This window comes from Garra rufa, chromosome 23 (assembly GCF_049309525.1).
Source record: "Garra rufa chromosome 23, GarRuf1.0, whole genome shotgun sequence".
NCBI lineage: Eukaryota > Metazoa > Chordata > Actinopteri > Cypriniformes > Cyprinidae > Garra > Garra rufa.
In genome coordinates, this window is record NC_133383.1 from 19,443,085 (window position 1) to 19,507,950 (window position 64,866).

Here is a 64,866-nt window from a genome sequence, read left to right on the forward strand (position 1 = left end):
CCTACCATTGAATGAGGATGCAGATATGGCCAAAAACAGAGCCAGATGTGACGTCCCTTCTCCCTGAGTTTTGACATTGCTGCCCCAGAACACAATTTAGTGAATTGGCTAAAATCTGTGCACAGATCAAATTGACATATTGCTTCAAACAATCCAGAGCAAATGGAGAGAACATCGTTGGACTGCTCCACTGAAGGTAACTGCACGCACTTCTCACTGTGTTAGTCTTGCAGGAAAAGGTGATACGTGGTACCACCTGAGCCAGTGTTGTCCGGCGGATACGCCGTCCAGATCCTTGGAGGACACCAGAGTGGACCTTGCTTCACAGGTCCAAGAGAGGGAGGATACAGGTGACACACAAACACATACACATACAGGAAAAGACCCTGACCAGGTATGAGAGAGCTATAGGAAGTGAGACTCAGACTACAAACCACTTAAGGTATAAAAGACCAAATTGAAAGTCCCGCAAAATGAATACAACATAATTGTTAGAACCTCGTTTCTGGGTCACTGCAGTTTCTCAGGTCTGTCGAGTGGATCAGCAACAAGCGCGCTTGGGATAGACAACAACACACCAAAGTCTAATACAAGTTGGTTTATTGTTATCTACTAAAGAAGATGGGGCAGTCCCATCTTTTATACAGCACCCTTACAAGCCTTCATGTAGGCGGGGGTTCACATATCATTTAAGCAAATACTTCTACATATGGGAAGGAAAATTACAGATGATCCAGGGCAACTATAAGGAAGAGAGGAAGATAGTGCAGCCGCACTCAACTGGTTTCCTGCCGACAGATAACCCTGAAACAGACAGACAAAACATTCCCAGAACGAACTGTGTCTCTTAACTGAAGTAAACTGCAAAAGACAAGAAAACTACAAAATATTAACAAGAAAACCTCACTGCAAAACACATTAATTCTTATAATCCCCTCTTCCAGACTCTCTCTAGAGTCTGGATTCTCCTGTATCCTTCTGTGGCAGTGGGCGATATCCTGCAGAGATAGCAGAAACCATAGTATACATACGTTGTGTGAAACATTTCACAATGCATGGACCAAAAATACACAATAAAAACAAAATAAGTAATACCGGTATTATCATTGAGACATAAGGTTTCAAACGTGCCAAATAGGCTAGAGAGAATACCCCAATTCCAATTGTTAGTTCTAGACTTTAGCTCATCCTCATATATCTGTGATAAGATCTGCTTCATAGTACAGCAGTGCCAATTGATCCCTCGGGCTCATCATTTGCAGGTATGTATGTGCAGCATTTGTCACCTACAACAGAACAAACCCCTCCCTGCTGGGCAAGAAGCATGTCCAGGGCCAACCTGTTCTGCACGACCACCTGTCTCAGTGCACGCAGCTCGCTTTGTACCCCTACCAGTGCAGCTGTGGTGCTGTTAACAAATGATGCCAGTCGATAATGCATGATGTCCTGTTGTCTCAGTAAGTCATAGACACCAAACTGAGGTACCATAGACTTCCAGAACCGAGTCCAGTGTGACCTCGTCTGATGTTCATCAGGGACGTCCTCGTTGTCCACTGATCGTTTGCTCCTGAAAGACAAATCACGTTGTGTATGCATAACAGTCACACGATGTTGCAGCTGCACTGGTGCACAGAGGCCTGTCCAGCTCATCCTGTAAGTGTTGTTTACAGTGTCCTCACCACAATACCAGTACCAGTCATAAGCCAGCACTGCACCTTTCGCTGGCCAGGGGGACTCACAGTACATTAGTAGTGATACACAGGCAGTGTTCGTGGAGGTGTAACAAACAGTTCTATTATTTCCCTTAGCACATGCTGCGGTGTTCTTCTCACACGAGCCCCTCTCGAACCTTGGACAGTAGCTTTGCAGCCACCTGTCTATTCCCTGCCCTTGGTTTATTATTTGTTCACAATTTGTAGCACTTATACCTGTCACGCTTTCACCTGATGTCCCATTAAAACAATAAGGAAACATAAAACCTTCTGGTAACACCAGGCTAACTTTTACATCAACAGTTTCAGTTTCATTTTTACTTGATGCACTACCTTCTTTCTTGCACGTTTCATTCATACAACAGTAATTATTTAAACCGTTTAGTTTCATCAGTATAGGGTGTTGTTACCCTCTTTACACACCTAGGAGAATATACATACATTTTCCCTGTATAATATGTACAAAACACAGTGAAATTGTTATAGACAAATGGTTTCAAGGATACAGTTATTGCGGTGCGGAATAATTCTTAACACACCACACATGATTCATTGGTCAGTTGACGCGCTGTCCAGTTGGCATACTGCCAGAAGAGGTTTCTTTTGACCTCCTCCTTTGAAGCGTTGGGTACCATGAGTCCAGCTAGGACAATACACATTATTGCTCTGGAAAACAAAAACAGTTAGTACATGTAATACATAGTTTTTCATTTCAAGGGTTTCACTCTGGTTGCATGAATCCACTGTGGAAAAAGATCAGTTAAAACAGCAGTTCTGGTCACAGCTAGTATCTCTGTAGGCCCATCATACAGAGAGTCATTAAGGCCCTCGGTTTTTAGTTTCTTTATCAATACTTGATTGCCCACTTCAAAGGGGTGTGAGTTAGCTTTAGGGATCTCAGGGTGTTTCATGTTAACCCTTTCCCAGAACTCAGTTAATTTTTCTATTATGCCTACAGAGTACTCAGACATATGATCAGTTAACACCACACCTATCCCTACCATTCCGTGGCGCCAAGGGATGGGGAAAGGTCGGCCCATCACCACCTCATAGGGTGATAAGTTATCTAAATTTGGCTGAGGCATCATTCTTAGGTCTGCTAAGACAATTGGAAGTACCCTTGTCCAATCGGATGTATTCATACTAATCATTGCTTTTCTTATCTTTTGTTAAGATACTTTTGATGTGAAAGGTGTGCCCTTATCGGAATCTATTGATACCGGGATACCATATCTGGGTGTGATTTCTTTGTTTAAAAACTGCACGACCATATTGGCGTTTTCTTTGGCACATGGAAAGGTCTCTACCCACTTAGAAAATTTGTCCAGAAGCACCAAGAGGTATTTAAAAGGTCCCCTCTTGGGCATGTGTGTAAAATCAACCTGCCATTCAGTAAATGGTTGGTTAGGCCTCGGCAGGTGTTGATGTTTTGCTGGAGGTTTGCTTATATTATTTTTAGCGCAAATTAAACATCTGTCAAGAATGTCATTAATCGTTTGCGGTAATTGGTCGACGCAAAATAGACCTCGCATTGTATCTAGTACCCCTCTTCGGCCGCGATGAGTGATACCATAAAATTCGCGGACGAGAAACGGTAAAACAGACGTAGGTAAACACAGTCGACCCTCCTTGTCACGCCAGAGGTCATCAGGTCCCTGAGACGCAGAAAAAACTGACCAGAATTGACGGTCAGATTCACTTGCTGCTTTCTGAATCGCGACAAGGTCAACATCTGGAATTAGTGACGACGTCATTTTTGAGGTTGACACTAGAGCTACATTAACATGGGGGCTTGGAGGCCCCTCTTGAGCAGCCCTTTTTGCATTTAAGTCAGCCAGTGAGTTACACTTACTGTAGCCTCATCTGTATATAAATTCGAGTAACCCTTTGTTTTTACTATAGCTAACGACAAGAGGCCTCAATAAGTGTTTCAACAAGATGCTATTGTTTACTGAAGAAAATAGTTTGCAGTTTCATCAGCAGAAGTCAGCTTCAACACTCTCGATGGAGTGCAGACAGAGACTGAGTGCAGACTGACACACACACACACACACATAGAGGCTTTATCTATCTTCAAGGTTGTCTTAGCCAGGCAAGACTCTTTATCAGTGTGTTGGACAAGGTTAATTTAGTTTTGCTTTTTTAAATTCGTTTTATTTTAGTATAGTTTTCAAATTTGCAATAAAACTTAGTTTAGTTTTTATTAGTTTCATTAACAATTTTGTTAGTTTTAGTTTAGTTTCTATTTTGTGAACACATTTCTATTTAGTTTTTATATAGTTTAGTTTCAGTTTTAGTTTTAGTTTTTTAGAGATTAAATAGAGATCACGATTTCCTAGCAATTCTAAACTAAGCAAAATAATGTAAGACAAAATATTAATTGCTTCAGTCTATTAAAAAGTGTTTAATTCATTTGAATGAATTATTAATAATTTAATACATAATATTTAAAATAGAATATATTTAATACACCAACTTTTTTATATTAAATTTATGAAAGTGGTTTGAATGAATAAATGATTTGCTCACAAAAACAACTGGATGAATCTGCGTTTTTGAATCAATCTGTAGTAGTCAATGACAAATACATTTTTTAACAGTTGTTTCCATCTAGTGGCGAAACAAAGCAATCGACACAAACATTACTTGAAGCGCCAATTACTTAAAAAAAAAATGACGTGCTCTGTTTTGATCTCTACCATAGACATCACATCAGTGTTTATATCCAAACTATGACCTTTAATCAGAATATTGCTGTGATAATATGAATGACTGGGTATTTGAAAAGACTGTTTGTGAAGCTGGTTTTTTTTTTTTTTTACATAAACATGATGACTGCTCTCTCTGTCAGCGGCAGTGCAAATATAGATTTGAATGTTCCGGTAAGACTTTTCGTCATTTACAAATGATCGCGTGGGTGTTTGAATCTCTATCATGTAACAAGCAGCTCCAGTATATTGGTTTGATCGCTTGCGTTACATAAAATACATCATTAAAAACTGATGCAGTAGCCTAGATTTAATTCAGGTGCTGTTCATGTCGCAGTCTTTATTTTTCCGCCATGGGGTGAGAACATAATGATTACGAAAACGATTATTTATTTTTGATAATTATTATTTTATTTCAGTTTACGAAAATGTTTTTTGATCAATAGTTTTCGTTTACGAAAATAACCTTGGTGTTGGACACACACACTTAGGTCGATCATTTTCTGGTTTTAGGCAGGAAACAGCCTCGGAGAATGCGTCTCATCAGACTTATAACCCATTTTTGACATTATTATGAACTTATAATCTGCGCCAGTGAAATGGCTGTGCCACGACAATTTTATCAACATTTCCACGAAGTGTAATGGTTTGTCCACTTCTGGTAACATGCTCAAAATGTCTTTCATAGTCGAGACGGACGGCGGAGTTATCTCTATGTGGCCCTGTCGTTTTGTTATCCATAAATGAGCTTCATTTATTTTCTCGACGGGCGCTGCTGGGGGCGCGCGGCGAGCTGCGGAAGTAAGCGCGGGCACGACAGGCGCGGGTACAGGATAAGGCGGCGGCGCGCATGGCGAGAATGTGAAAACAGACTGGATAGTTTGTTTGTAAATTGAGTCTCTTTGGTCTTTTGGTTTTCTGTAACTTCGACTCAGCCTCAGCTAATAATTTTTTCTCGTTTTTCCCTGCCGGCTTTTTCGGTACCACATTCCTGACAGATTTTGGCAGTGAAATACCCTGTTTATCATTCCATACAGTTTGCATTTTTAACCAAACATCATACCCGTCTTTCATATATTTTTGGTCCCATTCAGGGTCACCTTCACCTTTATATGTCAATCGAAAAGCTTGTGCCATATTATTTGGGTCAAAAGAACCCATTCGCGGATATGTAGGATACATCCCATTGGCTTCGGTCCAACCCGCTAAATTATTCACCAAATTATTAACTAAATTAAAAACCCCAACTACATCTATTCATCCAATCATTTGGTGTTTCGCCAGGATTTGGTTTAGGATAGGTGGCTCCCATGATAGATATATAGATAATATATACAGATAATATATACAGATAATATATACAGATATTCACCTCACCACTGGACAGACCGAAACTCGTGACTCACACTTTTGCTTTTAATTTCGTTATCAATTTTGATTTATATAGCGCTCTTCCCAGCCTCGCTGAGGGTATACCTTACGTCAGTACAGATAGTCAGACTATACTCTGTCTTACCCTACTACGCAGTTAAACAATTGGTAATCAGACAGTCAGACTATACTCTGTCTTGCCCGAGTTACGCAATTTAATCAGCAATTACTAATTAGACAGTCAGACTATACTCTGTCTTGCCCAAGTCACGTAATTACAGACACACAGTAATAGTAATGTCACCAATCAGGTAGTCAAACTATACTTTGTCTTACCTGATTAGAGACATCACGTCGGGGGTCACCAAATTGTTAGAACCTCGTTTCTGGGTCACTGCAGTTTCTCAGGTCTGTCGAGTGGATCAGCAACAAGCGCGCTTGGGATAGACAACAACACACCAAAGTCTAATACAAGTTGGTTTATTGTTATCTACTAAAGAAGATGGGGCAGTCCCATCTTTTATACAGCACCCTTACAAGCCTTCATGTAGGCGGGGGTTCACATATCATTTAAGCAAATACTTCTACATATGGGAAGGAAAATTACAGATGATCCAGGGCAACTATAAGGAAGAGAGGAAGATAGTGCAGCCGCACTCAACTGGTTTCCTGCCGACAGATAACCCTGAAACAGACAGACAAAACATTCCCAGAACGAACTGTGTCTCTTAACTGAAGTAAACTGCAAAAGACAAGAAAACTACAAAATATTAACTTAAGAAAACCTCACTGCAAAACACATTAATTCTTATAATAAATTTTCTAATAAAATCAATAACACTAGTATTCAGGAGGGGAAATTTAATAAATAATTGTAAAATAACTAGTGTTTCTCACTGCAGGTATTTATAGGACGCTTTCCCTTTAAGGCCAAATGTACGAACCAAATGTTGTCTCTCTCTCTCTGTTAACTGTGCTTTCTTGCAGATGCTGATTCATCATATATTGTGTGTTATATAGAGATGTTAAGTAGATGTTTTGAGCCTAGAAGGAATGTGTAGAAATGTTAACTTAGATGCTTTCAGTGTGATTGCCTCAGCTGACATGTTGTGGTCGCCCATTTGCTAAAATTAGGGGGCCGGCTGGGTGTCTTTCCCCACAGGGGTTTTCGGCCCAGTCCTGTCTGAGCACACTGGTAATATAGGGAATTTTACCTTTTGAATTTTACATGCATGCAATGTTGACTAGAGTAGAATGTTGATATATACCAGTAAGTGAGGCAATGCCGTGATTCAAAATATACTTGTTATTCATTGTTTCTCTCTGTTTGACTGCAATACGACAGTTTGTTTGTCACATGCTGGCCTCCACCATGGCTAAAGCTGTAAATGTAGTGAAAATTAAAAAATGTTATATTTACAGTCAATCGGATGTAAGACTACTTTTACTACAGTTTAAAATTTCAAAACTGATCTCCACATGATGATTTACACCCATATTTTATTGTCAGTAGGAAGTCTCAATGGCTCTCATGGTTCTTGAATGCACCTTTCCTAGACTGCAAGAAAACACCAAATTCTGAAAGAACACTGTTTAGGATATCCAATGGGAAAGAGCGGTTACCAGTGTTAATGAGGTGATTTCTCGATGACGGGTAAGATCCTCTTTTGGCCAAGCGGAGGGCAACCTAAGGCAGGGATTCACCGCCACTGGGCACCTGCCAGAGATGGAGGTGTTGTATGTGAGACTGTTGTGGAGTTGAGCAGATGCATGATAGGCCTAGAGCATCAGAGAAGCTGTACAGAGTAGCAGCAGGCAGTCTGCCTTTTAAAAATATGAGCTCCTCCTACACTGTTCACCAGCCACCGCATTCCTTGATGGCTTGCTTTTGATTGCGACCAGGGTCCACAATTTGATGCAATTATGCCAGGGATCACAGCCCTGGGGAGAAGATACCTTTTATAAGAAGTTAATGGAGATGTGCTTTCAGTAACCATCTGAGACTATGTGATGATATTGCAAAATTTAAATTGGCTGCTTGAAGCTGTTAAAAAAAATAAAAATAAATAAATACATAAATAAATAATAAATAAATAAAAACATTGAGCTCTAGGATGAACACTGGGTTTATGAGACTGATATCATGGTTTTTGATTTCATAGACCTTTGGACGTGGTGGTGGCTAGAGCGTTTGGCATGACAGACTCCAAACTGTTTTAAATGATTTGTGTTGCAGCATTGTAGAAAAAAAAAAAAAAAAAAATTAAATGTGTCTTATCTTTTCTTTTTTCTTGGTTGTATATTTCTGTGCTTTTTATTTTGTGGCCTCCTTCAGAGGCCAAGAGAGGGATTTGTGGTACTTTTCAGTTTGAATATGTTTTATATATTTTCCATTTGCATAAGAAAGCTTTAATAATTAAACTATAGAGTGCTAATTACTGTGAAACTGTCTGAAAGGGTTAAACGAAATATTTATGTGCAAAAGTGCTGCAGACTGCTGAAAATAGAGCTTCCTGTTTTGAACGTCTAACAGGATGTATGAGCAAGAAACTTCTGCTTTAGGACACCAGCAGAAGATGCACGGAAGAGTGATGACTGATATAAGGGAGTGTTTTCTGAAAGAGAATTCAGAAGAACTCGGAAGAACAGAATTCTTCTCCAGTGCTGTTTTTGCTCTTGATTTCTCCTATTTGCTGAGCTTGAATAAAACTTTTAAATTTTGATAGATTGACTCCTGAACCATTTTTGAACACGCAGAGGACTATTTGAAAGTCCAACAACACTCATTTGACCACACCCACATCCTCGTTAGTTTCCACGGTTACTCATTAGATCATTACCTCAGACCTGTGTATAAATAGTCCTTGTGTTTCCCCTATGCTTTTGTCAGTTGTTAAATGTGTAATGGTTGTCTCTGCCCTTGTCTGAGTTCCTGTTCCCTCTGGATTTTATTGTTTTGTCACGGATTCCCAATAAACTACTGCATCTAGATCCTCTTTCGCCTTGTATCTTCCAGCAACGTTACAGTGTGACAGATGTGATTTTTTTTTTTTTTTTTGGATGAATTTGTCTCTTTTATGAGATTTACCAATTGTAGTAATTCATATTTGTGCTAATCAGTTATGAACAATAAGTAAAATTAAACTGCTAGCAAAAACTTAAGAGGACTGGGTGGGCCAGAGCGGCCCCTGTGCAAATATTTGTGTGGCTCCTCCCCTAGCAGATAAAATCTCACTCCAAACTTTTGCTAAAACTTGAGAGCCCTGAATATAGACATGTAATGCGGTTAAGTATTGCCTGGAACTACGTTCGCCGTGTGTTTCTCTGAAAATAATGCACACCTCTGGAACGTTCGTCTGCCCCGTAGTATAAACACATGATCAGCAAGCCGCCATTTTGTATCGAAAACGAGGCTGTGAGGGATAGCAGTCGAGCAGCGTCCACTACGGCGTATTGTTGCGTACTGGGATGCCAATCGTATAACCGTAAAATAATACGTCATTTCACAATTTTTAAAGGTGCCATAGAATGCATTGAAACAATATTATAAATTGTTCTCTGACATCTATATAGAAGGTATGGCATAGGAAAGGGCAAAAAATCTCCAGAAATGGTTTTACAGCTCCATTTACAACCCTAGGATTTGTCCCTAGAATGAAATGGACTGTTATTGCCTTATTTGGTAGCTTCATGAATATTAATGAGGAAGTCTGCTCTGATTGGATGTTTCACAGAGCTGCTCATCTCAGTAGCTGCCACATAAAGGATATATTTATTTTATTACTGAGTTCTCTAGCAGAGTTTACCTCAAACACTACATGGCAAACCAATAAATAAATGTTATCTTTTGACCTATTTGCATGAAAATAAAAAAACTATTTACCATCTAATATAAAAACTTTCTACCCACAGTTTTTTGTAAGACTTAACACATTGTCTGAAAGAGGCTTACGACCTAACTGCAGGCTCTTAACACAAACTATTAAGCATTTCATTAACGATCTCAAAGTTTTCCTTTTGTGAGGCCTTTGAGTTCAGGTAAACACAGACGGAGCTGAACCCTCCTTAAGCGTCCTTATTCCAGTCAGTATTTCTGAAAAACAACCCTGAGTAAAATGTTGAGCACACTCTTGTGTTCTTTGTAATCTATAAAAAATGGAGATATTTAGTTTAGTTGTTGTAGTAAAATATATATATACGTTTTAGCTCTGCGTAAACATTTAAAGGAAGATAAACGTGCTCACGTTATAAATTCGCAATTAGCCAACCGGCTAGTTTCAACCATCATTTTCTTAAATAAGTGCAATATTGTTACCTGAAGTTCTTTGTCTTGTGGAAATTTGTGAAATGATATATTCTCTATATTTATGACTAAACCCATCTACATCTCGGTACGCAACAATACACCACAGTGGACGCTGCTGAACTGCTGTCCCTCACATCCTCGTTTTCGATTCAAAATGGCGGCGGGCTGAATAAGGCGTAACAGTGTACTGTGTGGAAAGATGTTTCCCCAGCTGACGGTTATCCATTCACCTGCGCAAGTGAACAGCAAGGTGAGCATCGGCAGCTTAATGAGGTGCGCTGGAGTGACGTTTGACGCCCCCTCCTCGACTGACTGGCTAGAAGAGGAGCTGTCAATGTAGAACTAATGAACCAATGATGATGCTTGAGCCCGCCCTGATTTACATGAAACTCCAACCGCAAAGTGAAAAACAGCATTAGAAAGTGTCTAAGAGCACAAAAACAGAAATATAACTAAGGAGATTTTTTTTATGCAAGTCAGATAATTTTGCATTAATATTTCAGTTTTGTGCAGCATGATTTTGTGTTTAAAGTTTTGATTTACACATTATTTTTCGATTCGTGATCATTGTTTGCTTTTCTGAAAACAATGCTTTTTGATTTTACAATTTTGTGCATTACATTTTACTAGTTTATAAATATCAGTTTTACACTCATTTTTTTATCCATGACTTGCAATACTTTTGGCAGAAATTTGACCCCATACATACTGGAAAATCCTTGGACCACGATGACAGTTGACAAGGCATTTTGGGACAGTCCAGGTGCTAGCAAGGCTTTCCAGCTCCAAAAGACACTAAGGCATGGATGACTGGCCATTCAAATCAGCTGATATATGAGTTACATATGACTGAAAATATTAATCTCAAAATCATTGTTGTCAATTGGTCATTGTTGGAAAGGGTTTAAATACACAAAAATGCTGAAAAACCACAGAATTTGTGGAACAGAGGGTAGTTGAACTGTTCAGGACTAACAATGGACTCATGAACAACTATCACTAAACAAAAAAAAAAAAACACAGCTGTGGATCTTTCAGGTCACAACACAGCATTAAAACAATTAGTAATTATGTATTAGTGAAATAACCAGATCAGTGGTTCCCAACCTGTGGGCCGCGGCCCACCAGGGGGCCTCAGTGATCCTCCAGGGGGGCCGCGAGATATTTTAAAATGAATTTAAATATCCTATAATTGTTTAATATCATTATATTATAGCTAAATGAAAAAAATAATCAAAGCACGGCCTCTCTGTTCTGTGATTGATTGCTTTTATTTTCGATATAGCGCCAGATCACAATAGAAGTCATTTAAGGTTATCTTTCCTATAGAACAGGTCTATACCTTGTTCTTTTATTAAACAAACTAAATAGCCTTATGTTTTTTATCTTGTTTAGATGATGACGGCATGTCATTTCTGTCTTTAAACGTCGCGCGTTTACAATGTCTCCTCCGGGAAAACACGGACGGGATCGCGGACTTCATTCAGAAAAACGGAATTTACTATAGCGCGGAATGCTACGGAATTCATTGATTTTTTTGGATGAACAAATCAAAAGTTGATCTGTCACTTAATTCGAATTGTGATATGGACAGTGTCTGTGAAAACTGAAACACAAAAAGACAATTTTAATACGAAACACGCTTGTTCAGTTTGCCTCTCTTTATGTATGCATTGCGGAGACGCGTTTATCACTGAAGCAGGCGTGACGCTCCCGGTAATGTTTGGCCTTTGCATCTCACATGAACAGATGAACTCAATCTCCAAAGCTGCTGTGTCACTTCTTGTCAATTTTACCGTTTCATTTGAGAAAACTAGCATCATATCATACTGTATGCACACAGAAACTTAACGTCAACCTTTTAAAAATAAAAGTACAGTTTAACATGTTACAGAACAATAATCTTGTATTACTTTTGTACAGTATTATGTAGGTGTTTATATATTCCTATTTAAATAATTTACATAAAACAATATATGTGACCCTGGACCACAAAACCAGTCTTAAGTCGCTGGGGTATATTTGTAGCAATAGCCAAAAATACATTGTATGGGTCAAAATTATTGACTTTTCTTTCATGCCAAAAATCATTAGGAAATTAAATAAAGATCATGTTCCATGCAGATTTTTTGTGAAATTCCTACTCTGAATATATCAAAATGTAATTTTTGATTAGTAATATGCATTGTTAAGAACTTAATTTGGACACCTTTAAAGGTGATTTTCTCAGTATTTTGATTTTTTTGCACCCTCAGATTCCAGATTTTCAAATAGATGTATCTCGGCCAAATATTGTCCTATCCTAACAAACCATATATCAAAAGAAAGCTTATTTATTTACATTTACATTTATTCATTTAGCAGACGCTTTTATCCAAAGAGACTTACAATTGGGAATACAACAAGTGATTCATCCTAAGGAGGCAGATCGACATAGGAAGTGCTCAAAAATACCATATGTCAGGCGTTGTTAGATGAGTACGGGCTAGAAAGGGAAGATCAGGAAAGAGAGGAGAAGAATTTTTTTTTTTTTTTTATTGAGTCAGATAGTGTCGAAAAAGATGGGTTTTCAGCAGTCGCTTGAAGACAGTAATGGAGTCAGCGTTTCGGATGGGGGTGGGAAGATCATTCCACCAGGCAGGGACATTGAAGGAGAATGTTTTGGAAAGTGATTTCGTGCCTCTCTGTGGTGGTACAATAAGGCGTCTTTCACTAGAGGATCTCAGACTTCTGGAGGGAGTGTAGATGCGTAGTAGTGAATGGAGGTAGGCAGGTGATGAGCCGGTGGCTGTCCTATAGGAGCTTATTGAGCTTTCATAAGATGTATACATGTCAGTTTTGTAAAATTAAACCTTATGACTGGTTTTGTGGTCCAGAGTCACATATATGAAAAAAAAATATTACAACAAGATTAACCACTTAATTGTAGAAAAAAAAGACTACTATTATTAAAACTTTTTAACTGAATATAATTTTAAAGTAAACCTCTGTTTGTTTGCCAAAAAATATTAAATATATCATCTGATTATCAGAAAAATTAAAACAAAGAAGAATTTCTGAAAAAAAGCAAAAGATTGTTGGGCCCTATTTTGAAATAGAGAGTTTTGGACCTGTGCACCCATGTTTTTTAAACATGCAGTGGAAGAATAATTAGGCAAAACAAATGTTTTTGTTGATAAAAAAAGGTCTAAAATAAATACTTTTTACAGCGAAAGAACATTATAAGGCTGCGATCAGACCGAACGCGTCTTTTAGTTCTAAAAACGCGAGGCGCACAGCACTGCCTTTTTTGGTGACTTTTAATAAAAGAGCAGTGTGCTGCGTTTTTTTATGTTGCTAAGCAACGACCAAAACAGCTGTCCTGTCAGTCAAAGGATTATAGCGTGAGCGCTCTAAAATCTTAGTTTTTTGCTGTTAAGTAAACTGTCATATTTGCAGAAACCCTAAATAATACAGCTCCGGGTTACCCACGATAGACACCAAAGGTTTCTCCTCTAATTATTGCAGTATCCGGACTTTTTAAGCAACGGTAAACTTTCGTCACCACAACAGAAGGCCCGCCTCTCCATTCATTCGATTGGACAATGGAAAAGAACGCGAATGACGTAGGGCGTTTTTCCGCTCAGAGCACTCCTGCAAAAACGTGAGGTGCAGCAGGCGGCGAAAATGCGAGGCGCCGGGGGCACATAAACAGCGCGTAGAACGCTCACTGCCAACAGAAAACCATTCAAAAGAGGCGCCTCCAACTGCAAAAACGCGTTCGGTGTGATCGCGGCCTAAGAGGACATGTTAGGCATAGGGGGCATTGCAAAATTTACCAGAGAAAGAGGGGGCCCCGGAGTAAAAAAGGTTGGGAACCACTGGTCTACATCTTACCTGTGATGGAAGATAAAGCTTGGGTGACACCTGACCAAGTGATTGAGACTTTCAACCCAAAAGTAGACAACAGAGGGAGGTATCACTTTGCAGAGGCAGTCTTTGCAGAATAGAAGTCATCTAATTAATCACATTTGTACTCATTTATTTGATATTTGGCATGTTTATTTTGCCTTAATTTATGTTTAACATGATATTTTACATATCACAATTTAATCTGTACAATATTTAATAACGTATAAAATAATAATTTTATCTGCACAAGATTTAATAACATGCAAAAAGTAAATACTACGTCTATAATTATTTTTTAATGTATTAATTCGTTTTAAATTTCTTTTTCACGATGATCCATGTTCATAACAATATTGTATGCTCACCTTTTTTGGACATCTGTTTTACAGAGAGCTCTTGTTGCTACACAATCTTAATGCTTATCAGTCCAAATGTTGGCCTATGTATCCAATTATTTACCTTTCAAGTATTTCTTGAAGATGTTCACATTAAACAATGAATGAAAATACTGTATATTTGTTATATGTCTTAATCTTCTTACATTCAAATGCCAACCATTAAACTTGGTAAAACATCTTTTTCTGTGACTATCTATCTTTTGAGACGATAAATAACTTTTCAGCTATTTTCTGTATTTACCGATGTAAACTGGGAATAAACATTGCCATCAAACATAAGCAATCACTGTGACACAATTGTACTTTGCCTACACACTAGCAAGCGGACAGTGCTTCAAATTACTTTAGCTTGTTCTGAGTGGAAACCGGCGGCCTTCAGAACTTGATAAACATTTATTACAGGTGATGATGTATTTTAGCAGTTCTATATTACCAAAGTCCCTTTAAGACAAGTCATGTCACTCGGCGGCCATCTTTGAAACGCTACTCGGGCATTCAAGTGCAGCTCCTATCTCTTTTTGAATGGGGAAACATCAAATTCTCCAAAACTGTTCACCAAGCTCACGATTAAATTTCATATTTTAAATCTCCAAAGAAATCCAACAAAAACTGCCTCATAAATATGGTTCCTTGTGCTCCAATAGTGTTAAAAAAACGCTTATTTTTCCGTCTTAACGAGCCAGTGCGCATGCGCAATAATGAGTGCACGTCTTAGAGTGCCGACTGTTTCTATAGCAACCGGGACTTCTAACTGCAGCTGCGGCAGTGGTGGACGAAGTACACAAATCAAGTACTTGAGTAAAAGTACAGATACGTATAATAGAATATTACTCCAGTAAAAGTACTCCTTTTTCCATTTTACTTGAGTGAAAGTACAAAAGTACTACATTTTTTGTGTACTTAACAGGGGCGGAGCGGGGGGGTGGCTAATTGGGCTTAAGCCCCGAATGTTTTGTCAAAAGCCCCGAATCTTTTAGGTTTTTAGCGCAATTTTCCACCGGACAAAATTGCGATTGTTAACTCATGATTTCTGTTCTGTCTGTGCGCACCAATCTCGGGAACGCACAAAAAAAAAAAATCCAGGAAAACATACTATCTCTTAGTGTTGTGATCCCATGACGTGAGAAAATTGCGCTAAAACACTCACTGAGTTTTTATTACTTGTTTAAAATAACTTCAACTTTTTTTCATTTCCTCTCAGTCTTTCTGACAGTAGCGGCAAAAAATGAAACAAAAGCTCTATTACCGTGCGTGGTGGCGGACGGTACTTGACGCGTCCGCGCGAGCGCGAAGGTGCGCGCGGCAAAAATAACGTCATCACTCAGCTTGTTTGCCAACTGCCAAAAAACTAACGAATAAGAATATAAATCATCTTCTTCGTCGTAGTCATCAGGCGGGCTATTGTATGTTTCACCGGCGTCGTAGCGAGCTTAATACTGGCTAATAATATGGACATAACAAAGTTTTTTATACGGAACAGTAAACCTCACCGGCCGGAGGCGGAGAGAGATTCAGAAGCAGCGTCAGATGATAAAACAAGTGTTACAGGTTTGTGAATCCGCTGTTGTAACACTTGAGTTAAGTGACTGTATTGCTGACTAGCTAGCGAGTTAACGTTAGGTGTTATTAAGAGAAATTAGTTGCTAATAGAGATGGGCGGATGATTTGTCTGATGATTTGTCACGTAACGTTACACACTAAAACCAAAACACACAGCTTGTATCAAATGCTAAGTTATCTCAGGGCATGTTTTACAGATAATCTCGGCAGTCGGCACATTAGTGCGATAAGAAGAGAGACTAATTGAGAAATATAGTGATAAAGAAGATTAGAAAGACATGATAAAATATATTTCCTCCTCCTGATGACAACAATTCCAAGTACAGATGCATCAGTATCGTGGAAAAGTTATCCCCCCCCCCATACTTTAATTTAAAAATAATCTTTAATATATTCTACAGCTATTACATAAAAAGTAAAACATTTCAAGCCTTTTATTGTTTTAATCTTGGTGATAAGGGCTTACAGCTCATGGCAATCAAAACTCCATACGCCTATCGCAAAATGTATTAGAATTTTAGAACAAATAATTTTTTATATGACCTGACAAGATCTCTAATCAGCTAATCAACTCAAAACATCTGCAAAGGTTTCCTGAGATTTTAATCTGTCATTCTTGTTTTGGTGGTGCAGCACAATGACCTTTTCCACAATATTCAAAATTTGAGATGAGCCTGTAATAATGTAATAAACGTATTAGTATTTACATAATTAAAGGAATTGTTATGGTGAACAGTAATAATGAATAAATAGTAGCAGCAGAGTATTGCTAATTAAATGAATATCACTGTCCACAATTTTATATGTAAGCTTTTTGGACAACGCATCATTATTTTACTATATATATATATATATATATATATATATATATGACCCTGGACCACAAAACCAGTCATAAGGTTAAATTTTACAAAACTGAGATGTATATAGAATACGAAAGCTCAGTAAATAAGCTTTCGATTGATGTATGGTTTGTTAGGATAGGACAATATTTGGTCGAGATACATCTGTTTGAAAATCTGGAATCTGAGGGTGCAAAAAAATCAAAATCCTGAGAAAATCACCTTTAAAGTTGTCCAAATTAGGTTCTTAACAATGCATATTACTAATCAAAAATTACATTTTGATACCTTTACAGTAGGAATTTTACAAAAAATCTTCATGGAACATGATCTTTACTTAATTTCCTAATGATTTTTGGCATAAAAGAAAAATCAATAATTTTGACCCATGCAATGTATTTTTGGCTATTGCTACAAACATACCCCAGCGACTTAAGACTGGTTTTGTGGTCCAGGGTCACATATATATATATATATATATATATATATATTTTTTTTTATCTGGAAAAAAAATTCTTTAATTTTTTTTTGTTTTATATATATATATATATATATATATATATATATATATATATATATATATATATATAAAACAAAAAAAAAATATATATATATATTTTTTTTTTTTTTTTTTTTATCTGGAAAACAAATTCTTTAATTTTTTTTTTTGTTATTCCTTGTGTTCCCACAATGTTGGTAACTTGATGCATCTAACGATGCGGATGATTTGAGGAATGAGGTTCACCTGTGATGTTTCTAAAAAACAATCTTTTCGGTGTTTCACAGTACACACTGATGGTGGCTTAGGCTGAAACGCGTCTGTGTGGACGTGGTAACAATAAATCTATGAAATTATACTTTGAGAGTGCGGTTTTTCATCTTTATTACTGTAACATATTACATCATCTATATTTAATGCAGCAATTCTGAACAAAAAGTATACATATTTAATAATAAGACACAGGTCTTTGGAACTTTTATTGCACACAAGACTTAAATTATTATCAGCGAGTTATTGTGGCGTTTTGGCCCCAGTCTAAAAGGGCTGTTATAAGTTTTACACCACTGCGTTTGCAGAGTTTGAAGCCCCCCAAGCTTCCACTCTTTTTCGGCACAAATAGAAAAAAAAAGCCCCAAAGCTTCATAATGCTTCATCCACCCATCACTACTCGCTAGCTAATGTTTTCTGATTTTACAGTGTTTGAGGGACTATTTTGTCACACAGATGAGTCAGCTAGGGAAGAGGAAGGACAGGCATCACAGCAAGGGACAGCAGGTGGATTAACTGCAGTTAGTGATCTAGGGACTCCGGAAGGTGGCCCAAAGCAGGTTCATCTCCCACAGTACCCCCTCAGCCAGTTTGGAGCTCAACAAAGAGCATTTAACAAGACATGGTTTGAGCAATTTAAATGGCTGGAGTATTCTGTAACCAGAAACTGCACATTTTGTTTTTCATGTCGCCTGTACGGAAGGCAAAACATTCGCGCTAATAAAGATGCACTCAGTTGCTCTGGGTTTTCAAATTGGAAGAGGGCTTTGGAATCCTTCCGGGAGCATGAAAGAAGTTCCCTCCACATTTCCACCATGACATGCTGGCAGAGTTTTAAAAGCACAAAAACTCATGGGGATGTAATTGAGCAGCTGAAAACTGCTAGTGCAGCAGAAATCTCAGAAAGGCGCCAGTACCTTCACCGTATTGTGGCAGCAACCACCTTTTTAGGAAAACAAGGCATCCCATTCCGGGGGCATGATGAGCAGGAATCTAGCCAGAATCAAGGCAACTTTATTGAATGTATGAAGCTCCTTAAACAATTTGACCCATTTCTACAAGAATATACTCCCCCTTCTCATACCACTTACCTCTCTCATTATTCCCAAAATGAAATGATAACCAGCATTTCACAAGAAATCACAGAAGGCATCATCAAGCAAATGAAGATTGCAAAGATGTACTCTGTAATGGCAGACGAGGCCAGAGACAGATGCACAGAGCAGCTTGCAGTCTGTGTGCGTTTTGTTACGCAAAAGGGCGTAGTGCGAGAGTGTTTTCTTGGGCTTCGGAAGTTACAGGGCTTTGATGCAAAGTCCATAACAGATGAGATAGAGGCAATGTTACAGTCGCACAACTTGGGCGACCTACTGTGTGTTGCACAAGCCTATGATGGGGCATCTGTCATGAGTGGAGCAGTGGGCGGTGTCCAAGCCCGCTTCAGAGAGCGACACCCTGAAGCAGTGTATGTGCACTGCTATGCACACGAACTCAACCTTGTTCTGTGCTACACATGCAAAGCTATACCTGAAGCTACCGCATTCTTTGAACTGCTAGAGAATGTGTACACATTTTTCAGCAACTCACTTGTGAACCACAACAAGTTCATAGAAATCCAGAAACAACTTGGATTAAGGCCATCTGAACTTGTGCAGCTCTCCACAACAAGATGGGCTTGCCAGGTGAGGTCCGTCAATGCTGTCTTGAACAACCTTTCTGCCATTTTAGCGTGTCTCAGCAACATGAACACATCCATGGCCCTAGGGATCCGATCAAAACTCTGCAAGACAAAGACACTCTACATGCTTGTGATGTTTTCCAAACTCCTCGGCATAACTGAAGGTCTACATCGGTACCTGCAGGGGGAAAGTTTGGACTTGAGCAAAGCAGTTCAGTACAAGACGGCAGTCCTTCAAACTTTGACAGAGCTCCGCACAGACTCTGGTGGTGAAGATGTGTTCAGGAGGGCCATGGCCTTATGTAAGGCAAATGAGATCCAGCTCCCTGTTGGTCCCAGGCAAAAACAAAAAAGATATGATGGTTTTGTGGTGGAGTCAGCCTGTGGGTCAACCTCCAATCTGACCACCTCAGATGAATTCAGACAAAAGCTTTTTTATCCATGTCTGGACAGGATGGTAGAGGAACTCACCCATCGGTTTTCAGGTCTGGGAGAAGCACTTATGTCAGGTATTCATGCTTGCAACCCAACCTCAGAGACCTTTCTCTCTGAGGAAGCCCTCAAAAGCCTTGCTTCCCATTATAAGATTCAGTTGAAGCCAGAAGAACTCCTAGTGGCTAAAAGTTTCATCAATAGAAGGATGGAGAAAGAGACAGTCCCTGACACCTCCACTGTGTTCCAACTGCTTGATGAAGACATGTTTCCCACCCTGAAGGCTCTCTTCCAAGTTGCCCTGACGATTCCAGTAAGCAGCTGCAGCTGTGAACGCTCCTTCAGTGCCTTGCGCCGTCTTCATACATGGTTAAGGAACACCATGGGTCAAGACAGGCTCAACGACTTGGCCATCATGTCAATTGAAAAGGACAATTTGAATGACATCAACCCTGACAGCGTTATTGACAGATTCGCTCAATTAAAGCCACGTCGATACAGCCTTATGTTGCCGCAACAGAAATAGAAGACGACAAAAAATGCTTGATCAAGACAACAATAGGAGAGCAAAGATTTAGAGGGTTTGTGAGAGAAAGAATGGAGGCACGGCAGTTGGAAAGGAATGTAAATAAGAAATAGAAGAAAGTGTGTAGGGGGAAAAGAATGGAGAGTGAAAAAGGAGCAAAAGAATGGAGATGTTTAATATGTTTACTAAATAGGTTAGATGTACAGAATTTCTGTATGGTTAATAGCTTTTACATGTATATATTTATTAAATTCGGAGAAAGGAGATAGGTCTGAAAATGAGCAAGGAGGAAAAATAAGTGAGTGAAGAGGCAAGGACACGAATACACCTGTGGAGCAGGAGAGGCTGGAGGACAAGAGGAGGAGAGATGATGAGGAGAGTGAGAAAGAAGTGAAAAGCAGAAGTTAAGAGAAGGAGAGAGGAGAAAAATGTGTGATGAGGAGTGGAGAAATAGGAGAGAAGAGGACAAGTGGAAGTCTGGATTTGAGGAGTGGAGAAGAAAGGGATGAGTGAGGGAGAAAGCAAAGAAAATGAAGGTGGATGGAGGAGAACGTAAATGAAGGAGAGAAAATAAAAGATAATGGTCTGGTGATGAGGAGGAAGAATAAGTGAGTGAAGAGGCAAGGAGACGAATACACCTGTGGAGCAGGAGAGGCTGGAGGACAAGAGGAGGAGAAATGATGAGGAGAATGAGAAAGAAGTGAAAAGCAGAAGTTAAGAGAAGGAGAGAGGAGAAAAATGTGTGACGAGGAGTGGAGAAATAGGAGAGAAGAGGACAAGTGGAAGTCTGGAATTGAGGAGTGGAGAAGAAAGGGATGAGTGAGGGAGAAAGCAAAGAAAATGAAGGAGGATGGAGGAGAATGTAAATGAAGGAGAGAAAATAAAAGATAATGGTCTGGTGATGAGGAGGAAGAATAAGTGAGTGAAGAGGCAAGGACACGAATACACCTGTGGAGCAGGAGAGGCTGGAGGACAAGAGGAGGAGAAATGATGAGGAGAATGAGAAAGAAGTGAAAAGCAGAAGTTAAGAGAAGGAGAGAGGAGAAAAATGTGTGACGAGGAGTGGAGAAATAGGAGAGAAGAGGACAAGTGGAAGTCTGGAATTGAGGAGTGGAGAAGAAAGGGATGAGTGAGGGAGAAAGCAAAGAAAATGAAGGAGGATGGAGGAGAATGTAAATGAAGGAGAGAAAATAAAAGATAATGGTCTGGTGATGAGGAGGAAGAATAAGTGAGTGAAGAGGCAAGGACACGAATACACCTGTGGAGCAGGAGAGGCTGGAGGACAAGAGGAGGAGAAATGATGAGGAGAATGAGAAAGAAGTGAAAAGCAGAAGTTAAGAGAAGGAGAGAGGAGAAAAATGTGTGACGAGGAGTGGAGAAATAGGAGAGAAGAGGACAAGTGGAAGTCTGGAATTGAGGAGTGGAGAAGAAAGGGATGAGTGAGGGAGAAAGCAAAGAAAATGAAGGAGGATGGAGGAGAATGTAAATGAAGGAGAGAAAATAAAAGATAATGGTCTGGTGATGAGGAGGAAGAATAAGTGAGTGAAGAGGCAAGGACACGAATACACCTGTGGAGCAGGAGAGGCTGGAGGACAAGAGGAGGAGAAATGATGAGGAGAATGAGAAAGAAGTGAAAAGCAGAAGTTAAGAGAAGGAGAGAGGAGAAAAATGTGTGACGAGGAGTGGAGAAATAGGAGAGAAGAGGACAAGTGGAAGTCTGGAATTGAGGAGTGGAGAAGAAAGGGATGAGTGAGGGAGAAAGCAAAGAAAATGAAGGAGGATGGAGGAGAATGTAAATGAAGGAGAGAAAATAAAAGATAATGGTCTGGTGATGAGGAGGAAGAATAAGTGAGTGAAGAGGCAAGGACACGAATACACCTGTGGAGCAGGAGAGGCTGGAGGACAAGAGGAGGAGATATGATGAGGAGAATGAGAAAGAAGTGAAAAGCAGAAGTTAAGAGAAGGACAGAGGAGAAAAAATGTGTGATGAGGAGTGGAGAAATAGGAGAGAAGAGGACAAGTGGAAGTCTGGATTTGAGGAGTGGAGAAGAAAGGGATGAGTGAGGGAGAAAGCAAAGAAAATAGAGATGAAAAGAAACGAAATATGAAAGCAGGTGAATTGGAAGAGGGACAAGAGATGAAATTGCATTTAGCAGTAAGGAGTGAAGAGCAGATGAGTAAAGGGGAGCACAGATGCCAGAAGTAAATGTAAGAGAATAAGATTTGCATTTAATCTTTTTTGCATCTTAAGTTTGTGATCAGAAACACTTATACTTTCTTTGGTTTATACTTTCTTCTTTCAGTGGAAGACATTTCCAGAGATGAGTGGAGCATGAGTAAGAGAAGAAGAGTCAGGAGAAACGTGACCAGTAGTCAAACAAATAAAGTACCATAACATAATAATATATGGTCATGTTGTTTATCATACTGTGCTATTTCCCAAAGAAATATAATATAATTTTAGTAAATATTATTTTGTTGGCCTGTTATTCGATTTAGAGTATTGAAGACCACATTTACTTGGCACTGCAGCATTTGCTGTTTGCTAGTAGAGCAGCCTAAATTATTATGGCATTGATTCTGATGTAGCAAATTTGTCAGCTAAGCACAAAATAAACAGAACTGAACTCCTAAGATTAGTAATGATGTTTACACCAAATTCCAATTTTACCTATGTAGGCTAACTTAAAAAGTCAGATAATGGTTGCCCCTTTTTAGTTGCCAGGGGTGAAAATGAGTCATCCTTAACATTTTTGGTGTTTTGGATTCACTACAGCTGGAGAACAATTAAATTCAAAATAGGTTGTAGGCTCTACTGGGTGAATTTTTTTTTTGTTTGTTTGTTTTTTTACTGAGTAACTATCATCATTTTCCCAGATAGTGTATAGATTTTTAGGCATTCTATTATCTCAAACAGCCTGAAAAATAGTGCATTTAGATGACGTAATTGGGAAAAAATCTACACGGGGGAGCATGCCCCCGGACCCCCCTAGGTTTGGGCTAAGCCCCGAATGTTTACATCGTCTGGCTCCGCCCCTGCTCTGAAATTAACAAATAATATTGATGCGGTTCAATATGACCGCTTAGAAACAATTTAAACAGTAACACACACAAATTATAATTTTTTCTACAAAAATCAAAGTAATTAATTACCTCTGAAATCGATTTAACTCTCACACAGGTGTGTGTCTCTTACACACTCGCACATGGCCAACAATGGCGGCCGTGAACTGAAATGAACAACCATGCGGTTCAATATAACCACACTTTTAACCACTTATATTAAAACTAAAATGAAACTAAACAAATATAATTTTTTACAAGGAATTGTATCGATCTTTTACCTTCATGTTCAGGTTTGCTCTTATGCAGGCGTTTTTCTCCTATTGCTGACACGTGTGACCAGCAATGGTGTCTGCGAACGAGTAAAACTGTGATTACTGATCAATCGGCTTCTTCAGCGGTTCGACGTTTGAAATAACTTGTTTTCTGTCTTACACGTTCCCGGAAAAAAAACTCTTTAATGTATTTATTTTCCGATGAATTTGATCGCGGAGTTCAGTTCACGTCTTCTCTCTATCACTGCTCGTCTTCTCTCTTTCATTGCGCACGCACGTCACACGCAGAGCGCGCGATGATAACGAGCTCTCATTGGTTAATAACTTATCTTCTAAATATTGTAAATCGACTAATTTTTAAATCTTCTTTAATACTTCACTTGGTTTTTTGTTTACTTTTACTAAAAGAATATAATGTTACTGACTGTGAATAAATTATAATTCACTTCAAGCACACTTCAATTAACCAGGGTTACACACAGTATTGGCAATAAATGATGGTGAGAAAAATAAAAAGGCATACCAGAAATTGCCCCAAATCCTTCAGCAGCCTTTTACTTAAATTATGACTGACTAAAATGGTCTAAAAAATATTTACTCAAAAACAGAAAAAAATTCTAGACTACTAGGTCTGTGAAATGATTTCCCATTATCTTCCCATGAGCTGAAAAAAGTACAGGTCCTTTGAAATCCATTTTATTTTATCCCAAATACTTTTCTTTTTTTCTGTTTTCTGGATACTGTTTGTGGACTCCTTTTTAATGCTATTAAAGGTTATTACTCAAAAGGCATGCCTAATTAATTAAAATCATAAAACTTGAAGAAGAAAAAATGAAGAAAAATATTTTTTAGAAAAAATATATTTTTCTCACATTCTTTTATTGTTACCAAAATCTGTTTAAATGTGTAATTATTTAAATGCATTAAAACAAATTACTACAATTTATTTATTTATTTATTTATTTATTTTTTTATTGTGTTCTGCATTTTATTTTCTTCTGGTTATCAAATGAAGGCATACAACATTATTTAAATTATATTTTAATCAGATGAAAGTTAAACTCCTTTTTTGGAAATAAAGTGGGGTTTACTGTTAAAATTAAAACATGGACAAATAGTGTGTTTATTCCTTAAAATATATATATATTGGTTTTAGTATTAGCAGTAGCAGCAGTAGTAGTAGTAGTAGTGTTATGTACATTCTACTGCACAGTAGCAATATATTTCAGACTATTTGTTCAAGTAAAGCCTGGAATACACTACATGACTTTTAAAATATGAACAGATTTTTAAAACACTAGGCGTCATACTCTTACCGACTTTGCAAATAGTGGCAAAGGAAAACTGGCCATCATACACTACACGACTGAGGATAATACACGACCAGACTTTAAAGTTGTTCCGATCACAATAAACTCAAGCAGAAACGTGCACTAGGAGACGCTTAACAAATGAAAACAATATGCGTTCTAAAATCGGCTGAAAATATCAAACATGTTTGATATCCTTCGACTGGATAGAATCAAAGTCTGTTGCTAAAAAAAAAAAAATCAGAGTCAGTGACCATCATACACTACGCGATTTTCTATGGAATCTGTCAACTCAAATCTGCAGACTCGCTCTGACTTTCAGCAACTAGCCTCAACTTCTCCAGACTGTAAATAGGCGGAAAATCAAGCCAAAAGTCGTGTGATGTATCCCAGGCTTAAACCGAACTTTCATTTTGTAAAATGTTATCCTACTAAGGTCTGTGAAATGATTCCCCATGATTTTCCCATTAACTGAAAAAATTATGAGATTAGAGTCTTAAAGGGTTACTTAACCCAAAAATGAAAATTTTGTCACAAAATTTGATCACTTACCCCCATGTCGTTCCAAACCCGTAAAAGCTTTGTTCGTCTTCGGAACACAATTTAAAGGGATAGCTTCTACGCCAGAGCGTGTTCACATGTAACGAACCGGATGCTAAACTCGTGCTCATGACAGATGGACGTGGCTGTGTATCAAAGGTAAAAAATGATATAAATACTGTTCAGTTTCTCGCAAAAACCGATCGTTTCGTGTCTTAGGACATCAATGTATCATCACGAGCCGCAGGGTGTAATTTGGATTTGTCTGTGCATGTTTTTGTTTACTTTTAAAGGTCTGGTGCCCATCCACTTCCATTACTTGGCTGGCATACTGCACCGGTTTTTGTTAAAAATCTTCGTTTGTGTTCTGCTGAAGAAACAAAGTCACCTACATCTTGGATGCCCTGGGGGTAAGCAGATAAACATCAAATATTCATTTTTGGGTGAACTATCCCTTTAAGATATTTTGGATGAAAACCAGGGGCTTTGTGACTGTCCCATTGACTACCAAGTAAATAGCACTGTCAAGGCCCAGAAAAGTATCAAAGACGTTGTCAAAATAGTCCATCTGCCATCAGTGTTTTAACCATAATTTTATGAAGCTACGAGAATACTTTTTGTACGCAAAGAAAACAAAAATAACGACTTTATTCAACTATTTGTAAGCTGTTCTCTGTCAGCTGCGTCACAAGGATACACTGTTTTCCTTTGAATCAAAGCTTAAATAAATGTAGAAAACGTGTCCGTGTGTTGCGGCTGTCAGAGAACAGCGTACGCTGTTTGCGTCCAGGGGATACTATCCAAAATGGCGCTACGGTGACGAAGAGGAGACTAATTGTTGAATAAAGTTGTTATTTTCTTTACAAAAAGTATTCTCGTAGCTTTGTAAAAATATGGTTGAACCACTGATGGCAGATGGACCATTTTAACAACAGCCTTCAAACTTTTCTGGGCCTTGACAGTGTTATTTATTTGGCAGTCAATGGGACAGTCAAAAAATATATATAATATCACAGAACGATTTCTTTCGATTTCATTATCTGCAATAATGAACCCGATATAGAATATAGAACGCGATATAGAATATTGACAGCTGTTTGTGTAGCTTCTCAGTGAACTACAGCTCTGTGAAGTAAATGGCACTAAATCTGAAATTGCTATACCACATTTAAAGGGATAGTTCACCCAAAAAGGAAAATTTGATGTTTATCTGCTTACCCCCAGGGCATCCAAGATGTAGGTGACTGTGTTTCTTCAGCAGAATACAAACAAAGATTTTTAACTCAAAGCGGTGCAGTCTGTCAGCCATATAATGGCAGTGGATGGGCACCAAACCTTTAAAAGTAAAAAAAAAACATGCACAGAGAAATCCAAATTACACCCTGCGGCTCGTGACGATACATTGATGTCCTAAGACACGAAACGATCGTTTTTTGCGAGAAACTGAACAGTATTTATATCATGTTTTATCTTTAATACACAGCCAAGTCCATCTGTCCTGAGCACCAGCTCATCATCCGACTCGTTACAGGTGTACGCGCTCTGGCGTAGTATACGCAAACGCCGTAAGGGGAAATCGGTGAAAAGTCAACAGTCCCGGATGAGTTTGCGCAAGCAAATGTAATCTTTTAGCTTTAAAATCGGTTTGAACAATCAGGATAAGCTTAAGTAATTACCATTTTGAACAGCCGCTATACCCACAATCTCTGTGCACTGTGCAAACTTCCGGGGTTTGCGTATACTACGCCAGAGCGTGTGCACATGTAAAGAGCCGGATGATGAGCTCCTGCTCAGGACAGTTGGACTTGGCTGTGTATCAAAGCTAAAACATGATATAAATACTGTTCAGTTTCTCGCAAAAAACGATCGCTTCGTGTCTTAGGACATCAATGTATCGTCACGAGCCACAGGGTGTAATTTGGATTTGTCTGTGCATGATTTATTTTTTTTACTTTTAAAGGTTTGGTGCCCATCCACTGCCATTATATGGCTGACAGACTGCACCGCTTTGAGTTAAAAATCTTCGTTTGTGTTCTGCTGAAGAAACAAAGTCACCTACATCTTGGATGCCCTGGGGGTAAGCAGATAAACATCAAATTTTCATTTTTGGGTGAACTATCCCTTTAATAACACGTTTTTACTCTAAACTAACTTCATAACATCAGTCGAATGTTAAATGATGTTAAATAAATCCTTCTGTTAAATGATGTGGCTTCTTACACAGAATAAGGCACACAACATATTTCATAGTATAATAAACAGTGATAAAGGCATTGCAATATTACAATGAAAATTATAATAATTAGAACCATAAACCATATATTGTCGTAGTCGTGTGTTTATCTTTTGGGTCTTTTGATCCACCAAGTCACCAAAAAGTGCACACGCCAAAACAGGGTTTTCATCTTGATAAATGTCCACTAAATGGAAAATTCAGATTAAGATAGTTACACTAATTCATAATTTAATTAAAAGGCATGTACTGTATACTAAAGGTCAAATGACAATATGTAGATAAACATCTCCACATGCAATCAATGAGAATTTGAAATGTTGCAAAAAGGAATAGACAAGCTAATTTAAACCAGCAGAAAAGAGTTAAAATGTACAAACTGGAAAGCAACTAACAGATCTTGATAACACAGCTACATACTAAGGTTAAATCTCATCTTGAAAATAATATCGGTGATACAGAAAATATGTTTATAAGGAGGTCACAACTCATCGCAGTGTTTATAAGACACCGACTGTGCGAGCGAGACTGTTGTTTCTTCGTGATATCTGGGATGGTGTAAATCAGTTAGACATGCATAGCACGGAGATGGAGGAGAGTTGAATCTCTGCCAACACCAACTTCACAGCAGGGGATCAAAAAACTCAATACAAAGACAAAACTTGAGAGCATTTCAGTTTCATATGCACTGTCTGAAAACAAAAACAAAAAAACAGTTCTCTTCAGGCAGTATTTTCGAAAGGTTCTAATATGCAGCCTTGCGGTGTAAATAAGATACAAAGGTGTACCTTCCAAGAGTGACAGGCTACAATTTTTCTGACCGTGTATGAAAATCCTGTATTTTGAGTGACTATAGCAAATATAATCAGTCATAGCTATTTGATTCTGCTAATTCACATACTGTGTAATTATCAATATCCATGTTATTTTCTTTTTGTGTGAACAAAATTAATTTGAGGAATGTTTCTTCAATGCTGCAACTGATTTGAGAATGGACACACCCTGTCTCTGGCTATACACTGCCTGAGGCCCGACTCTAGTCTAGGTCTTTGGAACACACTGTAGTCTCTCAAATCGCTTTTTAATGAAGGACAAATTTGACTCTGACCTCTCCTGTTTCCCTTTTTCTGAAAGCCAGATGATTGGCCTTTCGCTACGCTTCAGTTCATTACTAAATCCCCGTCCACATATTGATTTAAACTTGGAGGAAGGAAGACAAAAGACTCAGGTTTGACAAAAGAAATCAGTAGGAATTTAATATTTAAATATGTACAGATGATTTAAACTGTACTGCTGCCGGAATGTAGGCAGCCGTCTCGGAATCGATGTTTTCCAGACTGTGAGACAATTACATGTCAACTTTTAAAATGAAGTGTGTGAGACAGTCTTCAAATATGTCAGGCCCCTCTTTTCCTCGCATTTGTTGTGGGGCCTGTTACACTTGAGGCAGTGGCGGTATCAGGCATGCACCAGAGGTATTGAAACCGGAAGGAAATTCAAATGCTTAAATCGCTTTCAAAATGCAGGGCACTTCTGAAGTTTCTTCTCAAAACAGAAAACATTCACTGCCTATTACAAAAGAAGGTCCATTTCCTAGTGATTCACTTTGTCCTGAAAGGTAAATAAACTGCATCCCAGATGACATACTAAATTTAGCAATGAACCAATCATTAGTTACGTAGACAATACAAAACAAAACTGGTTTTATTGTCAGAAAAAGCAGCACAGAAACAGTGTGAGAGAGCTGCTGTTTGTAAGAAACTATTTACATACAGAAGAGTCTTTGAGGTTTCACCAATTTACTGAAAGGTCCAGGTGAGCCGATAAAGTATGGCCCTGTCTTTTTTTTTCTTTTTTCTTCTTTTTTTTTTTTTTTACAATAAATTAGCTAGGGTGCTAACAATCTAGTTCAAAGGGCAAGGGACAATACAACTTCAAAAGGCCTATAATACAACACTATGCAACATGGGAAGTTTCAACACTTTCAGCCTTTGTGTTTATAAATAATAAAATACAACAATCTTCCAATCATTCACATTACAAGTGTCACAAAATTTCACAACCGCACAGTATGGTGATCCTAGACACTATACAATGATAATACACTTAGTATGGCTAGCATATAAATATACATACAAAGAATGTCACTAAAATGTAAGAACTTCACTCAAAGCAATGGCAAGTCCAAGTGTAAATAATACTGAGTAGCACTGTAAAAAAAACGTAAGAAAAAACTCTGTCATAAACAAAGATAATGACATCAGTTTGAGTTTCTACAGAGTTCTCGTTGCGGTATACGAAGGATGACAATAGCAGCTATTTTGGATGGACTTAACATAACACTGGAGTTTCAAAGCTGTTTAAGTCGTCAATATAAAAAGAAACAAAAAAAAAAGTAGCAGTCAATGTCTTGCCTCCCTGGCCAGCCAGTGAGACAAAACAAAGCAACAAACAACTCTTCACATCAACACTGCGGTGGCTCTGAAGAAGGGTAATGTCAGCGCACAATGTTTTTACCCTTTCCGTTACCAGACACCTGCGTCACCGTTGGCTGAGCGACTGCCTAATATGTCTTATCAAAAGACAAAATGGCCTCCACAAAGTGGAGTGTGATGTAGCATTAAATCCTCATCTCAGCCTCATCACTGTGCTCCAGAGAGTGCTCTGTAGTGCTGATGATGGAGGCTGAGGGACCTTGAGTGACACCAAATGGAGAGACAGCTGGGGATCGTGCGGCAAGCGGGGAGAGTGAAGGGGAGAAACTAGGAGACATAGCTGCTGAGGAGATGGAGCCCTCATGACTGATAGGTGAACGCCTTAGGGACGCTAAATGGTGGAACGTCCGTGCTATCGGTTTAGGCGGGACAGATTTGGCTCCTGGATGAGCCACTGAGGTAATAAGTGGTGGCGGGTCAATTCTTGGCTTGGGATCTGTCTTAACTTTGGGTTGGAAGGGTCTGCGAGGATTGTTAGGAGGTAAGCTCTCATCTTTCAACCTGGCAATCTCTGTAAAGACACTGGCTAGGGGTTGGAACTGGGGGCACCAGTTGAGAAGGTAGTCCCAGTTGTAGCTGCCTCGGAGTTCCTCGTCACTCGCCACTATGGCTGTGAGGGAGCCATCGACTGAGGGTTTGCCATCCTCAGGGAAAGCGTAATCCTTCGGGTGGGAAATATTTAACCCACGGCCCACTCCTAGATAGCCTCCACCTTCGTCTCTATAGACTGGAAGCTGACCAGAGAGTAGGGTACCACTGAGGCTCCCACTGATGCTCCCAAGTTTCTTTGTTTTGAACCACTGGCTTGCATCAAGTGGTCCTGGCTCGCAAGAAATATCTGAAAGTTGGTCTGCATCCTGTTGGATGCCTGAATCAGGGCCCCTGGCGGAGATGTGCTCTTGCATGGAGGAGGTGATACTTGCAACTCTTGGATACTCATTGATCATGCGGATTTCGTCGTCCTCTGCTGCTTCGGCAGATCCCCGTCCACTGGAGTGAGAAGGATCTAGGGATCCTCCACGAGTGTAGGAGCCTCCACCAGTTCCTTCCTCATCACCTGCGTATCCAGGAAGTGCCTGATGATAGATCCTGTCGGCCCCTGCGGGTTTAGATTCATCCAACTTCTGCAAAGCTGTGCCTGAAGATACAGTACTGTTCCCAGTGTCTTGTCCTTTCTTCTTGCGCTTTGATCTTACTAGATAAAGCGCTACAGCAATTATGACTAACAAGACTATTACTCCAAGAGAGGCAGCGATTATGCTCACAAGGAGGATGTTGAAGTCTGTTGCAAGACCGAAGGATGTGTTGGTGACGTCAATGGTGACCTGAGCAGAAGCTGTTCTTGAGGTGTCAAGAGGACTGTGGGCAGTCACATCCATAGTCATTAAACGAGTTTCCCTCTTAGAGCGACTTCCTCCACTTGAGCTGCCAGAGCCGTCCATCTTTAGGTAAATTACTCCGGTGGTCTTATTCACATCAAAGTAAGGAGACGAAGTAGGGAAGGAATAGAGTACAATCCCATCCACTCCACCATCCTCATCTTTGGCCTGTATTTGCCCAATGCTCTGACCTTTCTTGGCTCCCTCTGGTACCTCGAAGGACAAGTCCGAAGTGGTGAAAACTGGGTCATACTCATCCTCTCCTGTTACGTAGACCTGCACTGTGACAGTAGCCGAGTTGTTGCCTGCATCCACTGCCAAAGCGATAAAGTTAAATGAATTCACCTTTTCGAAATCAAATATCTGCCTGGTACGAACTTCTCCTGAGTTTGGATCTACCAAGAAAAGGTCTTTTCCTAGGCTAGAGTGATCCATTAAATAATACTTCAGCTGTCCATAAACTCCTGTATCATAATCGATTGCATGCAACACGGTCACAGCAGAGTTGGGCGGCTGGTTCTCACGGATACTGGCTGTTAGTGTAGCAATGGGAAAGTAAGGTCTGTTATCATTGATGTCCTTGACCTCAACACTAATAGGAGCCAAGGCAAAATGACCATGGCCATCTGAGGCTTGTACTATAACCACATGAGCAGTTCTGCTCTCTCTGTCCAAAGGTCTTTGAAGCCTCAGTGCCCCAGTCCACTGATCCACAGAGAAGAGTTTCATCTCATCTCCAGAGCTTATGCTATACTGGACCTCAGCATAAGGAGCTGAATCAGGATCAGTTGCGGTCACACGTAAGATTTCTGTACCAGCAGCTGCTCCTTCACTCAAAGACACTATGTACTCAGCTCTGCCGAAGACCGGAGGGTTGTCGTTCACATCAGTGACTGTGATGATGGCTGGTACGCTGGAGCTACGTTGGGGAACACCACGATCCGAGACTGCAATGGTGAGGTTATAACGTGACAATGCCTCAAAATCTAGTCGCTCTGCCAGGATCAGGGTTCCTACGGTCTGGAAGCCATGGCCCTCTATGAAACGAACACTGCTCTCAATCTGGAAAGCATTTCCAACATTCCCACTGGCAATTGCGAAATCAAAACCAGAGTTTTCCTGAGATAGGTCTCCATCTACTGCCTCTAATGTGAGGATGGTGGCTCCAGGTAATTGGTCCTCAGACACTGTGGCTTTGTACTCCAGCTGGTGGAATATGGGGGCATTATCATTGACGTCTATCAGTTGAACTTGGACTGTAGCAGAAGATGACAGAGGTGGAGATCCTCCATCACGAGCTTCGATGACTACACTCACAGAGGGCTGCTCCAGGTCAAATTCTGCTTTCTGTCTGATGAAAAGTGTACCTGTAAAGACATTGGAAGTGCTTTACTACAATGTTAATGCTTTAAATATAAACTTGAAGCAGTGACTATTTTAACAAAGTGCAGCTGACCTTGTTGGTACACTCTACAAAATGCTATTTTTTTAAACCCAGATGCTGGGTTCAGCCTGTTGGGTTATTTTATTAGGTTATTTTCAACATTTTTACCCATGTGCTGGGTAGTTTTTCTGCACTCTAAAAAATGCTGGGTTATTTTTTTTACCCAAATTCTGGGTTCAGCTTTTTGGGTCATTTTATTGGGTTATTTTTAATATTTTTTAATTATTATCAATAGTTTTTCTGTAACTCAGCTGCTGGGTAGTTTTTACTGTCAATACAAATGATGAACCCCCTTACATACCTACCCAGCATTGGGTCAGTGTAACCCAATGTTGGGTAGTCTGTGCCAAACTGGTTAAAACTGGATACATTTGTCAGCTGCCATTTTGTGTTCTGTTCCGAGAGAAAACTTGACTGACGAGAAACTTCCTGAATGAAATTAAGGTTTGTATTACAATGTATTCCTGTCAAACTGTATTAATAAGAAAAATGTCTGTAGTTTCACATATTTCCTTTTTTCCTTTCCATGGAAGTTTCATCTCCTGCCAAACGAACGCGCTACCGGGGCTGAAACACGATGCTACTTTGCTGTTATATGTCACAAAGTTTCCATGCGCTCCACGGAATACAACAGGAGCACTATTGATAGTGTGCCATTGTTGCAACAGCGGTCGCACTATGTGTTTGACGGGTTGAAACCTTAATGTCTGACAGACAAGATGGCATGAGGTAGAGGAGGACAGATTTTAGAGTGCATTTTTACTAATTAAAATGAAAAACCTTCAATAGGTTGACTGACCCAAGCAGCACTATGCCAAAAAACAACCCAACAAATAGGTTAATGTATAAAACCCAACAAGCTGGGTCAAAATAAACCACCATGCGTTCTATCCGATATTTACCCAGCGCTAGGTTGCCAAATAACCCAAAAATGGTTGTTTTTTTGAGTGTAGAGGCGGTTTTCATTAATTCAACACACCACTTTATGTAAATAGCATCTATTACTAATTGCACTTATTATAAACAAAATGCTTGTTGCTACTACTACTCTGTGCATATTTATCTACCACTATTTACACTTTATGTAAATAGCATATGCATTCTTTCAATTGTTTAAATAGCCACTGCCAAAACGATCAAGTATAAACACCAGGCTTATACCATTTTTAGGATCAATGTAAAATCCATCCCTCGTTGACGACACCACTGTATAGGTGACCTTTCCATTTGCTCCTGAGTCTCGATCTGTTGCTGTTACTGTGATAACAGGACTGCCTGATGGAGAATGTTCTGGAAGTGTTACCTGGAAACCAAAAGCAACAAAGCAGCTGTTATTTGGCCTGCTTTTTCCTGTTTCCACAGTGATGTCATTTTGAATAAAAGCATCTGCTAAATACGTAATGATAACAGCATACTTTATTAGGGTGTGAAGGACCTCAAGTATATAGTTGAAGTTTGCAGAATCTGCATAATGTTTTACCAAAATAAAAGGGATCATACAAAAAGCATGTTATTTTTTTATTTAGTACTTACCTGAATAAGATATTTCACATAAAAGACGTTTACATATAGGTTTACATCCCTTGTTTGTCCTGAACAGTTAAACTGCCCACTGTTCTTTAAAAAAAAAAATCCTTTGGTTCCCACAAATTCTTTGGTTTTTTCAGCATTTTTGTGTATTTAAACCCTTTCCAACAATGACGGTATAATTTTGAGATCCATCTTTTCACACTGAGGACAACTGAGGGACTCATATGCAACTATTACAGAAGGTTCAAACGCTCACTGACGCTTCAGAAGGAAAAACAATGCATTAAGAGCCAGGGAGTGAAAACTTTTGAACAGAATGAAGATTCTGTAAATTTTTCCTATTTTGCCTAAATATAATTTAGTACTGCCCTTCAGAAGCTACAGACAATACTTACATGTTCCCCAAAAGATAAAATAAGTTAAATTTACCCTGATAAAATTAAAAAAGTTCTCTTATGCATAGTTTTTCCTTCTGAAGCATCAGTAAGCATTTGAAGCTTCTGTAATAGTTGCATATGAGTCCCTCAGTTGTCCTCAGTGTCAAAAGATGGATTTCAAAATCAAACAGTCATTGTTGGAATGGGTTCAAATACGCAAAAAGGCTGAAAAACCAAAGAACAGTGGGCAGTTTAAACAAAGGACTCATGAACAACTATCACTAAACCAAAAAAATTTCAGGTAACAACACAGTATTAAGAATCAAGTGTATGTAAACTTTTGAACAGTGTCATTTTTATAAATTCAACTATTATTTTCTTTTGTGGACTATATGTAAACATCTTTTATGTGAAATATCTTACTCAGGTCAGTACTAAATAAAAAATAGCATGCATTTTGTATGATCCCTCTTATTTTGGTAAAATACTGTAACACTTTGTAGAATCTGTGTTCATATGTTCATATGTATCATACGTAAATGTTTGACTTCAACTGTATTTATTCTGGAATAAATGTATGTATTTTACCACCCCAATCCATGATCTTGGACTTGGATAACAGATACTTTATATGGCAGAAAGAAAGAAAAAAAAAATCACCTGATATAGATCTTGTGTAAAAGTAGGTGCGTTATCATTTATGTCCTCCACCAACACAGTCAAATTGGCTTCACTCTGGTGCTTTGAATCCGAAGCTCGAATAGTCAACGTGTACCAAGTCCTTTCCTCAAAGTCCAGTGGTGCTGTCAGAGACACACGGCCGTTGTAACGATGGATATCAAATTTTCCCTGCGATGAAGCATCCAGCTGCAAAGAGTAAGACAGCACTGGGCCCGAATCCACATCATTTCCAGTAACCAGGGTGATCTCAGTGCCGATAAGAGAGTCTGGAAGAGGGAAGCAAGAACACAACATTTAAATACATGTAGTTGCTTGATATCATGTCTTTCAGGGTTAGTTCACTTACTCTCTGGAACTCTAACTTCTCGTGGCACTGGGATGGTAGGACTGTTGTCGTTGAGATCAACGATAATCACTGTAATGGTGGCAGTGCCTACTAGTTTGGGACTGCCACGATCAGTGGCTTTTATCACAAGCCTAAAACAAATGAGATAAAATGAAATGGTTAGATCAACTTTCCTAACATATATCATGTGAGAGATCCAGAAAGAACAAAAGATGTCTTCTATTTTTAGAAAAAGCAAAGTACAACAATCCAAAAGCACTAACAGACCAAAAATGTAGTAAATTAAAAGCACACAGCTTTATAGGAGTCCGGAACATTTTAGAAACAAAAAACATGAGGTAAAAAAAAAAAAAAAAAAAACTACGAGGGCTTGAACACATCACACACACAAACTAAATAACATTGGAGAGGACAGTTACATTCCACAGAACAGAAGGAAATTAAAGACCTGCAGAGCAATGACTTCACTGGCTGGACAAGCGAAGCCAAACATGATAAACACTCACCGTGCTTGTGTCCAGATTTCCCTGTCCATGATGGCCGTGGTTGTGATGCTGCCGGTCAAAGTGTCAATCTTGAAAAGGCCACTTTGACTCGAAGACTCAATGGAGTAAGTCACCTGACCATTCTGACCCTGGTCAACATCCTCCGCCACAACCTAGCATTCGGAAAACAGACTGATTAGGCACAGGCAGGGTACAAAACAAAATAACATTTTCAAGGGTACATTTTCGCAATCCTCCTAGGGCAAACTGTAATGTAAAAGAAAGTTATCTGTCTTTAATACTTTTCCCAGTGTGTTTTCAATTACAGTCGACCTTTTAGAAATACCAAAAAATAAGAGACCCCTTGCCTGAATGATGGGAAAGTCATAGCCCTGTGCTTCATGCATATAAGCCACATAGTTCTGCAGCTGGAATCGGGGTAGATTGTCATTGACGTCTTGAAGAATCAGGTTGACAGCCATGAAGGAGCTTGAGGATGTAGTTTCTGCCTTCACCACTAGACGGAGTCTTGGTGTGTCTTCAAAATCCAAGCCATTTGAGCTCTGTACCCAGATTTCACCTACAGTATGAAAGCACCAATAATGCAGCGAAGTAGGTCAACTAGGGCTAGGCGATATTAGTTTTTAAAATTCTTAAGAGCTCATGCATGCGTCTTGTCAAAAATCAAACTGTTTTCACATGTTTTCCCATCTGACCTGTACTTGAACTGATGCTGAAGGAATGGTATTTGTTCCCGCTGAAGATGCTGTAAGTGATGCCGTCACGAGTGCCGTCAGGGTGCTGAGCCTGAGCCTGGGCGACCGCAGTGCCTGTGGGGAAAAATACACTCAATATACAAAAAAACAAAAAACTCAATACTTCTCTGCCACACTCACTTAAAGTGATGGATTGGCCTTCAGTGTCTCACAAAACTGACTGTGCCAGTGAGTGCTGAAATACAATGCTGGAGTTTCATCATGCAGTTCATTGCAAAAGTTTTCAGCTGCCTCATGCCAGTGCTTTGAAATGAAGATACCACAAAGGATAGCTTTTAGTTTGGGATTAATAATAATAATAAAAAGGACTGTATACTTTTGCAATGCACGGTGAGAAGATTGTTTTATACATGTGATTTAATGAAAGCTGATACTTGTTTGCATTTCAAGTCAATGTGAAGTAGAATTTTCAATCCATTTTGCTAATAGAAACTTGTGTTTTGTTGAAACAGGATATGAATAAATAAAGTAAGTAAGTATGTAAGAAAAAAAGAGGGTGGGACCTACAGTAATATTAGTGTCCCAGTGGTAAAAATGCTAAGAATGTATTTTTTCAGATCTGTCGTTTGTGATTATTGTTATAATCTGTATTATGTTAATGCTAGCTGTAATTTAATTAACTTTTAATTTTAAATATATTTGTATTTATTGTAATTATTTTATATTTTTAAAATAATTTTTATTTATTTTTTACAAATGTATTATCTAATTAGGTTGATTAACATTTGTGATATGTCAGATAAAACAATAGCAAAAATTATTTTATTTTAACTAATGATTACATAGATTTTTTATTTTTTATTTATTTTTTTATTTTAGAATAACAATATGACCAAAACATGTATTAAGAAAGTAAAATAATGCCAATGCCAACTGATATTTAAAATTTTTCATAGTTTGCTGTCATATTTGAATGCTGTCAACTTAGATTTTTTTAATGTTTAATTTATTTTATTTTTTTAAATAATGCGGATGTCAACTCTGATATTTTATTTTATTTTGTTTTTTTTATTTTATTTTACATTTAGGAATAAAAATATGACCAGAAAGTATTAAGAAAGTAAAATAATGCTGATATCAGCTCTGTTTTTTGTTTTTTCCATTTTTATTTATTTTTTATTTTGGAATAACAATATGACCAGAAACATGTATTAAGAAAGTAAAATATTGCTGATTTCAACTCAGATTTTTTTTATTTATTATTATTTTTTTATTTTAAGTTTTGTAATAACAATATGACCAAAACATGTATTAACAAAGTAAAATATTGTTGATGTTAACTCAGATTTTTGAAACATGTTATTTATTTATTTTTAATTTTGAAATAACAATATGACCAGAAACAGGTTTTAAGGAAGGAAAATATTGCAAAATAATGATTTCAAACCTAATCATCTTCATTATTTATTTATTATATTGCGATTTCTTTCATAAAATGATAATATTATCATCCCTTTTTTCCATGAAATGGACTGCAAGGAAAAAATCTTGCTTTTTATAACAATAAAATCTTCCAGGCTAACAGCACACTACTTTTTCCACAATTTTAGCGGTATATTCTCTGCTTACCTTTAGCTGCATTCTCCTGTATGCTCACATCTCTGGCGGAACGAGAGAATCGAATGCCCTTGTAATTTTGCTCCTTCACATAAACAATCACCACCCCTAGAGAAGACTGTGGAGGACTACCCTGGTCCATCGCCTCCACTATGAGGGTGCGTTGAGTTTGCGTCAGGGTCTGGAGCTTCTCTGTAGTCTGGATCTCCCCTGTTAACGAATTAATAGCAAATCCTCGGACTGGCATCGCAAACCGGTAGAACACCGATCCGTTGGCTCCAAAGTCCTTATCTTCTGCTTTCATAGTGGCCACCACCTGATGCGTGGACACACTTCCACTGGAAACATTGATAATCAGCGGGTCCTGGATGAAGAATGGAGCATTGTCGTTGACGTCCAGGATGGTGACAGTCACCTGGGCTGTGGAGTTGAGCGGTGCAGCCGGTGACAGGTCAACCGCATACACTTGGAAGACATAAGACGCTCTTTTCTCTCGGTCCAAAAGTGCTGTGGTTGTGATGCGCCCCGTGTCTGGATGTACTGTAAATGCACCTTTGGCCTCTTGGCTAAGAAAGTATAAGATCTGACCATTTTCGCCCTCATCCACATCTGTGGCTGTCGCATCCAACACCACCAAACCTACATTAGCATCTTCTGAGACATCGACGGTGTAGCTACTACTGCCAAACTTAGGGCTGTTGTCGTTTACATCAAGGACTGAGATCTCCACAGTGGCTGTGCTGCTCAAAGACGGGCTCCCTTGATCCTGGACCACCACTTCTAAGGAATAACTGTTCTTCCGCTCTCGGTCCAGAGGTCTTAAGGTAGACAGAGCTCCAGAGAAACCGTCAAGTCGAAAGTCACCATCTGGGTCGCCAGCTAGAAGTGCAACACAAAGAAATAAGTTTTGTTAACAATCAAGCAAACTGCATCTTCTTTTTATAAGCTTGTGATGTGAACAAAATCAGTAACGTGCCTTGACCACATATAATTCAAAATGCAGTATATTTTAACGTATCCAGCGTATTTTTCCTGTAAGAGCGGGCCACTTGTAAATTTTATGGGACAGGCTTCCAATTTTTAGCTGTACAAAACAGCTCTTTTTGCTGCTTCATATTCCAAATTGGTGTATTTTACCATACTATTTTCGGGAGTAGTTCACTTCCAGAACAAAAATTTACAGATAATGTACTCACCCGCTTGTCATTCAGGATGTTCATGTCTGTCTTTCTTCAGTCGTTTTGAGGAAAACATTTCAGGATTTCTCTCCATATATTGGATTTCTATGGTGCCCCCAAAGTTTGAACTTCCAAAATGCAGTTTAAAAACAACTTCAAAGGGCTCTGAACTTTCCCAGCCGAGGAAAAGGCTCTTATCTAGTGAAACAATTGATTATTTTCTAAATAAAATGACAATTTATATACTTTTTATCTCAAACGCTTGTCTTGTCTAGCTCTGCGTGAACTCTGTGTATTCCTGTTCAAGACAGTTAGGGTATGTCGAAAAACCACCATCTTATTTTCTCATCAAACTTCAAAATCGCCCTACATCGCTGCAAAAGTACCGACCCAGTGTTTACAAAGTGAACATGCAAAGAAGGTAAAAAAAAAAAAGGTAAAACAGCGATGTAGGACGATTTTGAAGTTGGAGGAGAAAATGAGATGGGAGTTTTTTTCGAAAAAAATACCTTAACTGTCTTTAACAGGAATACACAGAGTTCACGCAGAGCTAGACAAGACGAGCGTTTGAGGTTAAAGATAATATAAACACTTTTTCCTCAGCTGGGATCCTTTAGAGTCCTTTGAAGCTGCATTTAAACTGCATTTTGGGAATTTAAACTCATGGGCACCATAAAAGTCCACTATATGGAGAGAAATCCTGAAATGTTTTCCTCAAAAAACTGAATTTCTTTACGACTGAAGAAAGAAAGACATGAAGATCTTGGATGACATGGGGTGAGCACATTATCTGTGACTTTTAGTTCTGGAAGTGAACTACTTAATGTATTCTCTTAATTATGAACACACTGGTTTGTAGGGCTTGTTATTCTTCTCATTATTTTCCTATAGCGGCTAATGAACTAGTCTAGAAGTCTCAGCTTACTTTTGTGTTGAAGAATAAGGTGGATAGACTCTGGTTTGTAACCCACTGTAGAAGTTCTTCTACATGTTCCTCTGTACATACAATCTAAAAATCGAAGTTTTACCAGTGATCTTATATTCCAGGCGTCCACTCTCTTTGGTGTCCAGATCTGTTGCTTTGAGGGTGAACAGCTCCACAGGCTCTTGGTTCTCAGGCACCTCCAGACTGTAATGCTGCCGCCCGAAAGCAGGAGCATTGTCATTCTCATCCAGCACTGTGATGTGCACTTTAGCCTTGGCAAAGTTAGGGGGTACTCCTCCGTCTTTTGCATACACTATTGCATAGACATAGACATTTTTAATCATATTAGAAATTACAATTATAGAAAAAATGTTACAATAACAATAATAAAACAATTTTCAGGCAAATATTATTAGCTATTTCTATTGTCCTGTTTTTATGCACATTTTGAAGTATCGCATCAGAAATGAGTGATGGAAACGGCAAATTTAAGTTAAACAGCAGTTAATCAGCAAGTGACTATTAAGATTGTTTTCAGTCATTTAAATAGAGCTGTAACAAAATGAATATTAGATTAGATAGAAGATTTTGAAAAACTAAAACAAATTATCACTACCAGTCAACACTTTAGAACAAGATTTTTAATGCCTCTTCTGCTCACCAAACCTGCATTTATTTGATCCAACGTACAGCAAAAGCAACAAAAAAAATGCTGAACTATTTTTACTATTTAAAATAACTGTTTTCTATTTTGTTTTAGCATCATTACTCCAGTCACATGATCCTTCAGAAATCATTCTAATATTTGGATTTGTTGCACAAAAACATTTTATTAATATTATTATTATGTTGAAAACAGCTGAGTAAAATTTTTTTCAGGTTTATTTGATGAAGAGAAGTTCAGCTTTTGAATGGTATAGTAAATAGCTTTTTATTTCAGATAAGTGCTGATCTTTGGATCTTTCTATTCATTAAAGAATCCTGAAAAAAATTTACTCAACTGTTTTAAATATTGATAATAATAATAAAAAACAGCAAATCAGCATATTAGAATGATTTCTGAAGGATCATGTGACTGGAGTAATGATGCTAAAATTTAGCTTTAATCACAGGAATAAATTACATTTTAAAATATATTCAAATAGAAAACCGTTGTTTAAAATAGTAAAAAATATTTCACAATATTATTTTGGATCAAATAAATGCAAGCTTGGTGAGCAGAATATATATATATATATATATATATATATATATATATTTGTATTTCAGTCAGTTGCTGAGGCTGAAGCTGAGCTGAAATATAATTTAAAATACAACTAAATAAAAATAAAATATGATAAAAGCACAGAACGAAAACTCAAACTAAAATATATAAAATAACAAAAATAACTGAAATAAAAATAAAAACTAATTACATATTAATAAATACTATAACATTCTAGAAATAATGCTGAAATACCACTGTTTTAGCCATATTATCTTTAGATCCTGGCTGTTTTTAGGTACCTGTTATAGTGTAGTGGTCCTGAAGTTCCCTATCTAGAACCTGAGTGACTGATATCACACCCGTCTCTGGATTAATAGTGAATCCATCCTCAGTCACACCACCATAAATCACCAAGCCATTAGTGCCTGCAACAAAAATAGAAATATACAATCAGTAATCACGATCAGAATTAAAATCTAGCTAACTGGCTACTGAATACTACACACTGTCTATGAGTAGAAAGTGTATTTTATATGTATATAATTTAACTATTTTTTAATTAAATATATATTTTTGGAATTGTATTTTAAAATGTCTTTTGACAATCAGATTAAATAAGTCAAAACAGAGACTGATCTTATTACTTAAGGTTTATTCATAATACTGAAAATTATAGGTCAAATCAGGTGCGTTGCATAGTGGGACACAGTATTCTGTCAAATATGACCCTGGACCAGTCTTAAGTAGCACACGTATATCTGTAGCAATAGCCAAAAATACATTGTATGGGTCAAAATGATCGATTTTTCTTTTATGTCAAAAATTATTACGATATTAAGTGAAGATCATGTTCCGTGAAGATATTTTGTAAATTTCATACCATAAATATATCAAAACTTAATTTTTGATTAGTAATATGCATTGCTAAGAACTTCATTTGGACAACTTTAAAGGCGATTTTCTCAATATTTTAATTTTTTGCACCCTCAGATTCCAGAGTTTTAAACAGTTGCACAAATGTACACATCTCAATTTAAAAAAATTGACCCTTATGACTGGTTTTGTGGTCCAGGGTCACTAATGCACTCTGTTGTATACGGCACATTATGGCAAATGTAGTAGGTAATATTAAAAATTAGCATGAAGTATGAGTAGTCTGCCCTTAGAAGTTAGAAGGTGTACAGGAAGTCAGTGTTTGCGAACAACCTGATTTGAATTAAAACAGAAGTAACGTCATAAAATGTCCAGGTTCAAACCTTTTGATCTTAGATTTAATACTGGTTTCATTAGTAGTTCATTTTGCTGATTCAGCCGCTGCGTCGTGGTCCACACAAGTGTTAAGTGTGGACCAAAGACATACGGGTGCCAGATTGCGTGCAAAGTCAGCGAGCTTTGGCACGAGCACCTGCTTACTCAATTAAAGCTTCCTGAAGAATGTCTTTACAATCTCCCTTTCATACTCTCTCACTGAGCCCAGGGGGCTGAGAATGAGTCCCACAAACCTTCCACAGGAAGCGTTAAAAAAAAACATTGCCCTCACCGCAACACAACATAACTGCTTTAACCAGATGGCCAAGATTTCAGACACAGGTCATGAATATCTGAAAGGTTGGAATACCTTAAAAGTAGGCGAATCTTTTCGGAAGTAAAACACATGGATTATTGCAGGAATTAATCAACTATCCCTCACCGTGATCCCGGTCTGAGGCGGAGACTTTCAGTATGCTTGTTCCTGCTGGCTGGTTCTCTTTGATTTGGGCTTCGAACTCGCTGCGTTCAAACCATGGAGCTTCATCATTCACGTCAATCACCTGGATAGACAGAACCTGAGTGGTGGAATGCTGGGGTATCCCATGATCCTCAGCGACAATGGTGAGGTTGTAGCTCTCCTGTTCCTCACGATCCAGAGGTTTGAGGATGGAGAGAGAGCCTGGAGAAGAGGGGAAGGGAAAAACATCTGTAAATCTGCTGCAGATGGCCTCGTGATCATTTGCCCTGCGGCTGGAGATGTGTGACCGAGGTCAGGGAGCTGTTCTGATTTATGCGATGCATATTTGTAATATTTCATTATGTACGTACATGCCAGACACCGTCTTAAAGCTCTACTTGAATGTGGCTGAGCAAGTCGGTTTGCTTTGCTGAGGTTAGAAGTTCATTTGTGACTTAAAATAGCCCACCATAACAAATACTGATGAGGTTAGCCTTAGAAAATGTACCATATTGATGGTTTACAGCATAGTATGGAATGATACCATGATATTACCACAGTACATATGTAATAAAACTTGGTATTACCCAAGGGGGCAAAGTTAGCTGGTTCAGTAGGTTAGCTAACACAGTAAGCTTAGAATGTCGTAACTACTGTATCATCGTGTGGACAAAAAGCATGTTTCTCCATTAATGGCCATTTAAAAATAGTAAATAAATTTCAATAATATAATAATTATTTATATAAATGCTAGTTTAAGTTAGTTTTTTTGCATGCCTTTTTATTATTATTATTAATTATTTAAATATTTGGAAAATTACTTAAAGTTGGCAACCAATTCTAATTTTCATTTTTAAAGTAATATAATATAATATAATATAATATAATATAATATAATATAATATAATATAATATAATATAATTGTTTATAGAAATGTCAAACATATTTTCAGTTTTCATTTTAGTTTTGTTTTTTGCATGCTTTTATAATTTTATTATTATTATTATAATTATTATTATTATTTAAATATTTCTATTTAGCTTTTTATTTCTGTTTTGTTTTTAATAAATTACTTCAACTTGGGAAGTAATTCTAATTGTCATTTTAGCTTAAGATTCATTTTTATATTTTAATATAATATAATAATTATTTATATAATGTAAAACATATTTTTCATCTTAATATTTTATTATAATATAATATAATTAATATAATATAATATAATTTTTAGCATAATATTTTATAACATATTTTAAGTTTTCAGTTTATTTTAGTTTAAGACTCTTCGTTATATTTAATATAATCTAATATAATTATTTATAGAAATGTAAAACATTTTCTATTTTCATTTTAGTTTTAGATTTTGTCATTTTATTATTATTATTTAAATATTTCTATTTAGCTTATTTATTTTGGTTTGGGAACTAATTCTAATTTTCATTTTAGCTTAAGGTTAATCTTTATATTTTAATGTAATATAATTATTCACATAAATGTAAAACATATTTTCAGTTTTCAGTTTTAGTTTTTGTTGCATGTTTTTGTAATTTTATTATTATTATTAATTCTTATTATTATTTAAATATTTCTATTTAGATTATTTTTATTTCTGTTTTGGTTTTAGCAAAGGTTCATCTATAGATTTTAAAAGAATAGAATAGAATGTTTATATTATATAAATAGTTATATAAATGCTATATACATTTTATTTATTTTTTATAAAATTTAATATGTATAATATTTAATATAATATAATAATACATGTGCCAACTGAGAATGCATGAGGGTGCTACCGTTCTCTAGGTATATTAGAAGTTTTTGGTTTTATTTATCTATCTATTTATTCAGTAATTCCTTTATTCATTTATGCACGCTTCAGGGCCTAATTCATCTTTGCTGGCCCTATGTGAAAATAAAATTGCTCATACAACATAGAAGTCAAACAAAATATCCATAACTACAGTCTGACATTGATTTTAGCTTTATCCCTCCTCTGTTTTTCTCCTCAGTTTAGCTTTATACGGAATTTGAGAATGAAGCTTTTTGCTGACTTTCTGGTATGAAGACCAGGGAAGAAAGCTGTTGTCATGGATCCATTCTGAACTGTTCCAGCTATACCTCTCTGCAGTGCTGTCATCAGCAAGACCCCAGGCGAGGGTCACTCAGGATAAACACACCCCTGCGGTCGATATGGCAGCCTGACTGCTTGCTGACTGCGAAATATTATTGTGTGTTTGTGAGAAGTCTGTGTGCGGCCTCCTTTTTTTATTTATAATCCACCAAACACACTCTAGTTTTAAACACATCACTGAGATGTTTGAGCTGGCTTCTGCTTCTGAATACAGTAGCTCTGCTTTTGTGCTTAACAGCCATCTCTAGACCTCCTACTTACAGTGTCCAAAGAGTTTGACGAGTTTCTCCACAGCGCCTGGCTAATATCAGCTGTGACTTTATCGTGTGCTTCAACCTAACTTTCATATATATAGTATACGCCTGATTTAGAACAGAAATGAAACACTAACCTACATCATAAACCATTTGACAATAATCACCGACAGCTGTTCAGTCAGTTAGATGACTGTCTATTTAATCTAATTTCGAGTGAGCTGTAAGTGGCCATATTTTTGGGAGGAATTTCAAACTAATACATGCATATTTCCATCCCCAAATCAAAGAGGTGCGGTCAACGGGCTAAAATTAAACAGCGCTCCCATGAATAACCATTCAAGAGAATGATCTGTTCTGCTAAATTACTTCTGGCTTTGAGTGAACGGCCCATAAAGCAGCATGGTGTGAGAAAGAGAGCGAAATAAAGCGAAGTAATGATTCCTACCACTGTTTGGACTGAGGCCGAACCGCCCCGCTGTGTTTCCTGACTGGATCCGGTAGGACACTCGACCGTTTTCGCCCTGGTCCGCATCCCGGGCCATGACGTAAAGCAGCACAAAGCCCACCGGCTGGTCCTCCATCACACTAACAGCAGTCGGGGAGCTGAAGATCGGACCGTTGTCGTTCTCATCGGTGACGAACACTCGTGCCGTCACCGATCCCCAGAGTCTCTGATTGGGGTCCGAGGCTGAATCTGTGGCATGGACCACCAGGAACAGGCTGGAGGTCTCCTCGTGGTCCAGCTCCCGGCCCAGTTTTAAGACTCCCGTGACAGGATCGAGACTAAACAGCTCTGGACTATCAGGCCACTGCTGTTGGATGGAATAACGTATCTCGCTGTTGGGTCCGCTGCCATCTTTATCAGTCGCCTGGAAGTTGTAAATAGACGAACCGGCTTGTGTGTTCTCAGGAATAACAATAGTGACTGGATCTTCTGGAAACTCTGGTGCGTGGTCGTTACTGTCCTGCACGTTGATTTCCAACTGCACCATGTGAGTGCTTGGATAGGGCTTGGAGAAATCGTCCACCTCGATTTGTAGAGTATACCGTGAACCTTTTTCATAATCCAGCTCTCTAGCCAAGTAAACATCTCCTGTGAGACGGTCAACCATAAAGGTTCCTTCATGATCTGTGCCTCCCACTACAAGGTAGGTCACCTGACCGTTTGAGGTCACTTCACGATGGTCATGTGCTCTAACTGAGCCAATAACAGAGCCTGGCTTGGCTCCCTCCACTGAGTTGAGGGTCATGGAGAGGGTGTTGGGTTTTGGAGGAGCCCTTGTGGAGCCAATGACCTATAGAATGGGAACACAAAGAGACTTCTTTCAAAAAATTGTACCATTCCCAACGTTATTTATAAAGCACAAAAAAATAGATTTCTGGATTTTAATCGATTCACATTTTTATGAAACAATATTGATTCTTAAATCCTAAGAATTGATTAGTCTAGCCTGTTTTCAGTTAATGAATGGAACATTAGCCGCCTCTCATCCAATAAATCGCAATAAGCTTTGTTCTTTGTTACTTTTGATATGAAACAAAGTCTCAGATTTCAAACTCTTGTCTATTTTATTACTATATTCAAATAATAAATGCTGTTTTGGCGCTGTTTATTGTAGAGTGAGAGATCGCTGTAGCACCTCAGTTTAATGGGGCGGACGTGAACTGATCATCTCCTCTTTAAAACCAGGTTCAGCGCGAATAAACATGATAAACATCCGAAGGTATGTTAAAAGAAAGAGAACAACAAACGTATTCTGCCTCATGTAATCGCTCAATCAGTGTTTTTACCGCAGAAAGATGTCAAAAATTCGAAGAAGCGGAAGTCGAAAAAGTAAAAAGGAGCAGAAGTTGAAGAAACAGAAGTCAAAGGGAAAAGTCGAAGTAGCAGAAGTCGAGGAAAAAGTTGAATAACCAGAAGTCGAAGAAAAAGTTGAATAATCAGAAGTCGAAGAAAAAGTTGAATAATCAGAAGTCGAAGAAAAAGTTGAATAATCAGAAGTCGAGGAAAAAGTTGAATAATCAGAAGTCGAAGAAAAAGTTGAATAATCAGAAGTCAAAGAAAAAGTTGAATAACCAGAAGTCGAAGAAAAAGTTGAATAATCAGAAGTCGCAGAAAAAGTTGAATAATCAGAAGTCGAAGAAAAAGTTGAATAATCAGAAGTCAAAGAAAAAGTTGAATAACCAGAAGTCAAAGAAAAAGTCGAAGTGGAAATCAGAAGAAGCAGAAGTCATAGAAGTCAACGAAAAAGCCAAGTCAAAAATGTCAAAGAAGTCGAAGAAGCAGAAGTCGAAAAAAAGTTGAAGAAACAGAAGTCGAAGTCAAAGAAGCTGAAGTTTAAGAAAAAGTCAAAGAAGCAGAAATGAGAAGAAGCAGAAGTCTATAAAGTCAAAGAAGTTGTCGTAGAATAAGTTGAAGAAGCAGACATCAGAGAAAAATTTGAAGAAGCAGAAGCCGAAAAATACGTCGAAAAGCATAATTAGAAGAAGTTGAAGAAAAAGTCTAAAAAGCATAAATCAGAAGTGAAAGAAGTCGGAAAATTTGAAGAAGCAGAAATCGAAGAAGAAGCTGAAGAAGCAGAAGTCAAAGAAGCAGAAATGAGAAGTTGAAGCAGAAGTTGAAAAAGTCAAAGAAGCAGAATTTGAAGAAGTCGAAGAAGCAGAAATGAAAATAAGTCGAAGAAGCAGGAGTCTAAGAAAAAGTGGAAAAAGCAGAAGTCATAGAAGAAGTCGAAGAAGGAGAACTTGAAGAAAAAGTCGAAGAAGCAGCAATCAGAAGAAGTCGAAGAAGTGGAAGTCGAAAAAGTCGAAGAAGCAGAAGTCAAAGAAAAAGTCGAAGAAGCAAAATTTAGAAGAAGTTGAAAAGCAGAAGTAAAAAAATAAGTTGAAGAAGCAGAAGTCAAAAAAAAGGAAGCCAAAGTCGAGAAAGTCAAAGAAGCAGAAGTCGAAGAAGTCAAAGAATAAATCAAAGATGCAGAAGTCAAAGAACCATAAATGAGAAGTTGAAGTAGAAATGTAAAAAAAGCAGAAGTAGCAGAAGTCAACGAAAAGTTGAAGCAAAAGTCGAAGAAAAAGCTGAATCGCAAGCTTGTGAATCATAATCGAACTGTGACATCTGTGTTAAAACCCAGCTCTATATGTTTAAAGTAAATAAGGATAAAAGGGTTTTTTGTCATTATTAGCCAAATATACAGTATGCCACAACTTAGAGTGCAAGGGTGTTTTAGACATCAACGGTGCGCAATACTGAAAGAATAAAATGGAGTGAAGCTGTCTGCCACATTAAAGGCTCGTGATATCATTTCCCAAGTCCTTGAAGTACAGTAAGAGCTGGAAAATGGTTGACAGGTGAAGCTTTTCATACTAATATCCCCATGAAAAAACAAAACACTACACACATACCGGATCACAGGAAGGAAAGCAACAGAGGGATTGACGCTGATCCATTTCTGGGCTCTCTTTTAGGTGCAAAGCACACTGGACTTTCAAACTGAAGCTGGCATTACTGATGGTATGTAAAATATTATCTTGAGATTGCTACGGTGCGAGGTTCTGCGGTGCGAGCGTATCGGCATTAGCGCTACCGAGGTTTGCAGCTTTCCGTTTGATCATGGGGAACCACAGCTGGGCCTCATCAGAGCCATCTGGGAACACTTGATTCAAAGGTGCATTCTCTCTCCGTCTCTCTCTCCCTCCACTGCTCCCTCACTCTCATCTTCCCCATACAAACAGGGAGAACAGAAATCGCATGCAACCGCACACTCTACAATTAGCCGCCAATTCCCTTTTTGAAATCACATCTGTAAAAGCACTAAAGATATTTCGCTACAAAAGAGAACTGGCAAGAGTTGTTGTGCAGAAAACAAACTCTTTAGAATACGGATTGGAATGAAAAACCATGAAAATTATCCTTTTGTCAAAGATATAGTTTGACATGTCTGATTCACGCAGTTCCATGCTGAGCATTGGGATTAATACAGGGTTTTGTGTTACAGTATGTTCCTCTGGAGCAGGAAATAATCCTGGGAGTTTTGAGGTGTTTGTGTTTGCATAGACAGGAGCTGGCCTCTGGGTCACAGCTCATTTCCCTGCTTGAATAATGATACCACTGCTCAGGGGACTGGAAGTATGATGATAGCTTGGCACAATGAAAGACGACTTGTCTGTATTGGTGCTCATACAGCAAGATTTTAAGATTTTGGCAGATTAACTAAAAAAATTAATTAAGGGTAGCCAAACGACTTGACGCAACCAGCCAAAACATGCTAAAACACTACAGGCACCTTGGCAACCACACACAACACTTCTCGGAAAGTTCTGCACAGGCAGAAGAGGACAGAATAAAATATATTTTTTAATAAAATAAATAACAAAGGCATATAACAAAATGACTTGAAAGTTACAACAACAAAAAAAACTAAAATTAAACTGAAAATATAAAAATAAAAGCTAATTGTAAAATATTTATAAATATGAGTTTAATAATATATATACTAAATATTAAATAATACTACAATAACATTGTTAATTTTGAAGATTTTAGTTACACTCAGTTTCTGGTCAAAAGTCTGAAAATAAAATAAAATAAAATAAAATACAAAAGCACATAACAAAATGACTTCAACTAAAATTACTTGAAATAACTAAAATAATAAACTGAAAACTGAAAATATAAAAATAAAAGCTAATTTTAAAATAAAATATTAAAATAAAACAATATAAAAAAATAAGATTTTAGTTACACTCACTTTCTGGTCAAATGTTTAAGTATAAAAAAAACTTAACAAAATGACTTAAACATAATAAAATTACTTGAAAGTTACAAAAAAAACTAAAATTAAACTGAAAATCTAAAAGTAAAAACTAATTGTAAAATATTTATAATTATGAGTTTATTAACATTATTACACAACTTAAAGAATACTATAATAACATTGTTCATTTTTGAAGACATTAGTTACACTCAGTTTCTGGTCAAAAGTTTGATAATAAAATAAAATAAAATAAAAATGACAAGCACATAACAAAATGACTAAACTAAACCAAAATTACTTGAAATGACAAAATACTACTAATAATAATATTAATAATAACAATAAACAAACTAAAATTAAACTAAAAACTGAAAATTTAAAAATAAAAGCTAAATTCTTAAATATTTATAAATACAACTTTAATAGTATATGGGTCAAAGCTGTTTTTCCAAAAAATATTAAAACGTTTTCTGTTTAATTTATTAGCATTTTTGTGTTTGTTTTTCTGAGCAAAATATAAATATCATACATTTTTCTCTAATTTGTAAATGTTATTCAGTGTAACAGTCTTGTCAGGCATATTTACAACAAAAATCAATTTATGAGATATTAAATGAACATTGACCCATATATACTAAATAGTATAATAAAACTCTAATAATATTGTTAATTTTTGAAGACTGTATTTACACTCAGTTTCTGGTCAAAAGTTTGAATGAAATGAAATTAAATGAAATTAAATTAAATAGTTACTGCATTGTTACCTGGTAAAAAAATGGTACTTGTACTATAATGGCAGCTTGATATGGTTGAATTGTGAGCTATTGGCCTCACTTAACTTTTTTTTTCATTTTAAAAAGGAGAAATTATGAGGGAGAGGGACAGATTTAAACCTGGATTTCCTGCATGAGCACCAAAGTCCAACATCCTAACCACTAGGTCACAGGTCTGACATACTGCCCATGCTTCTAACATTGAAAGTGATTTTTTTAAAGTGTCTGGATAGTCTCACCTGTATAAGCAAGGCAGTTGAAGAGCTCTGAGATGGAGCTCCACGGTCCGTGGCAGTGACGGTGAAGCTGTACTCTGCTTTTTCAGCTCGCCTCAAGGGGGAAGAGGAGCGCAGCTCTCCCGTGTTTGGGTTCAAGGAGAAACGTTCCGCTCTGGAGCCTTAAAAAGCAAGGACAAATGGAAGCATAAATATAGACAAATATGGTAGTATAATTATCTGTACAGTACATCACATAGGGCACAAAGATAACTGTAAGGACATATGTTTACGTTTAACAGTTTTACCTTTTTGCAATAACATCCTAAACTTATTTAAAACTTTTGAAATATTCCAGACTTTTGCTTACCTGATAATGAGTAGAAAATAGTCCCGTTTTCTCCTTCATCTGGGTCTTTGGCCTGTAGAGTTCCTAATAAAGAACCGGCAGGAAGACCCTCCTGAACCTGGAAAACATCAAGCAAGTTTTAAACAACATAGTCTGGCTGCTTACACTCAATACAAACAACTTCAAGAGCGGGAACATATCCAAGGTCACACAAACAATTTTTGAAAGATATTATGTACAGACGTAATGACATTTTTAGAATGTGTAAACTAGGCTTTAATAAACACAAGCACCTATGTTATGACACACTGATTTAATGCTTTAAATATAGTTGGTGCCAGTTTGTTTCTTGCCTGAATGAGAATCTCTCTGCCAGGCTGTGTGTGGCTGAAAGCTGGCGCGTTGTCGTTCTCATCCAACACCGTAATATGGGCTGTTCCAGTGGCACTACGTGGAGGGGTGCCACCGTCCTGAACCACCACGATGAGCTGGTAACTGGACTGATGCTCACGGTCTAGAGCTGCTCTGGTACTGATTTCACCTACATGGGAAATACGTGAGTTAGTCAGAAAACTGCAATTGATTTTCAGTCTAGTTATTGTCAACGTAAAGCTATTTAAAAAATCTTTTTTGAAAATTAAAATAAAGCTGAAATAAATTAAATATAAATACTTTAAAATATAAAATAAATGTAAAATAATTTAAAATATTCATAAATACAAAATAAATAAAGAGTATATGTGACCCTGGACCACAAAACCAGTCTTAAGTAGCACGGGTATATTTGTAGCAATAGCCAAAAATACACTGTATAAGTCAAAATTATCGATTTTTCTTTTATGCCAAAAATCATTAGCATATTAAGTAAAGATCATGTTCCATGAAGATATTTTGTAAATGTTTCTACCATAAATATATAAAAACTTGATTTTTGATTAGTAATATGTATTGCTAGGAAATTCATTTGGACAACTTTTAAGGCAATTTTCTCAATATTTAGATTTTTTTGCACCCTCAGATTCCAGGTTTTCAAATAGTTGTATCTCAGACAAACATTGTCCTATTTTAACAAACAATATATCAATGGAAAGCTTATTTACTCAGATTTCAGATGACGTACGAATCTGGTTTTGTGGTCCAGGGTCACATATAGTATATAAATAATACTAAAATTGCTTAGATAATACTCAAGTTTAGAGTCTAGAGAGGCATTAATACATTTAACAGTACTTTTAACAGTAGGTAGAAAAAAAACATATAAAGTGAATATTTTTCCCCATTTCTGCTATTTTTTACACTATAAATGGGTATTTATACATAAAATATATAGCTGCCTTTTTAGGGACCATATTTGGTAAAATAAAATAAAATAAATAAAATAAAATAAAATAACATTCTAGAAATTCTGTTAGATAAATAATTATTTTAGTTTACTGATAAAAAATGTTAAATATTAAATTGAAAAAAATATTAAATTTAAAAATTTGTCCTTAGCAGCTAACTGAAATAATACTAAACTAAAATTAAGATGAAGTACTAAAATTACTAAAACTGAAATAAAACTAAATGAAAACCAAATAGAAATATGAATAAATGAAATAATGAAAATAAAAATGACAAAGTCACATAGCAAAATAACTGTAAAAAAATATAAAAATAAAATCTAATCTAAAATATTCATAAATATTGTAGTAATAAACAGTATATAAATAATACTACAAAAGCAGTTGATTTTTGAAGAGTTTGTTGGTTAAAAGTTTAGAGTCTAGAAAGATTTTCAACCATGGCTAGAATAAAATAAATAAAATAAAATAATGGCAGCTAACTGAAATAAAACTAAGATGAAGTACTAAAATGACTTAAATAAAAATAAATGAAATCTAAATAGAAATACTAGAATAATAATGATGATAATAATAATAATAATAATAATAATGACAAAAGCACAAAACAAAATAACTGAAAAACTGAAAATATAAATTAAAATATATTAATAAATACTATATAAATAACAGTTGATTTTTGAAGAGTTGAAGGTCAAAAGTTTAGAGTCTAGAGAGGAATTTTCAACCATGGCCAGAATAAAAAATAATAATAATAAAATAAAATAAAATACTAAAACTGAAATAAAAATACATGAAATATAAATAGAAATACAAAAAAAAAAAACCCTAAATGCTAGGAATAAAATGACAAAAGCACATAAAATAACTGAAAATATAAAAATAAAATCTAATTAAAAATATTAATAAAATACTATAAGAGTATACAGTATATAAAGCAATATTAGTTTTATTGATAGACATAGTTGTTCTTTTCTTCAGAGGAAATACATTTAATAGTGCTTTTACATGGTGGGTAGAAAAAACACATAAAGTAAATATTTTCCAGATTTCCCCCTATTGTTCAAACTATAAATGGGTCATTATACATAAAATATATGGTGTTAAAAAGTTTGAAAATCCCTCATCTAGAACATTTCCTAAATGTATAAATAACAAATGTTTTTTTCAGGCTCGAATTGTGTTCCAGCTCACCTGTCTGGGAGTTGATTTGGAAGTAGCGGTCCGTGTGAAGTAATCTGTACGTAAGGCGGCTGTTGAGACCAGCATCGCGGTCGGTAGCAGACACCCTCCCGAAACCAGTTCCTGCAGGCAAGTTCTCTCTCACTGCCAAGAACACCCTCTCCTGAGTGAAACGAGGAGAGTTATCATTTTCATCCGTGACGGAAACTCTCACCGTCGCGCTGCCGGTCTTCCCCATCTGGCCGCTTCCAGAAGTGGCAAGCACAGTTAGCAAGTAGATATCCTTAGCCTCGCGGTCCAAAGCGCTCTTTACAAACAGCCACCCGCTGTCCGGGGCAATCCCAAAACCTGCCGCGTCCCCATCAGGCCGGAGCCTGTATGCCAGTGTGGAAGATGGTGTGGAACCTTTGGACGATCCTCCATTTCCATTGGGATCTCTATTGAGCGCCCGGACTTGTAAGAAGTTGGTGTTGAGTGGCGTGTTCTCCTTCAGCTCCACACGGTAGGTCATCGTGTCAAACACAGGACCCTGGTCGTTCTCCGCCTGGATGTGGACCACAAGGCTAAAAGTAGCGCTGAGTTGAGGTGCCCCGCTGTCTTTTGCGATCACTTGAAGATCGTAGCGTGGTACGCTGTCGTACGACAAACTCCCAATTAGTCGGATCTCGCCACTACTGCGCTCCACGCCAAAGGTGCGCTGCCCTCCGGCTGACATCAGGTCAAAGCTCAGCTGTCCGTTAGGGCCAGAGTCGCGGTCCTCCGCCTGCACACGGTACACCACAGTACCCATTTTTGTGGCTTCCGGCAGGAGAAAAGACTCAGAGGATGACGGGAAAAACACGGGAGCGTTGTCGTTCACATCTGCGATGGTGACCCGAACGCGAGTCTCTCCAAAGGCTGGAGGGGAACCGCTGCGTGCTTGAATTTCCAAGTCGAAAAAGGGTCGTGACTCGTGGTCCAGAGGAAGGCTTGTTCTGAGCGCTCCAGTTTCTGGATCGACCATGAAATAACCATCTGGATCCCCAGCAGAGATGGTGTAGGTGACATCCTTAGAGGCTCCTGGAGCGAGAGAGAGATGGGATAAGACATATAAGCAGCGATTTAGCAGATGATTTAATCTAAAGTGACTTTCTAAATGTACTACAAGGACGATTTTCTTGGAGAAATGTAAGGAAACAATGGTGATGATTCATGGATCATCCCCTTGAGTGCTTCAAGCCTGAGATTTTGAATTATGCTCATCAACACTGCATTTATCAAACATTTATCATCCAACTCTCTTAAAGTTTAAGATCTTTAAAACATTAATAATTTAATAACACTCTTAAATGTTATCTTTAGGAAATGATTTTTATTCTCGCAATTATGAGTTTATATCTCGCAATTCAGACTCTTTTTTTTTCTGACAATTCACTTTTTTTCTCGCAATTCCAAGTTTATATCTCCCAATTCTGACTTTTTTCCTTGCAATTCCGAGTTTATATCTCACAATTCTGAGTTAATATCTCGCAATTCTGACTTTTTTTCTCGCAATTCCGTGTTTATATTTCAAATTCTGACTTTTTTCTCGCAATTCTGACTTTTTTCTAGCAATTCCGAGTTTTTATCTCGCAATTAGGGCTTTTTTTCTTGCAATTCCTACTTTATATCTTGCAATTCTGACTTTTTTCTTGCAATTCCGAGTTTATATCTCACAATTCCGAGTTAATATTTTGCAATTCTGACTTTTTTTCTTGCAATTGCGAGTTTCAATATCGCAATGCAGACTTTTTTTTCTGACAATTCTTTTTTTCTCGCAATTCCAAGTTTATATCTCCCAATTATGACTTTTTTCCTCGCAATTCCGAGTTTATATCTCACAATTCTGAGTTAGTATCTCGCAATTCTGACTTTTTTCATTGCAATTCCGAGTTTATATCCTGCAATTCCAAGTTTATATTTCGCAATTCTGTCTTTTTTCCCTCACAATTCCGTTTTTATTTCACGATTTTGACTTTTTTTCTCGCAATTCCGAGTTTATATCTCGCAATTCTGACTTTTTTCTCGCAATTCTGACTTTTTTATAGCAATTTCCAGTTTGTCACAATTCCGAGTTTTTATCTCGCAATTAGGACTTTTTTTTTCTTGCAATTCCTAGTTTATATCTTGCAATTCTAACTTTTTTCCTTGCAATTCCGAGTTTATATCTCACAATTCCGAGTTAATATTTTGCAATTCTGACTTTTTTTTCTTGCAATTCCAAGTTTATATCTCCCAATTCTGACTTTTTTCTTGCAATTCCGAGTTTTTACCCAACAATTCTTTTTCTTGCAAGTCTGACTTTTTCTCTTACAAATGCGAGTTTATATCTCGCAATTCTGACTTTTTTTTCTTACAAATGCATTTCTGACATTTCAGAACTGCGGAATATCAACTTGCATTTCTGATTTTGTTTTCTCAGAACTGTGTAATATAAATTTCCAGCTCAGAGTTATAAAATCAGTATTGCGTGATATTAACTTGCAATCAGAATTGCAAATTTATATTTTACAATTACAATTTTGAGAAAATAAGTCAAATTTGGGAGTTTGTATCAGGCAATTCTGAGAAAAAATAGGAATTCCGAGATGTAAACTCGCAATTGCAAGAACAAAAGTCACAGCTGTGAGATAAAAAGTTGCAATTAGCTTTTTAAAAAAAAAAATTATTCAGAATAATGATGGTAGAAATGATAGTTATCAGCCACAACATGAAAATAAATATCATCTTATCAGTATCAGCCAGAATTGTAATACCAGTGCATCCCTAGTACAGACAGGTACATCCTATAGAATTCCCCATTATTTTTCATTAAACATCCCATAGCCTGTGCTATCAGAAAATATACATCAACTAATAATAATTTCCAGCAACATGAGGTAGAGTGGAATCAGTGATGGATGTGACTGTTTAATGAGGTTCACGCAGCAGCTGCTGCTCTATTTGCACAACTGGCTCAGCAAGAGTGAAAATATTCCCTATCAGGCTTTTCAGCACCCTTGACTAACAAACACCAATTCAAGCTTCAGAGAACCACAGCAGTGAGGTTAGCAGAGCTATGTGAAAGTATGCAGCAGCACATGGCTACTTATTTTAGTTTTTTTATTTTTAGACAATATAATGGTAATTCCAAGAAGATGTAACATGGAAATAGCAGAAACTAACCATTTCTGCCGCTGGCTCTCACTACGCCAACCTCGGTACCCCGCAGCACGTCTTCAGACACAGTGAAGAAGTACTGCGCCTGCTCAAACACCGGAGGCGCCACTGAGCCGGCCACAACGCTGATGTTCACTCTGGCATTGACAGGTGCTGTGAGGCCGCCTCCGTCCCGTGCTGTGATCACCATGGTGATGACGGAGTTGGCCTTTCCATGCAGCGAGCGTGACAGAGAGATCACACCTAACACGAAAAAAATGCAATGGGAATGAAATTAAACGAGATATACGATTAGGCCTGAAGACTGTGAAAATTATATATGAGGATACGGATGAACAAATTTGCTCAGCCTTTTTTCAATCTGACAACCGTGTACTGGAATTTTCAAAACATAATATTTTGGTTTCTTTGAAGAAAGTCATAAGGGCTTTTCAAAGGCACAATTTACATTTTTGGGTGAATTTTAACCCAATATATTGTTTTACCCCATATATTGTTTAACATAAAAGTTTAATATAAATTTAATATAGAAGTCACATCAATTTATGGCTTATGTATGTATGCATGGATAATGAAATATCTAGCATTAAAACAAAATATATAAAAACTTAAATATTGTTTGAATTAACATAAAAATAAAATACATAAGATAGATAGATAGATAGATAGATAGATAGATAGATAGATAGATAGATATGAAAATATGAAATAATGAAAAATTTAAAATAGCATTTTTTAAATAATAAAATATCTAACATTAAAAAATATAAATTAACATAAATTAACATAATTAACATAAAAATTAAATACATAAAAATACATGAAATAAAAAAATATAAAATTGTAAAAAAATATATAAAATTATTACAAATTTCTAATAATAAAATATCTAACAATTAAAATTAAAATAAAATATATAAAATTCTCTAATATAAAAAAATAAATTTTAAAATAATAAAATATCTAATATTAAAACAAAATATATAAAAACTTATATACCTCTTGAATTAAAATAAAAATAAAATACATAAAATTCTATAAAATAAAAATAAAAAATTTAAAAAAAATAAAATATCTAACATTAAAACAAAATATATAAAAACATATATTGCTTGAATTAAAACAAAAATAAAATACATAAAATTGTATAAAATAAAAAACAATTTTAAAATAATAAAATATCTAATATTAAAACAAAATATATCAAAACATATATACCGCTTGAATTAAAATAAAAATAAAATACATAAAATTCTCTAAAATAAAAAAAATATTTTAAAATAATGAAATATCTAATATTAAAACAAAATATATAAAAATTAAATATTGCTTGAATTAAAATAAAAATAAATAACATAAAATTTTACAAAATTAAAAAAAACATTTTAAAATAATAAAATATCTAACATTAAAACAAAATATATAAAAAAACGTATATATTGCTTGAATTAAAATAAAAATAAAATACCTAAAATTTTATTTTAAAAAATGTAAGTAATAAAATATTTTGAAATGTATAATTATTGTACAATGTATAAAATATATAAATATAAATAAAACATAAAAATGCTTTTTAACTTTTTTAGCTAGTTGGCAAGTCAAATTTTTTTCAATTTATTTATTTATTTTCACTATATATACATATTTAGAAAAACAAAACAATACAACACAAAACAAAATGACCAAATTTTTTGTTTTTTAAAAACTACAATAATATCTATATCTATTTGTATATGTATGTATGTATGTATGTATGTATATCTGTATACATGCATATAAAAATATTAATATTAATTAAAATACCTGTGTCCTTGTTGAGGGTGAAGAAATTAGATCCTCCATCAGGGACAGTGTGATATGTCACTTTACCATTTGCACCAGCATCTGGGTCGTGGGCCGTTACCCTGACAACGGAGGTCCCGGGCGTGCTCTGTGTGCTCAAGCTGACGGCGTAGTTCAGCGGGTAGAATGTAGGTCTGTTGTCATTAATGTCCACCAGTGACACCTTCACATAGGCGGAGGATGTAAGGCCTCCCTGCGGGAAAATATCATATCACATTACCGACAATAACCACGACAGGATTGTGGATACTCTCACACTACTGTCTAATCAATCTGGATGATTTCTTGTGGGCAATAATGCAGAAGAAAACGTCACAGTGGGATATAATTGCCTTTCCAGGTTATGAGGGGCCAGTGAGCTGTAGTATGTAGTGGAGTGGGCCACAGCCAGCATTTTATGGCTGCATTAATAATTGAAATGGGAAACAAAGCGGGCCGCTGCTAGCAGCGTATAAAGGGAAACAGCATGAGTGTGTGTGTATGTACAGCAATGTGCCCCTGGGACACTGCACTTTATTGCCTTTTCATTTAGAGAGCTCATGATTATTGTTACTGGCAACTGAGAGAAGACATAAGTGAACAGGGCATGTGACTGGGCATCTAGGTGCTACACCACAGAGCTAATGGTCAAACTTTATGCCTCTGAAGTGAGGTTTAAAAGGCTTTAAACTCTTAAAGCTGCAGTGTATACATTTCCAAATGAAACAGGTTTCTCAAACACTCGCAAAGCGTATTCAATGTTTTAACGACCAGCAATTTTCCAAGTGGGCTCATACTTTTGGACCCTAACATACAATGTGGGCCTTAAAGGTCCTCTGACTGAAGTGCTTTGAAGGGCGCAGCATTATCTATGTGTTGACGGAATTTCAAATGAAAAAGGAAAACAGGATGCAGCCCCGTCCCCTTTTAAAAACAGCCAATAGCGTTTCGTTCATCCACTCTCTACTATTGTGTCTCTGGAATCATTCCCTGTCCCCTATATAGTGCATTACGTGCCATTCACCATACAGAAAATGCTAACTCTATGAACAACTGACTGATTTTAGCCACAGCTTCAGCGTCTATTTATAATGTAGGGGGCGGGATGCTTCAGATTCTAAAAAGAATTTGATTGGACAGAAAGTTTGATGAGAAGCTGAAGTGCAAGGTGATTGTTGATTCATATTGGCGGAAGTTAGAGAAAGTAAATGCAAATGTTGTCATTGTTTTGGAGCACACTAGTTTATAGATAACCTTAAGGGTAACATATTCATACTAACATACTATTGTGTGTTGAGTTTAAGATCAACAAACAGCACATATTTTGAATTCGCTTTTACTTTTATATCTTTAGTTTTCATTTAGTTTTAGTAATTTTGTTCTGTGCTTTTGTGCTTTTATTTCTATTTACTGTAGCCTTAATGTTTTTTTCATTTCAGTTTTAGTGATTTTTGTACTTCATTTTTTTAGTACCCGTTTTAAAAATATTTATATATTATTTAAGCTTTATTTAAAAAATTTAACGTAAATAGTGACAGTTTTAAAATATTTATATATTATTTAAGCTTTATATACAATTCTACAGCTACTATTAAAATTAAAAGTGAATGGTGACAGTTTTAAAAAACATATATTATTTAAGCTTTATTTAAAAATTCTACAGCTATTTTTTTTTTATTAAAAGTATATGGTGACAGTTTTAAAATACTTATATATTATTTAAGCTTTATATAAAAAATTCCTCAGCTACTATTAAAAATAAAAGTGAATGCTGACAGTTTAAAAATAGTTATACATTATTTAAGCTTTATTTAAAAATTCCTCAGCTACTATTAAAAATAAAAGCAAATGGGGCTTGTTAAAAAAATTAGATATTATTTTTAGCTTTATTTAAAACTACAGCTACTTGTCACACCAGGCCAGCAGAGGGAGCCTTGCCCCTCACAGACTGTTGCTGCTCCCTCTGCTGCTTCACTGGTTACTTCCTGTTTGTCTACAATAAAAGCCAGCTCAGCACACACACACATCGCGAAGTATTGTTTTGCTCCAGCGGACTCTACCAAGCGTTTTCCATTGCTCTCAGGTTTCCTAGTCTCCTTGTTGTTCCCTAGCCATAGTTCTGTTTTTGTTTTCTCAGTCTTAGCTATAGTTTTCTAGTTTCTTGTTTTCATTTCATTTGTTTACTTTGGACTGCCCTCCTGGATTTTGACCCCACGCCTGTTTACTGGATTACGCTCTTGGATTATCTTTGCTGTTGTTGTTTGCTGGTGTTTTCGACCCTGTCTGTCTGACTACGATCTGCTTAATAAAGCCTTGCATTTGGATCCTCACTCTTGGTCGTCCCGTTTGTGACAGAATACTTCGCCACACCCGGATCCAGCGGCTTTATTCACCACCAGCATCACAACATGGACCCAGTCGAACAACTTCTGCTCCTCCGTCAAGAAGATCGCCCCATTGAGGAATATGTTCTTCAATTTCGTAAGTTTGCCCTTCAAGTATCATTTTATGATGAAGTGTGGCTGAAGGACTTATTCCGCTTTGGACTCAACGAACCCACTAAATCGCAGTTGCCTGGGGGGGAATTTAAATGTTCAATGGAGGACTTTATGAACTATGCTTTGTTGTTATGTGGCTCCCCGCTTACTGTGGGAGTACTCAAAGGGTCACAACAAAAGATGTCTGCCAGCTTAAAGCCTCAGCACAAGATGTCTGCTAGCCCAGAGCCTCAGCATAAGATGTCTGCCAGCTTAAAGCCACAGCACAAGATGTCTGCTAGCCCAGAGCCTCAGCACAAGATGTCTGCCAGCTTAAAGCCACAGCACAAGATGTCTGCTAGCCCAGAGCCTCAGCACAAGATGTCTGCCAGCCTAGAGCTACAGCACAAGATGGCCACCAACCCAAAGCCTGTTCACAAGATGGCTACCTTTCATGAACCTGTTCACAAGATGGCTACCTTTCCTGAACCTGCTCACAAAATGGCTGCCTTTCCAGAATCTGCTTTCGGAATGACTATTCTTCCTGAGTCCGCGTTCAAGATGGTCACCCAATTGGACTCAGCTCACCAGAAATCTACCACGTCTGACTTCTCTCGCAAGATGGCTGCCACCCCAAGGCCCGATCACAAGATGGCCGCCATCCCCAAGCCTGTTCACAAGATGGCTGCCACCCCAAGGCCCGATCACAAGATGGCCGCCATCCCCAAGTCTGTTCACAAGATGGCTGCCACCCCCAAGCCTGTTCACAAGATGGCCGCCATCCCCGAACCTGATCACAAGATGGCTGCTGTTCCTGAGCCAATTCCCAAGATGGCCGCCCTTCCCGAGTCTGTTCACAAGAAGGCCACCGTCCCAAAGCCCGTTCACAAGATGGCTCCCGTTCCTGAGTTCCTGGTCAAGATGGCCGCCACGCCAGAGCCTGCTGCAAATATGGCCGCCACGCCAGAGCCTGCTGCAAAAATGGCTGCCATGCCAGAGCCTGCTGCAAAGATGGCCGCCACGCCAGAGCCTGCTGCAAAGATGGCCGCCACACCAGAGCTACCACACAAGATGGCCGCCTCGCCAGAGCCTGCACCCAAGATGGCCGCCTCGCCAGAGCCTGCACCCAAGATGGCCGCCACGCCAGAGCCTGCACCCAAGACGGCCGCCACGCCAGACCCACGTCAGGCCATAATCCTGATGCCAACGCCTGCTAATGCTACGTCAGCCAAGCCAGCGCCTGCTCACGCCACATCAGCCAAGCCAGCGCCTGCTAACACCACATCAGCCGAGCCAGCATCTGCTAACGCCACGTCAACCAAACCATCGCCTGTTAACGCCATGTCTGCTGCTCCTGTACAGTCAAGTCACGACACAGCTCCTGTTCTTGTCAAGTCAAGTCACATCGTGGCTGCTGCCTCTGCAAGGTCAAGTCAAGTTACAGCTAATGCTCCTGTCAAGTCAAGTCAAGTTACAGCAGTTGTTCCTCCTGAGCCAAGTCAAGCAGCACTTCCTGAGTCAAGTCAAACAGCACTTCCTGAACCAAATCAAGCAGCACTTCCTGAACCAAATCAAGCAGCACTTCCTGAGCCAAGTCAAGCAGCACATCCTGAGTCAAGGCAAGACACCCCAACACTTCCAGAATATAAGCAAGTTACCACAGCGCTTACAGAGTCACATCAAGACACAGCAGTACCTCCTGAATCATGTCCAGCCGCCGCTGTCCCAGCAGAACCAACTCAAGTCACAACCACTCCCTCAAAGCCATGTCAAGTCACAGCTGCTCCTGTCACGCCAAATCAAGTCACAGCTGCTCCTGTCACGCCAAATCAAGTCACAGCTGCTCCTGTCACGCCAAGTCAAGTCACAGCTGCTCCTGTCACGCCAAGTCAAGTCACAGCTGCTCCTGTTACGCCGAGTCAAGTTACAGTTGTTCCTCTCACGCCAAGCCAAGTCACAGCTGTTCCTGTCATCCCAAGTCAAGTCACTGCTATTCCTGTCACGCCCAATCAAGTCACAGCAGTTCCTTCCAGGCCAAGTCACGTCTCGCCCGAACATCCAGAGCCGGGACATGTTTCGTCTGATCTGCCAGAGCCAACGCTCCCAAGCCACGCAGAGCCAACGCTCCCAAGCCACGCAGAGCCAACGCTCCCAAGCCATGCAGAGCTAACGCTCCCAAGCCATGCAGAGCCAACGCTCCCAAGCCATGCAGAGCCAACACTCCCACGTCACGCAGAGCCAACGCTCCCAATCCTCACGCCCACTGACCCGGAGGGCATTCCTCTGCCAACTGCGCTACCTGCTATGGCAATCGCCATTTTGAGTGTGTGGGCTGTACACTGCGCCCCAGTGCCCTCTTCTGCCCATGAGTCCGCCCACAAGTTTGCTCTGGAGACCTCATCTACACGCATGTCCGCTGCGCCTATACCTCTTTCGGAGGTGGCGTACATAGCGGAACTTCACGCTCTGCCCGCACCGCCAAGACTTCACGCTCTGCCCGCACCGCCAAGGCTTCACGCTCTGCCTGCACCACCTATGCCCCCTGCTCTGCCAGCTCCGCCAGGGTTCCCTGCTCTACCTGCTCCGCCAAGGCTCCTTGCTCTGCCTGTTCTGCCAAGATTCCGTGCTCTGTCTGTTCCGCCAAGATTCCGTGCTCTGTCTGCTCCGCCAGGACTCCCTGCTCT

General features: G+C 37.8%; 2 protein-coding genes across 2 annotated transcripts; one reads left to right on the top strand and one right to left on the bottom strand.

The window, feature by feature from the left end:
• Positions 1–18,372: 18,372 nt before the first annotated feature.
• Positions 18,373–20,193, top strand: LOC141298952 (zinc finger MYM-type protein 1-like). The gene has a single exon (XM_073829245.1). The coding sequence runs from the start codon at positions 18,373–18,375 to the stop codon at positions 20,191–20,193; it is 1,821 nt and encodes a 606-aa protein (XP_073685346.1).
• Positions 20,194–28,843: 8,650 nt separating this feature from the next.
• dchs1b (dachsous cadherin-related 1b) lies at positions 28,844–60,120 on the bottom strand. The gene is made up of 19 exons (XM_073829246.1): positions 60,043–60,120; positions 59,688–59,919; positions 57,891–58,127; positions 54,720–55,766; positions 52,536–52,723; positions 52,204–52,300; positions 51,858–52,015; positions 46,537–47,386; positions 43,685–43,924; positions 42,294–42,419; positions 40,891–41,100; positions 38,697–39,563; positions 37,068–37,181; positions 36,720–36,931; positions 36,373–36,524; positions 35,867–35,997; positions 35,500–35,786; positions 34,094–34,235; positions 28,844–32,855 (listed from the first exon to the last, which is right to left on the bottom strand). The coding sequence occupies exons 1-19, from the start codon at positions 60,118–60,120 to the stop codon at positions 30,235–30,237; spliced, it is 7,989 nt and encodes a 2,662-aa protein (XP_073685347.1). The 3' UTR covers positions 28,844–30,234.
• Positions 60,121–64,866: the final 4,746 nt, after the last annotated feature.

What these genes read in the sequence shown, in the direction of transcription:
- LOC141298952 (XM_073829245.1), top strand. Translation starts at nt 18,373, where the DNA reads ATGACATGCTGGCAGAGTTTTAAAAGCACAAAAACTCATGGGGATGTA.
- dchs1b (XM_073829246.1), bottom strand. Translation starts at nt 60,120, where the DNA reads ATGCTGGCTGTGGCCCACTCCACTACATACTACAGCTCACTGGCCCCT. An exon ending in CACCCTCAACAAGGACACAG is followed by an intron (nt 58,128 to 59,687) that starts GTATTTTAATTA and finishes TTTTCGTGTTAG; the next exon opens with GTGTGATCTCTCTGTCACGC. An exon ending in GAGAGCCAGCGGCAGAAATG is followed by an intron (nt 55,767 to 57,890) that starts GTTAGTTTCTGC and finishes CTCTCGCTCCAG; the next exon opens with GAGCCTCTAAGGATGTCACC.